The 72089-nt window shown below is 45.6% G+C and overlaps 1 protein-coding gene across 1 annotated transcript; it reads left to right on the top strand.

The window, feature by feature from the left end:
- Nucleotides 1–43616: 43616 nt before the first annotated feature.
- Nucleotides 43617–68969, top strand: otol1b (otolin 1b). Its single transcript, XM_085989448.1, has 4 exons — nt 43617–43980; nt 55582–55671; nt 55916–55987; nt 67880–68969. Exons 1-4 carry the CDS (start codon nt 43617–43619, stop codon nt 68761–68763), a joined length of 1410 nt encoding a protein of 469 aa, XP_085845574.1. The 3' UTR covers nt 68764–68969.
- The last annotated feature ends 3120 nt before the right edge of the window (nt 68970–72089 follow it).

The following is a 72089-nucleotide window of genomic DNA, read 5'->3' as shown; positions in this document are numbered from 1 at the left end:
ACTGTGTTTCAAAGTGGACAATGATCTTTTTCTGTCAGCTTGCAACATGCTAACAAATTTCCCTCCCACTTTGCACAAATATACATGTGAAGGTATGTTACATATTAAATTCAGTTTTTCCGTCTCCGTCGCATGTGTTCTGATGATGACACATTCAATACCAGAGCTTCCGATATGTCTTCCTTTTCCCTCAACCGAGGATTCCCCTCCACTGTGGTTGACAGGGCTCTCGACTGTGTCTGTTCCATTTCCCACACTTCTGCTCTCTCCCCTCCCCCCTCCCCCTCCCAGAACTATGATAGGGTTTGCCTTGTCCTCACCTTTTACACCACCAACCTCCACATTCAATGGATCATCCTCCGCCATTTCCGCCACCTCCAGCGTGACCCCACCATGAAACACATCTTCCCCTCCCCTCCCCTTCAGAATTCCGAAGGGACTGCTCCCTCCACGACACTCTGATCCACTCCTCAGTCACCCCCAACACCCCCTCCTCTTCCCATGGCACCTTCCTGTGCAAGCGCAGGAGATACAACATTTTTCTATTTCCTCCCTTTCCACCATCCAGGGCTCCAAACACACCTTCCAGGTGAAACAGCGATTTACTTGTAATTCTTTCCATTTAGTATACTGTATTCGCTGCTCACGATGCGGTCTCCTTTACATTGGGGACACTAAACACAGATTGGGTGACCGCTTTGCGGAACACTTCCATTCAGTCCGCTAGCAAGATCCTGAGCACTTTAATTTTCCGCTCCACTCCCAGTCTGACCTCTCTATCCTCGGCCTCCTACACTGTTCCAATGAAGTTCAACCTAAGCTTGAGGAACAGCACCCCCTCTTTTGATTAGGCACTTTACAGCCTTCTGGACTCAACATTGAGTTCAACAATTTCAGATCATAACCTCTGCCCCCATTTTTTCAGACGACAGCTGTTGATGATTCTGGTGCTCCCATTTACAGTTCCTCTAGACCCATCTTTTGTTTCTTAACTTTTCCCATCACCACCCTCTTTTGCCTTGCACCATCATCCCTTTTGTCTCTTAATCTCTCCTGCCTTCCACCCTATCACAGACCTTCCCTTTCGTTCTATCCTCCCCTCCCCCCTTTCCCTGCCTCTGTACTTGCTTAAAACCTGTTACATCTGTAACATCTTCCAGTTTTGATGAAAGGTCATCAACCTGAAACATTGGCCCAAATTTTCCGACACCCACGAGTGCGTACGAGGTGTGTATGTGCCCATCGGGGCCACGCAAGTTCCGGGTTTAGGCATGCGAAGCGCATGCGCTGAAACCCGGAACTTGCAATCTGTCAAGAAGTCTCTTGACAGATCCTCCGCATCCTCGGGAGAAGGGCCTCTGCGGATGGAGAGTTGCTCTATTTGCTCAACTTCCGCCCGCTAAAAGGCCATAGAATTCTTACGCCTGGTAATAGCAAGTGTAAGACCTGCTTTTACCAGCATAAGAGTTTAAAAACATAGAAAAATAAGATTTTACCACTCACTTATAAATTAAAAACCCTGTCCAATAAAGTAACTTTATATTAAGCCCTGTTAAAACATATAAAACATTATTTTTAATTACATTTTTGTTTAACATATTTAATTAAATGCCATTCTAATTAATTTTATATATGTAATGGTTTTTCTTTATTTATTTCAGTGTGTTGGTGCATTTTTGTAGTCATCCCCATTCATACTATTGACAGTTCCTTGCGTACGGAACTATCAAAAGTATGAAGGGGGATTCCCTTCTTCCATTGGTTGGGCTGGCCCACGTGATCCCAGGGGCGCATGCAAACCACCTGCGCCCCGGGATACGTGGGCCTCTGCGCATTTCCAAGAGGAGGGGCCCAGGAGTGGAAGCCTCCGTATCTCCGGGACCAGCAGGTAGGCTTGTAGATTTTTTTCTGATCGGAGGCATCCGCCCGCAGGAAGCCTCCGATTAGAAATTCAGGGCCCATAACTCTCTGTCTCTCTTCACAGATGCTGCCTGATCTGCTGAGTATTTCCAGCATTTTCTGTTTTTATTTCAGATTTCCAGCATCTACAGAATTTTGTATCAGTATGTGGGCTGTTTGTTGAATCAAAAACCTTTCACGTGAAGTTTGGTCTTATGGGAAAACCTGTCATGATGCCTATAGTATCTGTAACACTTACAGGTGGTGCTGTGATAGGGGTGTTCAATGGTAATGATGTCACACCATGCCAGTCACAGATTCTTCCACTCCCAGTGTTACACAATAAGAGCTATTTTATAATGAGATGCATGTTAATTAATTTTATTCATTTTAATTTCTTATTAACTGATCTTAAATGATTTTTGAAGTTATTTAAAAATATTTTAATACTTCCACTGCCCCCCACAGACCTTCTGGTCCCATTGTTTCTCACCCATCTCCCTCCCTGACTCTAGCCACCCAGAACATGAGTGTTCAAAAATAATTTAAAACCTGCTCTGCTTGATCTCTCACTCACTCTATTATTTTTAAAAATATGTATTTGTGGAAACTGATTAATGCTGAAATGTAACTTTAAAATGTGATTACTTTTAGTTTCACTTTAGAGATTTACTTCCCCCTTCCATCGTAGGCCGCCATTGTGGCCTGCTTGTGCTCTTTCTTTACTAGCCTGTTCTTGGCCAACCCACATCACAAAGTAACTTTTGCTTTTAAAACCCAGTACTTTACTGCTGTGCCAATCATCACTTGAGTGTCTAGTTCTGCTGTGGTAACTGTCTCTATGAGATCTGACCAGGACTGGAATCACAACATTGCCACGCTGACTTCCAGGGACAGTAGAGAGAGTCACTGGGACTTGGGAACTCAGTTGAAATGTGAATGGAGACAACAAGGCAGGTAAGACTCCTCAGGGAATTAAGGAGGCAGAAGGATGACTGTGGCTCCAATCACCATCCCAGGCACAGCTTTTTAAAATTTTATTTAATGCTCTTGGAGCTCTCCTCGGACCATTATATTTATTTTTTACAATGTATGTCATCAAAAAAACCACCCCCCCGTCTCTAATTTCCTTTTCCTCTCCAAAGTCCTTGAATGTGTTATTGCCTCCCAAATTCGTGCCCATCTATCCCACAATTCCATGTTTGATCTCCTCCAATGAGGTTTCTGTCCCTGCCACAGCACTGAAAGAGGTCCCTATCAAAGTCACAAATATCTGATGTGATTGTGACCGTGGTAAACTATCCCTCCTCATCCTTCTTGACCTGCCTGCAACCCTTGACACGGTTCACTACACCATCCTCCTCCAACGCTGCTCCTCCGTTATCCTGCTGGGCGTGATTCACTTTTTTCTGGTTCCATTCCTACCTATCCAGTCGTAGCCAGAGAATCACCTGCAATGTCTTCTCTTCCCACTTCTGTACCGTTACCACTGGAGTCCCCCAAACATTTATCCTTGGCCCGCTCCCATTTCACATCTACATGCTGCCCCTCTGTGACATTATCCAAAAACACGACATCAGTTTCTACATGTACGCTGACGACACCCAGCTCCACCTCACCACCACCTCTCTCGACCCCTCCACTCTCTAAATTGTCAGACTGCTTGTTTGGCATCCAGTATTGGATGAGCAAAAATTTCCTCCAGTTAAATATTGGGAAGATCGAAGCCATTGTATTTGGTCCCCGCCACAAATTATTCCCTAGCCATCGACTCTATCCCTCTCCTTGGCCACTGTCTGAGGCTGAACCAAACTGTTTGCAACCTTGGCATCCTTTTTGAACCTGAGCTGAACTTCCAACCACATAACCTCTCCATCACCAAGATTTCCACCTCCGTAACATTGCCTGTCTCTTCCCCTGCCTCAGCTCATCTGGTGTTGAAACCCTCATCCAAACCTCTGTTGGCTGTATTCTAACTCCAACCAAGTCCCGTTCACACATCACTTGCTGACCTGCATTGACTCATGGTCCAGCAATGTCTCAATTTAAAAATTCTCATTCTGGTTTTAAAATCCCTCTATGGCCTCACTCCTCCCTATCTCTGTAACCGCCTCCAGCCCTACAACCCTCTGAGGTCTCCGCGCTCCTCCAATTCTGGCCTTTTGCACATCCCGATTTTAATCACTCCACAACTGGTAGCCGTGCCTTCAGCTGCCTAAAGCCTAAGCTCTGAAATTCCCTCCCTAAACGACTCTACCTCTGTACTTCTCTCACCTCTTTGACCAAGCTTTTGGTCATCTGTCTTAATATCTCCTTATGTGGCTCGGTGTCAAGTTTTGTTTGATAACGCTCTTGTGAAGCACCTTGGGACATTTTACTATGTTAACGGTGCTATATAAATGCAAGTTAGAAACATAGAAACATAGGAGCAGGAGTAGGCCATTTGGCCCTTCGAGTCTGCTCCGCCATTCAATATGATCATGGCTGATCTTCTATCTCAATACCATATTCCGGCTCTCTCCCCATATCCCTTGATCCCTTTTGTGTCTAGAAATCTATCTATTTCCTTCTTAAATATATTCAGTGACTTGGCCTCCACAGCCTTCTGTGGTAGAGATTTCCACAGGTTCACCACCCTCTGAGTAAAGAAATTTCTCCTCCTCTCAGTCCTAAATGTCCTACCCCATATCCTGAGACTGTGACCCCTTGTTCTAGACCCCCCAGCCAGGGGAAACATCCTCCCTGCAACCAGTCTGTCTAGCCCGGTCAGACTTTTATATGTTTCAATGAGATCCCCTCTCATTCTTCTAAACTCTAGATAATACAGGCCTAATCGACCCAATCTCGCCTCATACAACAGTCCTGCCACCCCAGGAATCAGTCTGGTGAACCTTCGCTGCACTCCCTCTATGGTAAGTATATCCTTTCTTAGGTAAGGAGACCAAAACTGCACACAGTGCTCCAGGAATAACAACAGAAAATGCTGGAAATACTCAGCAGGCCAGGCAGCATCCGTGGAGAGAGAAACAGAGTTAACGTTTCAGGTCTGGGACCCTTCATCAGAACTGGAAAAAGCTGGAGATGTAACAGATATTAAGCAGGTGCAGAGACAGCGGGGGGGGGGGGGGGGGGGGGGGGGGGGTGGGTGGGAGGGGAGGAAGGAATTGAAAGAACATACTGTGCTTTTGTAAGAGGCAGGAAAGATAAAATGTTGCAAATGGGAATGGCAAAAATCATACTGCATGAAAAATGGGGGCAGGGATAATTATCTGAAATTGTTGAACTCAATGTTGAGTCCGGCAGGCTGCAAAGTGCCCAATCGAAAGATGAGGTGCTGTTCCTCAAGCTTACGTTGAGCTTCATTGGAACAATGCAATAGGCCGAGGACAGAGAGATCAGAGTGGGAATGAAGCGGTGAATTAAAGTGACAGGTGACCGGAAGCTCAGGGTCGCCCGTACGGACTGAACGGAGGTGTTCCGCAAGGCGGTCACCCAATCTGCGTTTGGTCTCCCCAATGTAGAGGAGACCGCATCGTGAGCAGTGAATACAGTATATCAAATTGCAAGAAGTACAAGTAAATCGCTGTTTCACCTGGAAGGGGTGTTTGTGCCCTGGACAGTGGGAGGGGAGGAGGTAAAAGGGCATGTGTTGCATCTCCTGCGCTTGCACGGGAAGGTGCCAGGTGAAGGAGCGGGGCTGTTGGTGGTGATTGAGGAGTGGACCAGGGTGTTGCGGAGGGAGCGGTCCCTTCGGAATGCTGAAAGGGGAGGTGAGGGGAAGATGTGTTTGGTGGTGGGATCATGCTGGAGGTGGTGGAAATGGCGGAGGATGATCCGTTGAATGTGGAGGCTGGTGGGGTGAAAGGTGAGGACAAGGGGAACCCTATCGTGGTTCTGGGAGGAAGGGGCAGGGGTGAGAGCAGAAGTGCGGGAAATAGAACGGACACGGTCAAGGGCCGTGTCAACCATGGTAGAGGGGAATCCTCGGTTGAGGAAAAAGGAAAACATGTCGGAAGCACTGGTATGGAAGGTGGCATCGTCAGAACAGACGCGGCGGAGACGGAGAAACTGGGAGAATGGAATAGAGTCCTTACAGGAGGCGGGGTGGGAGGAAGTGTAGTCCAGGTAGCTGTGGGAGTCGGTGGGCTTGTAGTGGATGTTTGTTGAAAGCCGATCGCCAGAAATGGAGACAGAGAAGTCAAGGAAGGGAAGGGAAGAGTCGGAGATGGACCATGTGAAGGTGAGGGCAGGGTGGAAATTGGAAGTAAAGTGAATGAACTTATCCAGTTCAGGGCGAGAGCAGGAAACGGCACCAATACAGTCATCGATGTACCGGAAAAAGAGGTGAGGGAGGGGACCCGAGTAGGACTGGAACAAAGAATGTTCCACATGTCCCATGAACAGGCAGGCATAGCTAGGGTCCATGCGGGTTCCCATAGCAACACCTTTAATTTGGAGGAAGTGAGTGGAGTCACAGGAGAAGTTGTTCAATGTGAGAACAAGTTCAGCCAGGCGGAGGAGGGTGGTGGTGGATGGGGACTGGTTGGGCCTCTGTTCAAGGAAGAAACAGAGCGCCCGAAGGCCGTCCTGGTGGGGGATGGAGGTGTAGAGGGATTGGACGTCCATGGTGAAAAGGAGACGGTTGGGGCCAGGAAACTGGAAACTGTTAAAGTGACGGAGGGCGTCGGAAGAGTCGCGAATGTAGGTGGGAAGAGACTGGCCAAGGGGAGAAAAAATAGAGTCGAGATAGGAAGAGATAAGTTCCATGGGGCAAGAACAGGCTGAAACGATGGGTCTACCAGGGCAGTCCTGTTTGTGGATCTTGGGAAGGAGGTAGAAGCGGGCTGTGCGGGGTTGGGGGACTATGAGGTTGGCGGCCATGGAGGGAAGATCTCCAGAGGAGATGAGGTCAGTGACACACTTGGAAACAATAGCTTGATGTTTGCTAGTAGGGTCATGGTCCAGGCGGAGGTAGGAGGAGGTGTTGGAGAGTTGGCGTTCAGCTTCCGCACGGTAGAGGTCGGTTCGCCAAACAACAACAGCACCACCCTTATCAGCAGGTTTAATGATAATGTTAGGGTTGGATCAGAGAGAATGGAGTGCTGCAAGTTCAGAGGGAGTTAGGTTGGAGTGAGTGAGGGGAGCAGAGAAATGGAGACGGCCGATGTCACGTCAGCAGTTAGCAATGAAAAGATCTAGAGAGGGTAGAAGGCCAGAGGGAGGGATACAAGTAGAACGAGAATTTAGAAAGCGGGAGAAAGGATCAGCCGTGCGGGGGGAAGACTCCTGGCCAAAGAAGTGGGCACGGAGACGAAGGCGACGGAAGAAGAGCTCAGCATCGTGCCGAGCTCGAAACTCATTCAGGTGGGGGCGTAAGGGGATGAAGCTCAGGGCTTTGTTCAGGACTGAACGTTCGGGGTCAGAGAGGGGAAGGTCAGAGGGGATAGTGAAAACACGGCAGGGGGTGAGACTGGAAGAAGGGATCGGATCGGAGGAAAGTAACGGGGAAGAAGGTTCTGGGGGGGCGTTGGTGTCCACGAGTTGATGGAGCTTGCGATCCTTGACATCAGCAAGGAAGAAAAAAAGTTTTTTGTTGAAGGGTCGGATGAGTCGAAGGATGAAATGGAACTGTGGACCTGGACAGCATTGAAATAGAGTGCGTTGGTGCTGCTGAAGAGAGAGGTCGAGGTTGTTCATGTGGCGGCGCATGGCGTTGAGCGTGGATCTCAAGATGCGGCGAGAGCAGTAGTTTGAAGAATGATGAATATCGAGGAGATATTTGTGAAGAACGATGAAGAACGTTAATTTTGTTTCTCTCTCCACGGATGCTGCCTGGCCTGCTGAGTATTTCCAGCATTTTCTGTTGTTATTTCAGATTTCCAGCATCCGCAGTATTTTGCAATTATACACAGTGCTCCAGGTGTGGTCTCACCAAGGCCCTGTATAACTGTAGTAAGACATCCTTGCTCCTGTACTCAAATCCTCTTGTAGTGAAGGCCAACATACCATTTTCCTAATTGCTTGCTGCACCTGCATGTTTGCTTTCAGTGACTAGTGTACAAGGACACACAAGTCCCTCTGTACATCAACATTTCCAATTTCTATCACCATTTAAATAATACTCTGCCTTTCTGTTTTTCCTACCGAAGTGGATAACTTCGCATTTATCCACGTTATACTGCATCTGCCATGTATTTGCCCACTCACTCAACTTGTGTAAATCGCCTTGAAGCCTCTTTGCATCCTCCTCACAACTCACAATCCCACCTAGTTTCATGTCGTCAGCAAACTTGGAAATATTACATTTGGTTCCCTCATCCAAATCATTGATATATATTGTGAATAGCTGGGGCCCAAGCACTGATCCCTGCGGTACCCCACTAGTCACCGCCTGCCACCCCGAAAAAGACCAATTTATTTCTACTCTCTGTTTCTTGTCTGTTAACCAATTTTCAATCCATGCCAGTATATTACCCCCAATCCCATGTGCTTTAATTTTGCACACTTTGTGGGACTTTATCAAAGGCCTTCTGAAAATCCAAATACACCACATCCACTGGTTCTCCCTTATCTATTCTACCAGTTACATCCTCAAAAAACTCCAGTAGGTTTGTCAAACACGATTTCCCTTTCATAAATCCATGTTGACTTTGTCTAATCCCGTTGATATTTTCTAAGTGTCCTGTTATCACATCCTTTATAATGGACTCTAGCATTTTCCCTACTACTAATGTTAGGCTAACCATTTTCCCCATAGTTCCCCATTTTCTCTCTCCCTCCTTTTTTAAATAGTGGGGTTACACTTACCACCCTCCAATCTGCAGGAACTGTTCCATAATCTATATAATTTTGGAAGATGACAACCAATGCATCCACTATTTCCATGGCTACCTCTTTTAGTACTCTGGGATGCAGATTATCAGGCCCTGGCGATTTATTGGCTTTCAGTCCCATTAATGTCTCCAGCACTATTTTTTTACTAATACTAATTTCCTTTAATTCCTCCTTCTCACTGGACCCTTAGTTCCCTAGCATTTCTGGGAAGTTATTTGTGTCTTCTTCCGTGAAGACAAAACCAAAGTATTTGTTTAATTACTCTGCCATTTCCTTGTTCCCCATTATAAATTCTCCGGTTTCTGACTATAAGGGACCTACAAGTTGTTGTTGCTATGGAACAAAGGCACATAAATGGAGTTAAGATACAGATCAGTCATGACCTAATTGAATGGCTTCCTCCTGTTCCCATGAATCTGTTAAACTGGGATCCATTCAAATTAATGTACTAGAATTGTAATGTAAAAACATCAGCTATTCCATCTTTAGGGAACTGTCTATTGTTATTGTTAGCTGTGCAGAGTGTAGTTAAATAGAATGGGAACATGCAATTAGTAACATGATTAATACGTGTTGAAACTCTAAGGCCTAGAAATTGGGTATAGCCCCGCTTGAGGTGTTAGAACTGGCGCTGCGCAAAGTTTATAGCCAAACGAAACTTATCGCTGCCTGGCGCGATATTGGGTTGCATCACCCCCAAAGGGGATTGAGGCGCGAATTCAGACGTTGCACGGGGCTCCTAAGGCGCAAAAGTTCAGGCGCTACCCAATATCGGCGCGGACGGGTGCAGCACAGGTGATCTCAATTACCGAAAACCATGAGACTTCCAGGCGCCGGCCGACTCTTAAAGGGGTGGGTCAGTCAGCCTGAGCTGCCACACTCAACGCCCTGTAGGCCTCAGAATCGGCGCTCGCCCTTCTCTGGCGCAAAAAACTTGGTGAGGATGGAGAAGGTGAGACAGAGAGCAGAGCGCTTCAGCATTGAGGTTCTGGACCAGTTGGTGTCCGCAGTGGAGCGCCGTCGAGATGTTCTGTATCCTGACAATGGCAGGAGGCCGAATCAAAAGGATTACCGGCGATCTTGGAGGGAGGTTTCTCTGAGGGTCAACTCCAGCAGCATGGCGACCAGGAGCCCTGTTCAGTGCAGGAAGAAATTCAATGACCTCACTCGGGTCGTTAGGGTGAGTGTTGTTTATGCAACTTCTGATTCCCTCCATCTGCACCTGACTTCGAGCACCCTGTTGCCATGATGCCCCAATGGCCATCTGTCAGCAAGCACCCATGGCCCTTTCTGGGCACACACATGGACATTTGACTCAAGGCCACATGTAAGGGCTCTTGCACCATGGGGGGCATGAGATGATCTCTCAAGGCCTCATGTAAGGGCTCTTGCACCATGGGGGGCATGAGATGATCTCTCAAGGCCTCATGTAACGGCTCTTGCACCATGGGGGGCATGAAATGATCTCTGAAGGCCTCATGTAAGGGCTCTTGCACCATGGGGGGCATGAGATGATCTCTCAAGGCCTCATGTAAGGGCTCTTGCACCATGGGGGGCATGAGATGATCTCTCAAGGCCTCATGTTACAGAACTTCCCCTTCTTTCCCCTGCAGTCCAAGCTGGCGGCGATGCGAAAGGACCAGCTTCGAACCGGTGGCGGGCCTCCACAAGTCGTCACTCTCACGGATCTCGAGGAGAGAATGCACCAGATTCTTGGAGGACGTCTGAGTGGTCCTGTTACCACTGCAGCTGCCGACCCCATTCTCGACAGCGAGGGTAAGACTCTCACCTTTTTCAGCTGTTTCCTTCCACTTGGTCCCCCCGCCAGCATGTTTCCTCAGTGTGCAGCCATGTCAGAGCCTTGCCACAATCTGGCATGCCTTGCCGCCAACCTGTCCTTTTGCTAAAGCTACTCTTCCACCTCCCTGCTTTCAGATGATTCATCACCAACTCGGGATCAACACCCTGAAGCTGCCAGTGCCAGTGCCTCCAGAGGCGAGGATCAGGAGGAAGCTGGAGCGTCCGTTCCAATCTCAGGGGAGCATACACATCTGCAGACTGGGGATAGTAGTTCCCTGGAGGGGAGGGGGGGGGGCTCTGATGATGAGCCAGTTGCCGGAACAAGCGGCATGCAGCAACTCAAGGGGGGTAGGCAAGTTCGGCCACCGGCTCCCCGGAGGGCAAGGCAGGGAGTGATGACTGCTGCACAGAGTGCAGAGGAGGTGCGTCGCCTGGCTGAAATGAGCACCCAGGCCCGGCTCAGGCACACTGAGCTGATGGCTGCAGTGGGGAGGATGCCTCAGTCAATAGAAACACTGGCAAAGAGTGTGTTGGACTTCGGGGCAGCAATGGAGAGGACTCTCCAGGGCTTTGGGGCAGCAATGGAGAGGACTCTCCAGGGCTTCGGGGCAACAATGGAAAGGACTGTTAAGGGCTTCGGACAATCCCTGGAAAGGTCTGTCCAGGGCTTGTCCGAGGCAGTGGAATGGACTGCTCCGGCCTTGTCCGAAGCAACGGAAAGAACTGTCCAGGGCTTCTCCGAAGCACTGGCACCTGCCACACAGGTCCTCACTGCTGCCATGCAGTCACTTGCCGGCCTCGTCCACACCCAGATTGAGGCAACGCGAACTCTCACTGCAGCCACCCTATCTGCATCAGCTAGGATCACCCCGGGCCCTTCCAGTCCCATACAAGGCCAGGAATCAGTGGAGCATGCGATTGTGGCGGATGAGCCGAACCGGTCCCCTCAGAGAGCCAGTTTGTCGTCCGACCATGGTGCAGGTGTCCTCTCTCGGCAGGTGACCATTGCACATGCCAGCGCTGGTACGTCTGCAGTGCAGCTGCCACCACCTGCAGGGCACACTGCTTCCAGCCATGCTCAGATCAAGCAGCCTGCGTCCGCACCCTCCAAGACCAGAGGTCGGCCAGACCGTCCCTCAGGGGCTTCTGCGCTTCCACACAGTCAGCAGGCGTCCCCCAGCCTTGACCCTGCCACTGGGGTTCAATTACGTAGGAGCAGCAGGGAGGGAAGGGGCCGACCGCGAAAGAGAAGTCGTTCTCCATCAAGGGGCCAGCAGTAGAGGGAGGTGCTGAGACGTTTCTTTGGCCAAATTCAAGGACACCCTCACCTGTTGTAATTGTTGGAAATGGTTTGTTTAGTTTTGCGGCTTTGCCGAAGAGTTAACTGTTATTTTGTTAGTTATGGTTTCTGTTGACTTGACGTTGTTTTGCTGTAATGAAAGACTTTTGTGACAATAAAGAAAAGTTTTAATGTGCTATGGTACACGTGACTATTTACAGTGATGCTGGCATTCAGAGGCTTTCAAAGATCCAAAGTGCGCAGGAGTAAAGACACCCATCATTCCGCCAGAGGGGCCTCGAAACGAGTCCTGATGAGCCTCTGACGGATGGCCCTTCCACTTTCAGGAGCCCTTCCATCTTCCTCCTCCTCCTCCTCCTCCTCGTCCACATGCTCCTCCTCCTCGTCCACATGCTCCTCCTCCTCCTCCTCCTCCGCCTGCTCTTCCTCCTCCTCCTCCTCCTCGTCCGCCTGCTCTGCTGGACGTTGAGGGACAGCTGGAATTGGCTGGGTACGTCGATTCGCCAAGTTGTGGAGCATGCAGCAGACGACGACGATGTGACCCACTTGCTCCGGCGAGTACTGCAGGGCTCCCCCCGAATGGTCCAGACACCAATAGTGTGCTCTACAATGTTCCTGGTCGCCCGATGGCTGCTGTTGAACAGCTCTTCTGCTGGGGTGGCAGCCAGACAGAGTGGTGCCATCAGCCATGGGCAGAGAGGATAGCCCTTGTCCCCAATAAGCCAGCCTCGTGGTTGAGCCGGCCCCTCAAAAAGGTCACAAACTGAGGTCTGCCGCAGGATAAAGGCATCGTGGCTGCTCCCTGGGAATTGGGCGTTGACTGCCATGATGATTTGGCGGTGGTCACAGACCAGCTGCACGTTGAGGGAGTGGAACCCCTTGCGGTTGTGGAAGTCCTCAGGATTCTGGAATGGCGCCCTCAAAGCCACGTGTGTGCAGTCAATCGCCCCCTGCACCATGGGGAAGTCCGCAATAGCAGCGAAGCCCTGCGCGCGCTCCGCCTGCTTCTCCAGGGTCAGAGGGAAGGTGATGAATTGATGCCTTCGTCTATAAAGGGCAGCTGTAACTTGCCGGATGCAACAGTGGACTGCAAACTGAGAGATATTCGCAATGTCCCCAGTGGCTGACTGAAAGGATCCGGTGGCATAGAAATTGAGGGCAACAGTCAGTTTTACAGCCACCGACAGAGAGGTCCTGCACCGTAGACGCGGCTGCAGATCCTCAGCAAGCAGGTGGCACAGCTCAGTAACAACGTCCCTCCTGAATCGGAGCCTTCACACACACTGCTCCTCCGACATGTCAAGGTATGATACCTGCTGCCTAAAGACCCTCGCAGCATACCCTCGGATTGGCCGACCTCCATTGCCCCTCCTCCTTCTGGCCAATCCCAGCCCTCTCTCCCGCCGTCTCTCTGCCCCTTCACAGTGTTCGGCCATGAGGCCGTCGTCCTCCAAAGCAGCTCCCATTCCGATGCCAGTTGGTCAAAACGCTGTTAGGTGTAGTGCTCCAACTGCTCCAGACAGGTTTGAAGGTCCCAAGTACTCTAATGCTAAATTCCAAAAACTCTGCTCCACAGTAGCTCACCAACTCTCTCCAGCAACGATCGCAATGAACAGGCCAAGTGGCTGCAGCTTTTATACTAGAGCTGTCCCCTTTAAATAGCGCCCCCCGACTCCGAGTAGGGCCTGCTAACGTTCCTTCGAACTGTCACTAACAGCGCTAGGCGTAAAGGTTCCGGGCGCCACCCAATATCCGGTCAGGGGCGCCTAAAAGGCATTGCACACTGAAATGATGTCATGATCTGCTTGCGCACGCGGGCGCGTGCAAACACTTAGCGCAGGCGTTAAATGTATAGTCAATATGGGAGTTGTCGCTATCTTCATTGCGCCCGCCCCAACATTGGGTTACGCCCCAATTCTCGGGCTTTTTAGGCGCTAACCGTTGGCGCTACCAACCGAATTTCTAGGCCTAAAGGCCTTAGGTTTTTTCACACTATTCAAGAAATAGCAAGAAAATTCACCCACAATTAATATCAAATCATGTTTATTTTAAATTAATACAAGTAAAAGAGATCCGCACATAAAATCTGGAGACAGTACACTTTAAGCAGATTTCATCAATGTCGAGATTTTTGCATTTTATTGGTTTTTGAACAATGACGAAAATGCATCAATGAAAGCTCATTCAATCTAATGGACCTAATCTTGAATAAAATCTTCAATTCAGCTCATTTATTTTTAAGAAAAACTCAGAGAGCCACCAGGTGCAACTACTTTCCGCCACATTATACAGGCAGCAGTGCAGTGGTGCGGTATTACTCTGCAGTATGAAGGCTGTGATTGGATCAGTTTTCTCAGAATTGTTGGAACTTGATAATGCAATGGCCACAGTTATCCTCTTAATACAGAGCGTTTGAAACATATGCCTTATTTTTGTACAGCATTCTTGCACAGCTGCCAATTATAACATTGGTGCAAAAAACATTTTGATGTCACTAAAAAATCTATGGAAATTACCCCATACTAATGTATCAAAAATAATTAAATTGCAAACATACTTGAAGATTTTTAATTTAATTGTGACATTTAGATCACCAAAATGCGGCATAATCATTAAGAAAGTCACTGTAAATGTATGTTTGCACATTTTTTAATAGGTGCTGTATGTCAGTTGCTCAAGACTGAACTCTCATTGTGAAAGCACAGCAATAAAAAGAGCATTGTCAGTAAGCACGTCACTGAAATTTGGAATTTTCTCATAAATTTCCATCGGTTTTTATGCTTAACTGTCCAGAACTGAAGCTTCTTGGCTTAGAAATGTCATTCATTTATATAAAGTACAGGGTGTAGGATTCAATTGATAGTGCTATTAAATAGGAAAATAAGAACGGTAATTATGATTGAGCATTGAAGCGCCACCCTGATTTCATTCAAATTCCTAGCTTATTAAAAAAAATAAAAGGACAAGCACCCAATATGTAATTAGTGAACAAATGCCCATTTTCAGTGATGCACGTACATTGCATTTAAAAGACTTGCTGTTGATAGGAAAAAACATCATTTTTGGTCGAAGCTATCGCAGTGAAGTTGGATTTTTCTGTGCAGGTAAATTCATATTGTTAGGACAATCAGAAAGTACATAGGAAATGTCTCAAGTGGAAAGTTTAGACATTTTGTATTGATTTCTTTAAAAAAATGCATTAATGTTATTTTATGTGAATTTCCTTAAAAAGTAAGGGTGTGCTAGTTATTTCATATGGTGATTTAAAAAATAAGAGTTTACATGTTATTTTATATGGACCTCTTCAAAAAGTAGTGATGCACATTTACTAAGATTCTAAAATTGATTTGAATAGTTTTACATTTAATTTAACATGCATTTTACCAAAATACAACAGTAACGGTGCAACCGTCTTTTTAACGGAAACTGTAAGCTAAGCACTGGAAAGTGCTGTTAGATGTTTGGAGTTGAACCTGTCGATTGAAAGTTTTCTGAGAAATGCTCAAAGGCATTAGATCTAAACGATTTTACCAACTGATAGTTTTATGTTCCTTTTCATTTCTAAATGTTAATGACATCGTTGCATTAAGTCTTGGATGTCACGAGAAAGAGGGAACACAATGTTAAATTGAGCAGATAACTTTCTTGAATTTAACACCAAGTTTCCTTTTACCGTATATATTGTGTCCACTTGAAGTAATACAAGTAGTTGATCGGTTGTGAACATTCCCGAATGCCAAGCACAGTCAAGCTGTGTGCCTCCATTGAACCCTTCACATCCTGGTAAGGTTTTCAGCAACAGAACGCTCAAGGATTTTCCGATTTAAGCAAGTCCCAGGACTTTTTCAAACCATTTAGTAAAAGACTTGTGTAGACTAAATCTGCATATAAGAACAATGTTGTTCCCATTAATGTTTACATCTTTCTATGGTAGTTGAATTATGTACTTGTTAGTATTAATCAAAAGTAACAATGACAAGGCAGATATCAACTAGACCTAGACTTTTGTTTATTCCACAATCCACAGTAATGTAGTCATTCAGACCTGGCATCTTTGCAAATAGTCTCAGTACTGGTACACACCATGAGCTAATTGTTCTCACCAAACTGAAGGCAGACCAGCTTTTGAAATAGACAGAAAGACAAACTATTCATAACATGAAAGCTGGAACATGAATCAAAGCCCAACAAAAATACAAACTCTAACTTACAAAGATCTGGGATTTATGGTTAAAGCACGCCTTTCTTTTGGGCCAGTTATACTATTTTTGCGTTGATTCAAAATTGCAGTATAACTGAGGGGTCAAGTTGTTGATCTGACTGTGGACCACCCTAAAGACTAGAGTGACATGACCTCCCAGGAGGTGCTTGGGCAATACACTCAATGCAGTATAACTGCAGTCCAATGCAAAGCCAAAGCTGATAACTTGCAGGGGGGGGGGGGGATGTTGATGGTAAAAATCCAACATTGGTGGAATATGATCCCCTGATATTGTAACAGGAATTGTGCACTACTTGCAGGTGTAACTGGTGATTTTTGGTAAATATTTGTCCCAACGAAAAGTAAATGACTGAGACATTTAGTGAGGAATGTTTTAGTACATCTTGAGCTTGATTTTGGGAAATCACTTTCATTATTCGTGAGGCAATTCAAATATTTGGAAGAATATAGGGAACTATCTTTGCCGCCATTTTTTCATGTAGTGCAGTTTCTCAAAATAATATGTTAAGGATTATATGATCAAGTGGAGCAGAGTTCAGAATAATAAAATATTAGAAGTTTGGGTGGTGCAGTGGGATAGCACACTGACCCATTCACTTCTACTATCAGGATGTGAATTTAGTCAGACTGATCAGATGAAAGTATAATTGTCAGCTGTAACTTTATTGTGTAAAATTACTAGTGGGTCTGAGTACACATCACAACATTGCCTATTGGAACAATGTGGTAATCTCATCCATAGTAAATGGTGTGAAAAAAATATACTGATGAAGGAAAGTTTACTCTTACGAGGTATATTTTTGAAGGGGGAGCAGAGGAACCGTAACTCCTAATCTGTGAGTTCTGTGTCTGACTTGAGAGTGCCTGATGCTGACAGTGGGTGGCCAAAATGGTAAAGTGTTTCATTCCCCAGCATTGTTTTCACCTCAATGAGCACAAAAAATATAACATTTAAATCATTTTCTTAAATTCTATGTTTATCCTATGTAATCCTATGTAATCATGTTTTGTTACCTTGTAGAAATGCTCTCTACATTTATGCTAATACTGCCAGTGCTGGCTTGGAGAATACAAGCTCAGAATGGAACCACGCCTGCAAACATTGGTTCTAACACAGCTTTTACACCAATGGAACTAGGTGATCTTGAATCTAGTGGAACTGAGTCTCCAGACCTAACAACACCTGCTTCCCCAGACCCTGAGACTACTTCATCCGATCTATTTACAACCACTGATACTGGATTTCAAGAGAATGAAGCAAGCACCCGAATTACTATACCACCATCACCACAAGTTACTACCCTTCCAAATAATGAAACTACTGAAGCTGAAACAACTGCTTTTACGGAGTTAGATATTAATGGTAATGCTATTAATCCTCATGAAGCAACTGTCTTTTGTGCCTAGATTAAGAAACACAGACCAGTTCTTTCTATGATAGAGGCCACATCTGTCATTGAGAATTCCAACATTCTGGTATCAGAAATGGCTACAGCTATGCTCTCTCTGAATCCTATTGCTAATGCATTTGAACCCTTACTGTACCAGTAAAATTACAGGGCAGATGCTAATAATCCAACACTGAATTAGTACCTCTGCAACATTACAGGATCTGTTGGGCCTAAGGGCCAAAGGGAAATAAAAGGGAGCCAGGGAATATTTAGTTCTCTTATATTACAGCTTCTCTGAGACTACTATAAACTAATTCATCCTCAAGACAAAATCCTTTTTACTTTATTACAGTAACTTGTCAATCTCCTCTGTTGTACACAGCAATTCAGGACCAATGGCAGTATTCAGGTCAAGCATGGTTAGAATAACTGTACCTGGGCAGGAAGGGGGAGGAGACAGATGGAAGGGTAGAAAAGTGGAGGGGAGTGGAGAGGGGAGTCAGGGAGAGTGAGAGGATGATGGAGGATGGGAAAAGGGAAGAAAAAAAGTAAAGGGGGGACAGGGGAGGAGGAGGGGTTACAGGAGGGGCAACAGGTGATAAGGAATGGAGAAGTGGCAAGTGGACCAGGGTCGATTATCTTCTCAGTGGCAGAGGGTGTGTCGGATAGTGTCCATTTTTTTGAAAGTGGGTGAAGGTGGGAGAGGAGGGGTGGGGAGGGGGAAGTGGATGGGGAGAGGTAATATGAAGAGAAAATGATATTTAGGGGTGGAAATTGGTCTTGGGCCATTTTCAGGTCCATAACTGACACTGCACACGGAGCACATGCCTCAATCGGGAGGCGCAAGGCTAGCCCAAAATTGGGATTTGGACCTCATTTCAATAATTTAGGGAGTTTCCAGTGCCTGTCGAGCCTCCAAAGGCAGCTCACCTATTTGAAGCAGATGAATTTTGGGCCACTTGACTTGCTGACAGCGGCCCTCAGCTAAGTCCTGGATCCAGACCCGGATTGGGGGGAGGGGCAGAGGGAGGGAGAAGACAATGGCTGCTTATTGCGTTTGTTCAATGTGATTAATCCCTACCAACCACTTGACTGATTGGTCTGTTGTACCCATGCAAAATAATCATAAAGGCAGGGTGAATCCTACATACATGCATTCAATCATTCATTCATGCATACAGGCTCATTCTGCATCCCCAGAAATGGATGCAGTAGGGTCCAAATTCTTCCCCTAATTAGACTATATTATAATTTACATCCATAATAAAATGTACTTCAGTTTACTATTAGATTATTGGTCGAGTTTTATCATTTCAAAAAAAAACTCATTTGTGATGTTTTTATTCTACTTGTCTTGCACCATGATAAGAGTCAAATATGAGCATCTACCTAATGACTGCCTGTTCTGTATTTTACTTTAGGCAGTCAAATAACTCTAATTGATGCAGTAACTCTATTGTAAAGACTTTATTTCAATATATTCATCAAAAGACCAGATTTAAAAAAATAGTTTACCATGTGTCAACTGTGGCTCAGTTGGTAGCACCCTCGCCTCGGAGTCAGAAGGTTGTGGGTTCAAGTCAGAGACTTGAGCATACAACTCTAGGCTGATACTCCAGTGCAGTGCTGAGGGAGTGCTGCACTGTTAGAGGTGCTGTCTTTTGGATGAGATGTTAAACCGAGGCCCCGTCTGCGGCGGATGTAAAAGATCCCATGGCACTATTTTGAAGAAGAGCAGGTGAGTTATCCCCAGTGTCCTGACCAATATTTATCCCTCAATCAACATCATTAAAACAGATTATCTGGTCATTATCACATTGCTGTTTGTGGGAGCTTGCTGTGGGCCAATTGGCTGCTGCGTTTCCTACATTACAACAGTGATTACACTTTAAAAAGTATTTCATTGGCTGCAAAGTGCTTTGAGACATCCGGTGGTCGTGAAAGGTGCTATATAAATGCAAGTCTGTCTTTCTATATATATTGTTTTCAGGTTTGTCTGACATTATCAATGAAAATGATACTCTTGAGGCACCTAAATGGAAACAAGGACCAAAAGAAAATAGAGGACGGGATGAAATAGGGCCTCCTGGCCTAAAGGATAATCCTGGTAACTGTTGTCCTTTGCGCTCAAAGGGAGAAAAGTGGGATAAAGGAGGTGACAGGAATTCTGGAAGGAGACACAAACCATTTTCTGGAGAAAGAGGACATTTCCGAAGTAAGCATGGAGCAGGAGATAACACTGGACATCCTGGTTCTCCTGGAGAAATTGGTTCCCAGGGACAAGAGGGAGATAAACGCTTCCGCAGAGAGATCGGACCTTCTACATCACCAGATCCAGAAGGGCCCCAGGGGTCTAGAGGAAATTCAAGTACTGAAGGAATAAATGGAACTACTGGTCAACAGGAAGCAACTAAACTTCCAGGCCCTCCAGGTGAGACAAATGGAAGTGCAATTGTGAGGGCGCAAGCATTTTCAGTTGGACTAATGTGTCAAGTCGAACTTTCATCGATTGGAACTCCAGTTCAATTTCGAAGGATTTTCTTCAATGAAGAGCAGTTGTACAATACAAGTTCAGGAAAATTTATTGCTGAGATTAGTGGCATCTACTCATTTACATACAATGTGTTAGGCTCAGTTAGGTTGCTGAGAGTTGGCTTTTTTGTGAATGGTGTCAATATTCTTAATAATTTTGCTGTCCGGTTGAATGGAAACATTCGTCAGGCTTCTGCATCTCTGATCTTGCGTCTCACAAACGGGGATGAAATCTGGCTTGGACTTGCTATCGGTGGCGGAAGGAGACAACTGACACTCAGCAGTACGTCTACCTTTTCAGGATTTCTACTGTCCTTCTGATTAGTTCTACAAACCCAGTTAATATGTTTCTTAATTTACATATTATAATGCAATTTGTAGTGAAGTACTATGTAATTTTTAAAATTGGTCACTTTTGAACATTTCTTAAATGTCAAAACTATCAGTTATTTCACATATGTTGAAACTTACAATGTAAAACTCCATGGATCAGCAGAATAAAAATATCAGATTTGCATTTCATGTGATAAGGAATGATGCATATTTGTTTAGAGAAAAATAACCCGATTCTTCTTCATCTATCATACAGTTTGTCTGAGTCAATAATATTTCAAATGTGATCAGTCTATTGAATTTTCAGATCAGTTACAATAATAAAAGAAATATATTCTGCCCCATAATGATGTAACCTTGAGTACTAAATTTATATTTTAATTTATTTTACTAGGGTTCATTATGGTTGTAAATCAGTGAAAACATTGTGACTGCTCAAGCATTTTCAGTTGGACTAATGGATCATGTTGAAATTTCACTGATTGGCATTCCAATTCAAGTCCAAAGGATTTTCTTTATTGAAGAGCAGTTGTATAATTCAAGGTCAGGACCATTATGCCTGAGATTAGTGACATCTACTCATTTACATTCAATAGATGTTCTGAAATTAATCTTCAAGAGAACAGCTTTTGTTTTACTACATTCAGCAAAGACAAATACATTGCAAATTGTGGGGTTAAATAAGAAAATATCAATAAAAATGATTAGGAACTATGACAAATATCATTTGCTATAAACACATCATATATATGGTATTAGTAGCATTGCTCTTCCATAAATTTGCTCAGGGGCATTTTTGGATAATTGGGCTCAACAGCTGATACCACTGACTTACCTAAATGCCCAGGGTTTGAGCAGGCCCAGGACTTAAACTTGATTGAAATTAAAGTCACAAGTCAAATTTTCAAATGTTCACTTGCTTTCAGTTAAAGGTTTAGTTCCAACTAAATAGTTAAAGATACTGGAACTTACATTTTGAGTTGGTGTGGAAGTGTAATGGCTGTTGATTGTGTTTGTTGGATGTGATTAATTGCTACCAAGCACATTACTGATTGGTCTGTTGTAACCATGCAAATAATCATAAAGCCAGGGGGAATCCTACATACATAAATTCAATCATTCATTTGTGCATACAGGCCCATTCTGTACCCAAAAATAAGGATACGTGGAGCACATTTATTTCTCAACTTTGTAAGCTGAAGATTGTAGAATGGTGTGGTGGCACCTCAGCAATGCATCATCTAAAACAGAGCTTGGTGCATCACTTAGCTTCCCAACAATGTGGTAAAATGTAGCTTTCCACCTGAAATTCTCTACACAGTGAGTTCAGTCTTGAATCGACCTTTCACAGATTTTCATTGAAAAGAAACTTAGCTGCAGGTCAGCTGTTTGCTCTGTCAATTGGGAATGATTTTTGTAAGTGTTCAGTCCATCATACTTCAAAAGCAATAATTTCATGTTGATTTCTTCTGAGATAGAGCTAGCACTTTACAAACACCTGCTAATCTGCAAACTTCCATCATCTATAACAGTTAAACTGATTGAGCTCAAGGTGGCCTATTAACCACATTTAGGCTTTGGGGCTGAAAAGGACAGGCCTATTAAACACAGCTACAATTTAACAGCAGAGTACTCATTGTGCATTACATGGTATAGTAGTCCCATTATTAAACAATGTATTTTGAGCATTGCAGTTCTAATGATACTATAATTATTGGATTCTAGATAGTTCCCTATTTCTCCCTTTATGTTATTCAGATTAGATCTGAGACAGTCTTTGACTATGCTGGCTGGTCAGCATCCGAATGAGGAAGTGATGCTGCATCACATCTGAAAATGTGCCTTCTGTGGTAAACCACTGTATTGTATATTGCCACCTCTGGGTGGCGCTGTGTATGGAGGCATGCCTCAGCTGACTCCACCCACCACTGTGTGGGTTTCGTTCAGACTTGTTCAGTCACTCACGAAGAAGCATGGTCTCTTCTTAGCTAATAAAAGCCTTATTCATCTCTTCTTTCGACTCATCATCTCTTCTTCGACTCATCACCTTTTATGAAGTAATTGATAAGCGTATCAATTTTATTAGCTAAAAGTTAAATGGCGACACCTGAGGAGCAACAACAGCAACGGATACAGCAGACATTGCTGAGAGCCCTCAGACCACCACGCCTGGACCTCGACCCTCAAGATGTGGGTGCATCAGCCAAGTTTGAACACTGGCTGAGCTGCTTTGAATCCTTCCTCGCAATCTCACAGGTTACAGAGGAGGATCACAAACTGAAAATTTTGACCGCCCAGGTGAGCCATCAAGTATATATGCTAATCCGGGACTCTAATACGTACGTGGCGGCCCTCGAGCTACTAAAAGGGCAATATACGCGCCCAGTGAACACAATTTACGCCCGACACCTCTTGGGATCCCGCAGGCAGCAACCGGGAGAATCGGTAGGGGCATTTGCACGGGCGCTACTGGCACTCTGCAGAGACTGCGATTGTAAAGCGGTAACGGCTGTGGAGCACGCGCAGGGACTCGCCTGTGATGCCTTCGTCAGGGGCCTCCAGTCAGACCACACCCGGCAGAGACTGCTAGAAAGCAAGGAACCCGACCTGAAGACGGCCATTGCCCTTGCGCTCTCGTTAGAGGAGGCCCACCGAAACCTCGAGGCATACCCCCGTAACGGCGCCGAGACATGGCAATCGAAACCGTGGGACACGGGACCGCCGCCCCCGGCACCAACCGCTGCAGCGACCCAACCGAGACAGCAGCCTCCGGTAAGAACTGCTTCGATGCCCAGTAACCAGGCCCAAAAATGCTATTTCTGTGGCCAGTTAAAACATCCCAGAGCGCACTGCCCAGCTAAGACAGCTACCTGCTCGGGCTGCGGGAAGAAAGGCCATTACGCTAACGCCTGCAAGGGGAAGCCAGCCAGCAGCGCAGCGTGCGGGCCGTGGGAGCAGCCATCTTATCCACCATTTTGTGTACCCCCGGCCGCATGGCATCCGCCGCCATCGTATCCAACGCACTCAACCGCCATTTCGTCACCGGAACCGACCACCGTCTCGGCGGATGACTATAGTGACTCACTAAGCCACATACTGGCCTCCGTGACGCTGGATCAAGCCCTCCCTCACCATCTATCCAGCTCCATGATGGATATCGCGGTAAACGGCCGCGCCACCAGTTGCCTGATCGACAGCGGGAGCACAGAGAGTTTCGTCCACCCCGACACGGTACGTAGCCACTCCCTCATGATTCTGCCAACGCACCATCGCATTTCTATGGCGTCCAAGTCCCAGTCAATGGACATCAGCGGCTACTGTGTGGTGACCCTGTCAGTAGGGGGCACTGAATATAAAAAATTTAAACTGCTAGTCCTGCCCCGTCTTTGCGCTGCCGTCCTGCTAGGGTTGGATTTTCAGTGCCACCTTAAGAGTGTCACACTAGCATACGGTGGACCCCTCCCCCCACTCACAGTCTGCAACCAACAACTTTTAAATCGCCCGCTGCAAACCACCTGCAGCCTTTCCACATTAAAAGTCCCCCCCCCTCCCCTGTTCGCTAACCTCACCCGCGACTGTAAACCCATCGCTACCAAAAGCAGGCGGTACAGTGCCGGGGACAGAGCTTTTATCAGCTCTGAGGTGGAGCGGCTCTTGAAGGAGGGCATTATCGAAGGTAGCACTAGCCCCTGGCGAGCCCAGGTTGTAGTCGTTAAAACCACTGCAAAACGCCGCATGGTAATCGACTACAGCCAAACCATAAACCGGTACACCCAGCTGGACGCGTACCCCCTCCCTCGCATATCTGATATGGTCAATCAGATTGCGCAATACAAAGTATTCTCCACCATCGACCTTAAGTCAGCGTACCACCAGCTGCCCATCCGCCATGAGGACCGCCAGTATACTGCCTTCGAGGCAAACGGCCGCCTCTACCACTTCCTTAGGGTCCCCTTCGGCGTCACCAACGGGGTTTCGGTCTTCCAAAGGGAGATGGACCGAATGGTTGACCAGAACGCGCTGCGGGCAACCTTCCCCTATTTGGATAACGTCACCATCTGCGGCCACGACCAGCAGGACCACGACGTTAATCTAGCAAATTTCCTCCGTACGGCCCAACGGCTGAACCTAACGTACAATAAGGAAAAATGTATGTTTCACACCAAGCGCCTGGCCATCCTCGGCTGCGTGGTGGAGAACGGAGTCATCGGGCCTGACCCCGACAGAATGCGCCCCCTAATGGAGCTACCCCTTCCCCACTGCCAAAAAGCACTGAAGAGATGCCTGGGGTTTTTCTCCTACTACGCCCAGTGGGTGCCCCTCTATGCAGACAAAGCCAGGCCCCTCATCAAAGCCACCTCCTTCCCCCTGACACCAGAGGCGTGTGCAGCCTTCACTCTTATCAAGAACGATATCGCGAAGGCCGCAATGCACGCGGTGGATGAGTCCATCCCCTTCCAAGTGGAGAGCGATGCCTCCGACTTCGCCCTAGCCGCGACCCTTAACCAGGCGGGCAGACCCGTGGCCTTTTTCTCAAGGACCCTCCAGGGCCCCGAGACGAGACACTCCTCCGTCGAAAAGGAGGCCCAGGCTATTGTAGAAGCGGTGCGTCACTGGAGGCATTACCTGGCCGGGAAACGATTTACCCTGCTCACTGACCAGCGTTCAGTAGCTTTTATGTTTAATAATAAGCAGAGGGGTAAAATCAAGAACGACAAGATCTTGAGGTGGAGAATCGAACTCTCCACCTACAATTATGATATCTTGTATCGGCCAGGGAAACTCAATGAGCCCCCAGATGCCCTATCACGTGGTACATGCGCCAACGCGCAGAGTGATAGGCTGCAGTCCCTCCACAATGACCTCTGCCACCCGGGGGTCACCAGGTTTTTCCATTTTATCAAATCCCGTAACCTGCCCTACTCCATCGAGGAGGTCAGGACCATGACCAAGAGCTGCCAAATCTGCGCCGAGTGCAAACCGCACTTCTATAGGCCGGACAGAGCAAGCCTGATCAAGGCCACCCGCCCCTTCGAACGCCTGAGCGTCGATTTTAAAGGGCCCCTCCCCTCCGCTGACCGCAATGTGTACTTCCTCAACATAGTTGATGAGTACTCCCGTTTCCCCTTTGCCATCCCTTGCCCAGACATGACCAGTACCACGGTCATCAAGTGTCTGAATGACATCTTCGCTCTGTTCGGGTTCCCCAGCTATATACATAGCGACAGGGGCTCATCGTTCATGAGCGACGAACTTCGGCAGTACCTGCTAACAAGAGGTATCGCCACGAGCAGGACCACCAGTTACAACCCCCGGGGGAACGGCCAGGTGGAAAGGGAGAACGCGACGGTTTGGAAGGCAGTCCTCTTAGCACTAAAATCTAAGGGCCTTCCGACCTCCCGCTGGCAGGAGGTCCTCCCTGCAGCGCTCCACTCCATTCGGTCACTGCTTTGTACTGCCACTAATGCGACCCCTCATGAGAAAATGTTCGTTTTCCCCCGGAAGTCTACATCGGGAACCTCGCTACCGGCATGGTTGACTTCTCCTGGGCCCGTCCTACTGCGGAGGCACGTGAGGACACATAAAACGGACCCCCTGGTCGAGCGGGTGCACCTCCTACACGCCAACCCCCAGTATGCCTGGGTGACATACCCAGACGGGCGGGAGGACACGGTCTCCATACGAGATCTCGCACCCTCGGGTACCCCTGAATTACCACCGTTATCCCCCTTACCACCGTTATCCCCCTTACCACTGTTATCCCCCACCACCCCTCCCAACCCAACCCTTGCAGACGGCATGCCAAAGCCCCAGGAATCTTCGCCAACCACCCAGACACCAGACCCGACGTCAGATGCTGTAACACCACCGCCGCCACCACGACGATCAGGACGTCAGACAAGGCCTCCTGATAGACTTAACTTGTAGTACCCTTCACCCCGCCGGACTTCACATTAAACAAGGGGTGAATGTGGTAAACCACTGTATTGTATATTGCCACCTCTGGGTGGCGCTGTGTATGGAGGCATGCCTCAGCTGACTCCACCCACCACTGTGTGGGTTTCGTTCAGACTTGTTCAGTCACTCACGAAGAAGCATGGTCTCTTCTTAGCTAATAAAAGCCTTATTCATCTCTTCTTTCGACTCATCATCTCTTCTTCGACTCATCACCTTTTATGAAGTAATTGATAAGCGTATCACCTTCCTCATTATTTTTTTTCACTCTGCTGTTTCCCAAGTTAGTACCCCAGTAATTAAAATCTCATGGATCTGTAGAAACACTTCCTTGTCTGTCCTCTCCTGTTCAAATTTATCAACAACCAAAAATTACCTTTCTTCCCGTTGCTATCCATGCCTTCAATTCCCGGATGCCATGCTTCCTTGCCCTCTTCGCCTATTTAATTATGTAGGCTCTGTATCCTGGGACATTAATCTCCAATGTCTTGGTTTGATCAACTACCTCAGCATGTTTCCAATTCTGAAAGTTTGATTAATATGCTTTCAGTATTAGGATAAAAACGTAGGTTTTATTATTTCTCTTCTTTTTCAGCCAATAGTCTTGCCTCCCACCCGCTCCTGAACATTTACTTGTACCTGCGCTTTATCTCTAATTTCAGAGGAACACATCCTATACATCACAACACAATAGCAAAATACTGCAGATGCTGGAAATCTGAAATAATAGCAGAAAATGCTCAAACACCCAGCAGGTCAGGCAGCATCCGTGGAGAGAGAAACTGAGCTAACATTTCAGGTCTGTAACCCTTTGTCAGAACTGGAGAAAGTTAGAGATGTAACAGATTTTAAGCAGGTGCAGCGGCAGAGAAAGGGGGGCTGGGAGGAAGGAACAAAAGGGGCGGTCTGTGATAGGGTAGAAGGCGGGAGTGGTTAAATGTTGCAAATGGCGATGGCAGAATCATCAACAGTTGCCGCCTGAAAAAATAGGGGCAGAGGTTATGGTCTGAAATTGGTGAACTCAATGTTGAGTCCAGAAGGCTGTAAAGTGCCTAATCGAAAGATGAGGTGCTGTTCCTCGAGCTTATGTTGAGCTTCATTGGAACAGTGTAAGAGGCCGCACCTGTTCTGATGATACCACCTTCCATACTAGTTCCGATATGCCTTCCTTTTTCCTCAACTGAGGATTCCCCTCTACTGTGGTTGACATGGCCCTGTCTGTGTCCATTCCATTTCCCACAATTCTGCTCTCACCCCCTTCCCCTCCCTCCCAGAACCACGATAAGGTTCCTCTTGTCCTCACCTTTCACCCCACCAGCCTCCATATTCAACAGATCATCCTCCGCCAAGCTCGAGGAACAGCACCTCATCTTTCTATTAGACACTTTACAGCCTTCTGGGCTCAATATTGAGTTCAACAATTTCAGACCATAACCTCTGCCCCTATTTTGTCAGGCGGCAGCTGTTGATGATTCTACCATCTCCATTTGCAACATTTAACCACTTCTGCCTTCCACCCTATCACAGACCGCCCCTTTTGTTCTTTCCTCCCCGCCCCCCTTTCTCTGCCTCTGCACCTGCTTAAAATCTGTTACATCTCTAACTTTTTCCAGTTCTGACGACCTGAAATGTTAACTCTGTTTCTCTCTCCACCGATGCTGCCTGACCTGCTGAGTGTTTCCAGCATCTTCTGTTGTTACATCCTATACATCTCTCTGTTGTTACATTATCATTGCTATCTACCGCATTAACATTGACTCATTATTAGTGTCCAATTTAAAGGCAGTTTTCATGCTTATTGCAACTAAATTGACACTGGCAGGTCTATTTTTACAAAAGAGTCTTAACAGTTTTTGACGAGAGAAAAGATCATTCTTTTCGGCCTGAGTCAAAGTCTAATTTCCAGAGGTAAGCACGTTCGCCAGTGGAAGAGTTGTGCTCTCTGGTCTGAACTCCCAAAGTGGTGTTATTCAGAAGATTGGCGTTCATTATTTGTAAAGCTATTGCTTCTTCAAGCTTAACAATAATAAAGAAAAATTTCCAGCACAATAAGTAATTGTCAGAAACTTGCTGATTTTGTCCACCTTTTTAAATTAACGGTTTTAAGACTCTCTCCGCCCCTAAATTGTTTTCTTGTAATAAATGCAATATTCAGATAATTCGGGTTATATTTATGAAGAAAAGGACTTTAGCTCATCACTGTTACGTTGGCATTTTTGCATATGCTGATCTTCGAATCTATGCTTTCCCTCCATTATTCCGTATCTCAAAGAAAACACGAGGTTAGTAGCCCAGTGAAAAGTAAACATTGCGCAAACCATTACATACAAGGCCACTTGTCGGTCTTTGGGAAACTGCCACGATGCACAAGATTAATTAGACTTTAAAGACGGAATTTGTTATGAAGAAATTATATGGATCCAAAATAATTCAGGGTAAACCCACTGACGCAGAACATCTCGCTTACAGTGAGTGCACAGTGGGGCACTGTCCAAATTAAATGTCGCACTTAAGCATTTACAATACAAATGCTATTAAAATGTAATTACATTGAGCTTATTCCATTTATGCTCCAAGTAGATGTTAAAGCAATAACAGACAGTTATACACACACCGGTTCTGGGTGGTTTTGTTGCTTGTGTACTACTTCAAACCCAATTTGATACTTGATGTGTTGCTGTATGTTTCATTAGAACTTAATTAAAAAAACCTATGGTGCGATCAAAAAAATCAATGCAGAACAAACAACGCGAGATAAATCCAACAGATTCATATACTGCGGCTTTCCAGCTTCTTGTGTTGCATTTTCAAAGTAGGTTTTCATTATTTCGTATTAAAGATGCCTCTTTAGAAGTTAGATTTCAATATCAATATTAACTCTGCACAATACTCTTAAAGACAACATTTGTAACCGCAGAGTAAACCTGTGAGGTCGGCCTGAATGAGTTAACGATTTTGCCCGTGTTGAAGTGAGTGTGATCTCTTCATATATGGTCGTCAACCAGCCCGCAACTTCCAATAATATCACAAAATAACCTACTCGTTCAGATTTTTCATGGATGTCTGAAGTCGTGGTTGCGCAAAAACCCAGGGCAATTTTGTAATTTGCTTTGATCCTGCAAAATGTAACGTTTTCAAATCGATTTTTGAAAAGTCAAAAATTGGGAAGCTTTTGGTATAGCGTGCTAAACAGAAGGAAGAGCTCTTGATTACATAGTATGATTCTCAAATAATAAACCGAGTTAATTCTCTTGGACATGAATCGCCTAAAGCTTGCAGCAGAAAGTACTGGTAACACAGTTAGTTGGCAGTGTTATGCAATCACGAAATATATTTAAAAATGTGCACCTCTACAGTAATAGCATTGGTTCAGCTTTTTCTTAGTAATCTTCATGTCTCCAAATGTGCTACGTTAAAATGAAATCTTGCGTGTGTTTTTCAAACTAAAGTGTATAAGGTGAAACCGTTCAATCTGATTGTTTTTAAATGTCATTCATACGGCACAATAAACAGTCATTGAAATGCAAAAACACGTCAGTGGAAAATAGGGGCCAGTTTCTGGAGTTTGTACAGGGAAAAAGTTCAGAAGAAATCAGCCAATCCCCTGCGCCCACAAATACATCATCCATTGCCATTGGTTCTGGGCTAAAAGTAATAATAAATAAATCAGTGAATGGAAGGCATGTATTTCATTTGGTCGAATTGGTCCTGGATGATTGGAATAAATGGTAAAGAAAACGTTACAACAGGTATGCCAGTAAGTGTATTGGTGCTAGCTTTAGTACTTTTGACACCAATGGTAGAATTATTAGCACTGGAAGATTAAAGCTAGCATGCATTGTTTCAAAATTGATATACTCTAGCTTTTAAGGTATATTCTTTAGAATTGTAATAGCAAGAATCGTTGGTTTCTAGACTGCGCAGACATTCAAAAATCAACTTAATTTTAAATTACATAAATTACTTAAAACCGGGAGGAGTTTATATTAAAAATAATCCTAAATCTTAAAAAAGGTATGCATTTTGAGCAGACATATTGTTGGGGTACAGTATTGCCATTCTAGTTTTGAATATGGAAACGAGTTGTAACACCAGAGACAAATAGAAAAGTGTCGATATTATCGATCACACCACTACAAGGGTTGTAATGTTATTTTCCTTTTACTTTTTGATATTGTTTTCCTGCGTGGCTCAGTAGCTCTCTGGGTATTTCAAAAGTATAAAAACAGCAATAATGATCACAAATTTGGGACTTTTACAAAATATGAGCGTTTCCACTTGTTACCTTATGAATACCGTGTTAGTATTACAGTTAACATTAATAAACCTTAGGCTTTCAACATTTTAACAACATTGAGACCGCACCTGGAATACTGCATACAGTTTTGGTGTCCATACTTAAGAAAAGACATACTTGCTCTCGAGTCAGTACAAAGAAGGTTCACTCGGTTAATCCCGGGGATGAGGGGGTGGTCATTTGAGGAGAGGTTGAGTAGATTGGGACTCTACTCATTGGAGTTCAGAAGAATGAGAGGCGATCTTATTGAAACATATAAGATTGTGAAGGGGCTTGATCGGGTGGATGCGGTGAGGATGTTCCCAATGATGGGTGAAACTAGAACTAGGGGGCATAATCTTAAAATAAGGGGCTGCTCTTTCAAAACTGAGATGAGGAGAAACTTCTTCACTCAGAGGGTGGTAGGTTTGTGGAATTTGCTGCCCCAGAAAGCTGTGGAAGCTACATCATTAAATAAATTTAAAACAGAAATAGATAGTTTCCTAGAAGTAAAGGGAATTAAGGGTTACGGGGAGCGGGCAGGAAATTGGACATGAGTCTAGGTTCGGAATGGTCATGGCCCTGTGGGTAGTGGAGTGGGCCCAGGGGCCGTGTAGCCTTGTTCTGCTCCTACTGTGTTCTAATTCTGTGTTAGATTTCAGGAGATGGTTTTATTCCTGTTCCTGGCTGGGGTGGAGATCGCCTTTACAGAAGGTAAGTACTGTAGAAAATATAGGGACAGAGTGATCTCCTGGAAGAATTTCGATCGCCTAGATGGGTCGGAGAGGAATTTCCCAGATTTTTTTCTCCCAAATTGGCCATTGGGTCTTTATCTGGTTTTTCGCCTCTCCCGGGAGATCACATGGGTTCGGGTGGATGCAGAGTGATAGAAGATTTGAGGTTAGGATCAGATCAGCCCTGATCTTATTGAATGGTGGAGCAGGCTCGAGGGGCCGATTGGCCTACTCCTGCTCCTATTTCTTATGTTCTTATGTTCTTATTAAACTGTACTCGGCAGTGATAAGAATCACTAAACTCTATTGCTATGTATAAAAGAGGCAAGAAACGTTCTGTTTCAGTGACTTTACAGAACCAACAGAGCAGAGTTACAACATACTTGGGTTACATTTTGTAACAAAGACTTGAGTTGTTATTGGGTAACTGTTGGTTTTTGGTTACCCTGATGGATGGAAAAATAACCCTTTGTCATTAAAATATTACATTAGCATGGATATACAGTACCCAAGTGCTCGAAACAACAGTGACTCTGTTTATGCCTTGTTAATGCAATTTATACAAGTGGAACCGAGAACTGCTCAGTGATACTGGAGTTAGACCATTGCTTTGAAATACCCCTAGAAGTGCTCTATTGCAAAAACCATGACCAAAACCCAATGATCAAAGGAAAATAGCAAAGATTTAGTTTCTCCCTTTTCACTTGTGAATAGGAAGACCAATGGAAGTTAATGGTCATGACTTGCTTTTTGAAATGTTTGATTGTATTGTTACTTTGTGCTTTTTCTGTACTGTTCCCACATAAAACTGATACCATTGTTAATTATCTAAATTGTGATGTGAATGAAGCAACCATCAGCAAATACCATTGACCGAGTTTAAATCTGTAAAACCTTAACTCATTGCAGTTAATCTTATTATTATTATTATTTGTTTTCTAAAGCTGTTTGCAGTAACTTTACTTCAGTAATGCAGTTACACTACACACACTGGCCTGAGATTAGTTTGCCTTTCATTGTGCAGGCGTTACCCAGACCAGATTCATAATCTCTAATATGTATTGTCACTCAGATTTTTTGAACTCTTAAGCAATTCCAAAGCCTGTGCCAGGCCTCAGGATGTGCACATATAACGGAAATTAGTATGAGAGTTCAGTGCTACTAAAGGGGGAGCCCAGGAGAGTGCGAGAGTTCGGCACTACTAAAGGTGAGCGGGAGCCCAGGAGAGTGCAAGAGTTCAGTGCTACTAAAGGGGGAGCCCAGGAGAGCGCGAGAGTTCAGTGCTACTAAAGGGGGAGCCCAGGAGAGTGCGAGAGTTCGGCACTACTAAAGGGGGAGCCCAGGAGAGCGCGAGAGTTCAGTGCTACTAAAGGGGGAGCCAAGGGGAGCGCGAGAGTTCAGTGCTACTAAAGGGGGAGCCCAGGAGAGTGCGAGAGTTCAGTGCTACTAAAGGTGAGCGGGAGCCCAGGAGAGTGCGAGAGTTCAGTGCTACTAAAGGGGAAGCCCAGGAGAGCGCGAGAGTTCAGTGCTACTAAAGGGGGAGCCCAGGAGAGCGCGAGAGTTCAGTGCTACTAAAGGGGGAGCCCAGGAGAGCGCGAGAGTTCAGTGCTACTAAAGGGGGAGCTTAGGAAAGTGCGAGAGTTCGGCACTACTTAAGGTGAGTGGGAGCCCAGGAGAGTGTGAGAGTTCGGTGCTACTAAAGGGGGAGCCCAGGAGAGCGCGAGAGTTCGGTGCTACTAAAGGGGGAGCCAAGGGGAGCGCGAGAGTTCGGTGCTACTAAAGGGGGAGCTTAGGAGAGCGCGAGAGTTCGGCACTACTTAAGGTGAGCGGGAGCCCAGGAGAGCGCGAGAGTTCGGAGCTACTAATGGTGAGCGAGAGCCCAGGAGAGCGCGAGAGTTCGGAGCTATTAAAGGTGAGCGGGAGCCCAGGAGAGCGCGAGAGTTCGGAGCTACTAATGGTGAGCGAGAGCCCAGGAGAGCGCGAGAGTTCGGCACTACTAAAGGTGAGCGGGAGCCCAGGAGAGCGCGAGAGTTCAGAGCTACTAAAGGTGAGTGAGAGCCCAGGAGAGCGTGAGAGTTCGGAGCTACTAAAGGTGAGGGAGAGCCCAGGAGAGCGCGAGAGTTCGGAACTACTAAAGGTGAGGGAGAGCCCAGGAGAGCGCCAGAGTTCGGAGCTACTAAAGGTGAGGGAGAGCCCAGGAGAGCGCCAGAGTTTGGCGCTACTAAAGGTGAGTGAGAGCCCAGGAGAGCGCGAGAGTTCGGAGCTACTAAAGGTGAGCGAGAGCCCAGGAGAGCGCGAGAGTTCGGAGCCACTAAAGGTGAGCGGGAGCCCAGGAGAGCGCGAGAGTTCGGCACTACTAAAGGTGAGTGGGAGCCCGGGAGAGAGCACGAGTTCGGAGCTACTAAAAGTGAGCGGGAGCCCAGGAGAGCACGAGAGTTCGGAGCTACTAAAGGTGAGCGGGAGCCCGGGAGAGCGCGAGAGTTCGGAGCTACTAAAGGTGAGCGGGAGCCCAGGAGAGCGCGAGAGTTCGGAGCTACTAAAGGTGAGCGGGAGCCCGGGAGAGCGCGAGAGTTCGGCACTACTAAAGGTGAGCGGGAGCCCAGGAGAGCGTGAGAGTTTGGCACTACTAAAGGTGAGCGGGAGCGCAGGAGAGCGTGAGAGTTCGGAGCTATTAAAGGTGAGCGGGAGCCCGGGAGAGAGCGCGAGTTCGGAGCTACTAAAGGTGAGCGGCAGCCCAGGAGAGCACGAGAGTTCGGAGCTACTAAAGGTGAGCGGGAGCCCGGGAGAGCGCGAGAGTTCGGAGCTACTAAAGGTGAGCGGGAGCCCAGGAGAGCGCGAGAGTTCGGAGCTACTAAAGGTGAGCGGGAGCCCGGGAGAGCGCGAGAGTTCGGCACTACTAAAGGTGAGCGGGAGCCCAGGAGAGCGTGAGAGTTTGGCACTACTAAAGGTGAGCGAGAGCGCGAGAGTTCGGAGCTACTAAAGGTGAGCGGGAGCCCGGGAGAGAGCGCGAGTTCGGAACTACTAAAGGTGAGCGGGAGCCCAGGAGAGCGCAAGAGTTCGGAGCTACTAAAGGTGAGCGGGAGCTCAGCATAGCACGAGAGTTCGGAGCTACTAAAGGTGAGCGGGAGCCCAGGAGAGCGCGAGAGTTCAGAGCTGCTAAAGTTGAGCGGGAGCGTAGGAGAGCGCGAGACTTCGGAGCTACTAAAGGTGAGCGGGAGCCCAGGAGTGAGCGAGAGTTCGGCGCTACTAAAGGTGAGCGGGAGCCCAGGAGAGCGCGAGAGTTCAGAGCTACTAAAGGTGAGCGGGAGCCCAGGAGAGCGCAAGAGTTCGGAGCTACTAAAGGTGAGCGGGAGCCCAGGAGAGAGTGAGAGTTCGGAGCTACTAAAGGTGAGCGGGAGCCCAGGAGAGCGCGAGAGTTTGGCACTACTAAAGGTGAGGGAGAGCCCAGGAGAGCGGGCACAACAGACCGGTGAGTATAAAGAAGTCAAAAGTAATCGAAGTGTGACGTCACCAGAAAGCAGGTAAGTGATTGGTTGGTGAGTATTTCCATATTTCTCAGTTTTTTTCCAATCTTGGGAGTCTAAATTTAAGTGCCTTGGTGTAGATTAAAAGATATATGTGTTCCAAATTTTAAAACGAATTCTTTAATTAATTGAGATGGGAGACCAGGCAATGTGTTGTTGTTGTTGCATGTGGGAACTGGTGGACACCATTGAGATCCAAGGCGACCACATCTGCAGCAAATGTTGGCTGCTCGAGGAACTTTGGCTCAGAGTTGATGAGCTGGAGTCCGAGCTTCGGACACTGCGACACATTAGAGAGGGGGAGTGTTGCCTGGCTGCTAAGTTTCAGGAGTCAGTCACAACCACTAGAGTAATTACTTTCAATTTGGCCCATGGTCAGGGACAGGAGGGTATGACTACAAGCGAGGCAGGTATTGGGATCCAGGAGGTAGTGATGGAGGAGCCTCAGCCCTTGGCCTTGTCAAACATGTATGAGATTCTTGCTCCCTGTGTGGACGAGGACAGGGACTGCAGGGAGGATGAGCAATCTGACCACTGCACCGTGGTACAGGGAGCCATTCAAGTGGGGGGAGTAAAAAGAAATGTTGTAGGGATAGGGGACTGTATAGTTAGGGGGATAGATACTGTTCTCTGCAGCCGAGAGCATGAATCCCGAAGGCTGTGTTGTCTACCCAGTGCCAGGGTTAAGGACATCTCCTCTGGGCTGAAGAGGAGCTTGGAGTGGGGGGGCGAGGATCCAGTTGTCATGGTCCATGTAGGCACCAATGACATAGGTAGGACAAAGAAAGAGGCTCCACTGAGAGAGTATGAGCAGCTAGGGGCTAAATTAAAAAGCAGAACCACAAAGGTAATAGTCTCTGGATTACTACCTGAGCCACAAGCGAATATGCATAGAGTAAATAAGATCAGAGAAATGAACGAGTGGCTCAAAGACTGGTGTGGGAGAAATGGGTTTCGATTTGTGGGGCACTGGCACCAGTACTGGGATAAAAGGGAGCTGTTCCGTTTGGACGGGCTTCTCTTGAACCATGCTGGGGCTAGAGTCCTGGCAAATCGAATAACTAGGGCTGTAGAGAGGGCTTTAAACTAAATAGTGGGGGGAGGGGGGGGAAGAGGAGCCAGGTGAGCGGGAATGTAAAATGTCAATGAGAAATGAGAAAACAATAGAGCAGGATAGTGATGGGGGAAATAATAACCAGAGTATGGCAGGAAGGGACAGAGGCCTAGAAATTCAGTTGCCTTAGCGCCGCTTTTGAGGCGCTAGAGGGACTAGCGCCAGAGTTATGGCCAGTTTAAAAATTCCCTGGGGCCCTAAATCGGCGTTGCACTGGTAGCGCTGCGCCGGCACCGATGACGTCATCGGTGTGCGCAGCGTCCCGGTTGCCGTGGTAACCCGCCCGAACTCCGAAATTGAGTTGCGGCCGCCTCGCCCGTGGCAGCCGCAAGCAACGTTCTGTCAGAGGTGCCTTACTCCAGTTTGCGCCGGCGCATTAAAGGCCCCGCGGCGGCCGGCCACTTTCCCGCCGGCCGCCTGCCCGCAGCTCCCTCCCCGGACTTCTCCCCCCCCCCCCCCCCCGGAACAGATGCAAGCCCGGCACTTGTCCGAGGTGCCGGGCTCATTTTTAAGCTGATTTGCGTGGGCCGCGGCCGGGTGCAGGCAGCTCCTCCTTAACGGGAGGAGGAGGCCTGCACGTCCCCAGCCTGCCGCACCGCATCGGGTGCCGCAGCGCCGGAATTGCGGCGCGAAACGGCAGTTAGCGCCGATGTACTGCCGCAAAGACCCTTCAGTAGCGCCGGCAGCCGTTTGGGCGCGGCACTACTGAATTTTTGGCGTGCGCAGGGGGACTTAGCGCCGGCACTAACTTCCGGCGCTAAAGCCCTGCCTACGCCAGAACCCAATTTCTAGGCCAGAATGTTTAAAAATAAGAGTGCAACAGAAAATGGGGCCAAAACAAGGAGAAATGGTAAAAAGACAAAGTTAAAAGCTCTATATCTGAATGCACGCAGCATTTGTAACAAGATAGATGAGTTGGCGGCACAAATAGATACAAATGGGTATGATCTGATCATCATTACAGAGACATGGTTGCAAGGTGATCAGGGCTGGGAACTGAATATTCCAGGGTATCTGACAATTCAGAAGGACAGACAGAAAGGAAAGGGAAGTGGGGTGGCTTTGTTGGTAAAGGATGGGATCAGTGCAGTGGCAAGAAGTGATGCTGGATCAGAAGATGTAGAATCAGTTTGGGTGGAGATAAAAAATAATAAAGGGAAAAGTCTCCGGTGGGCGTAGTTTACAGTCCCCCGAATAGTAGCAATACTGTTGGACAGAATATAAATCAACAAATAATGGAGGCCTGTAAAAAAAACTACAGTAATAATCATGGGTGATTTTAATCTCCATATTGATTGGACAAATCAAATTGGCCATGGTAGTCTTGAGGAGGAGTTCATAGAGTGCATCCGGGATGGTTTCCTAGAACAGTATGTAATGGAACCAACCAGAGAGCAGGCTATCTTGGATCTGGTACTGTGTAATGAGACAGAATTAATAAATGATCTCATAGTAAAGGATCCTCTAGGAAAGAGTGATCATAGCATGGTTGAATTTCAAATTCAGCTGGAGGGTGAGAAAGTTGTATCTCAAACTAGTGTCCTGATCTTAAACAAAGGCAATTACAATGGCATGAGGGCAGAACTGGCTAAAGTGGACTGGAAAAAATAAATTAAAGGATAAGATAGTTGAAATGCAGTGACGGATATTTAAGGAGATATTTCATAACTCTCAACAAAAATATATTCCAGTGAGAAAGAAAGATTTTAAGAGAAGGGTGCACCATCCATGGCTAACTAAGGAAGTAAAGGATGGTATCAAATTGAAAACGAAGGCATACAATGTTGCCAAGATTGGTGGGAGACCAGAGGATTGGGAAATTTTGAAAAACCTGCAAAGGATGACTAAAAAAATAATAAAGAGAGAGAAGATGAATTATAAGAGAACACTGGCAAGAAACATTAAAACAGATAGTAAGAGCTTCTACAGGTATATAAAAAGGAAGAGGGTAGCTAAAGTAAACATTGGGCCCTTAGAGGATGAGAGTGGGAAATTAATAATGGAGAACGGGGAAATGGCAGAGACTCTGAACAAATATTTTGCATCTGTCTTCACGGTAGAAGACATTAACAGCATCCCAAAAATGGATAATCAAGGGGCCACAAGGAGGGGGGAACTAAAGACAATCACTATCACTAGGGAAATAGTACTTGGTAAAATAATGGGACTAAAAGACAACAAGTCCCCTGGACCAGATGGCCTGCATCCCATGGTCTTAAAAGAAGTGGCTGCAGAGATAGTGGATGCATTGGTTGCAATATACAAAAATTCTCTGGACTCTAGAGAGGTCCCAGCGGATTGGAAAGCCGCAAATGTAACACCCCTATTTAAGAAAGGAGGGAGACAGAAAGCAGGAAACTATAGACCAGTTAGCCTAACATCTGTCGTTGGGAAAATGCTGGAGTCCTTCATTAAGGAAGCAGTAGCAGGGCATTTGGAAAATCATAATGCAGTCAAGCAGAGTCAGCATGGTTTTATGAAAGGGAAATCATGTTTAACAAATTTGCTGGAGTTCTTTGAGGATGTAATGAGCAGGGTGGACAAAGGTGAACCAGTAGATGTGGTGTATTTAGATTTCCAGAAGCCATTCGATAAGGTGCCACATAAAAGGTTACTGCATAAGATAAGAGCTCACGGAATTGGGGGTAATATATTAGCATGGATAGAGAATTGGTTAACTAACAGAAAGCAGAGAGTCGGGATAAATGGGTCGTTTTCCAGTTGGCAAACGGTAACTAGTGGTGTGCCACAGGGATCGGTGCTGGGGCCTAAACTATTTACAATCTACATTAATAACTTGGATGAAGGGACTGAGTGTAATGTAGCCAAGTTTGCGGATGATACAAAGATGGGTGGGAAAACAAGTTGTGCAGAGAACTCAAAGAATCTGCAAAGGGATATAGACAGGCTAAGTGAGTGGGCAAACATTTGGCAGATGGAGTATAATGTGGGAAAGTGCGTGGTTATACACTTTGGCAGGAAAAATAAAAAAGCAAATTATTATTTAAATGGAGAGAGATTACAAAATGCTACAGTTCAGAGGGACCTGGGGGTCCTTGTGCGTGAAACACAAAAGGATAGCATGCAGGTACAGCAAGTAATCAAAAAGGCAAATGGAATGTTGGCCTTTATTTCAAGGGGGTTGGAGTATAAAAACAGGAAAGTCCTGCTGCAACTGTACAGGGTATTGGTGAGACCACACCTTGAGTACTGCGTACAGTTTTGGTCTCCTTATTTAAGGAAGGATATACTTGCATTGGAGACAGTTCAGAGATGATTCAATAGGTTAATTCCAGAGATGAGGGGGTTGACTTATGAGGAAAGGTTGAGCAGGCTGGGCCTATACTCTTTGGAATTTAGAAGAATGGGGAGCGGGCGGGGAAGTGGCCTTGAAACAAAGATCAGCCATGATCTTATTGAATGGCGGAGCAGGCTTGAGGGGCCAAGTGGCCTATTCCTACTCCTATTTCTTATGTTCTTATGTTCTTTTATGACATATACACGCTTATAGGCGTTGCATTCATACATCATACCAAGAGCATTCATTGAAAGCAAAAGTGAAACTTCTGCTGAAGATAGGCTTTAGATACCAAAAAAGGTACAATATATTTCCGAGTTGTAGTCATTTGCAGCATTTATCCAATGACCTGCTGTATACCCAAACTCCATGGAGCATAGTGCTATTGCTACCTGCAAACTGAAAGATGGGTTTGAAGTTTTCCATTTATGCTATGGACTCAGATTGCTTTTGCAGTGTAGCTGCAGCCTACTAATAACTACAGAAAGGTGCATATTCTTTGATTTTACTTCCATTAATAGTTCTTTGTGAAAAACAACACTGCTTCCACAATTTCAAAATAATAGTTTAAGTTACAGATAGGAATATATGTGAAGAAATTTTTTTGCCCTCCAATAAATGGTCGATGGACAATTAGACAAATATAGAAATCTGATGTACTAAAGTTGCTGTAGTTGATAACACTCTTGCAACTTGAATCAGAAGGTTGTGGGTTGAAGCCCTGTCCCAGGACTTGAGCACATAATTGAGGTTGTAATTTCAGTGCAGTAAAGAGGGTGTCCTGTCAGAAGTGGGATCTTTCGAGGAAGCATTAATCTAAGATCATGTCTCTCTGTTCCAGTGGTTCAGGTGGACATTAAAGATCTCATGCTACTATTCAGAAGAAGCACAGGGAATTCTCCTGGTGTTCTGACCAATGTTTTTCCCTCAACCAACACCACCAAAGTTAAATTGACAGATCATTCATCTCATTACTGTTTGTGAAACCCCATGAGTGCTTTCCCACAGTATAGTAACTGAAAATGTAATTAATTTTATGTGAAGCACTTTCAATTACTTTTTTTCACTCTCTTGCATATGCTCTTGTTCCATTTTGCAAATATTGCTTATTAGGAAAATGTACTAATCATTTTAAACTATTTTTAAATAACTCCTATCAATGTTCCAAGATTGTTGTAGCTCATTATGGCTGCAGTTATCTTGTAAAATTTGCATTAATGCAAAGTGGTTCTGGGTGTGCATTAACGCGAATGCGGAAGTATAACGCTGAAGTCAGGTCCCACCCTGACTCTGGATGACATCAAAGTCAAGCAGTATGAGAACCCCCTCCATTGGACCTCGTGGGCACTTTATAAACTTAATATTTTTAATGATCTTCTGTGGCATTGTTTTTGGTAAGTCAGATGATATGGTGTTTTGTATTACACAAAGTCATTCACAATGGCCCAGAAATTCAGGTTGGGGGCTTCCCGCGGGTGCAAGCCCCCGACCTGCACTCACCTAGCGCGCCAGCCGTTGAGCTGTGGGCCCGCGTGGGATTCCGATCCTGGGCCTGCTCCAACTGCCGGCGCGCAGTGCTTGGGGATCCCAGGGGCGCAGTTAGTTCAATGCGTCCCCTGGGATCACGTGGGCCATGGAGAGCCAATGGTAGCAGGGAATGCTTCATTCATAAGTTTGACAGGAAGAGCTGTCAAACCTATAAATACTATAAGCCCCAAAACATCACTAAAACTTCAAATAAAATTTTTTAAAAATCACATTTTTAAACTAAGTATAAATTACATGAAATAACTATTTTAAACAATAATTAAAATTTTTGAAAAAATTAATTACATTTTCTAACGGGGCTAAAAATAAACTTACCTTTCTTTAAAGTATTTAAAAATACTAAAGCTGTGGAAAAAATGTTTTAATTTTAATTAATTCACCACTTACCTTGTTAAAAGCAGGCCTTGCGCCTGCTTTTTAAAAGTGTAACTGCTGGAGACTTACCCTCCTGGAAAAACCTGGAAAAAAAACATAAATTCGATGCGCACGCGCTGCCTCTCCAGCGCACGCGTTCCACCTCTCAACGCCTTCTTTCAGGGGAACGGAAGTGCCCGTTTCCCGCGCATGCGCAGTGCATGCACGAAACTGGCACTTTCGTTGGGCCTACGCGTGAGTACCCAGTGTGTACTCACGCGTTGGGACCCAAATTTCTGGGCCAATGTATCATCCTGCTGTTAAGGTACAGCTGTGAACGCCTGGCCTGTTCTGTACAGGCCACAAATTTGAATTGCTGATCTTGGGGTGAATTAGATATTGGCCCAGAACTTGGTGTCGGGGGCTTGCCGCGCGTGCAAGCCCCCGATCTGCACTCACCCTGCGTGCTGACATCTGAAGCCCGGGCCTGCTTGCATTTCCTGTCACAGGCCCGGTTCAGATGTCAGCGCACTGTGCTTACCTGATCCAGCGGCGTAGTTAGTGCGATGTGTCGGCTGGGATCAGGTGAGCACTGTTCATTCATGAGTTTGAGAGTAAAAACTGTCAAACTCATGAAAACTACGGGGGCCCAAAACACTATTTAAACTTTAAATAAAAATTAAAAAAACATCCCAATCATTAAATTAAGTATAAATAAGTTTAAAAAAATAATTTAAACAATAATTTTTTTTTTTGAAAAAAATAAATTTTTAATAAAAAGGGTCTAAAACTAAACTTACCTTATTGTAGATTCTTTAAAATAATAAACCTGTGGAAAAAAAATTCTAAATTACACTAAAACACCACTTACCTGTAAAAATAAATACTTACGTGTGCTTTTTACAAGCGTAAAGGCCGGAGGCCTTTACACATGCGCAAATCCCCCAAAACAGAGGAAATCCAAGATGCACGCGCTGCCCCCTACAGCGCACGCGCTAGCCTCTTCACCTCTTGGGTTAGAGGAGAGGAAATGCTGGTTTTCAGCGCATGCGCTGTGCATGCTGAAAACCGGCATTTCCTCCGGCCAGACGCGTGAGTACCCCTTCCGTACTCACGCGTTTGGGGAGGAATTACTGCCCCGTTATTACTGTTGCTGAGGGAAGAGGCAAGTGCTCATAAATTTCCATGCTCCAGATCAGAAGAAATTAGCATTTCTTTTTTAACAAATTTATTTTGATATTTTGAAATATGTTGGACTCAAACCTTTATAACTGTATGCAGGTAAACTTTCCCGCACTCTCTTAGCATTAACAAAAAGCCACCAGACAGCAGAACAATGAGCAAGCATGCCCACATGGAGTTCTCTCCTGGCAAGCAAAGTGCAATTTGCAGTCCACAGTCTAATTTTTGTCTTAATCTGCTTTGCACTGTATAGCTATAAGTTTTAGACTGGTAATGCAGTATTGTAGGAGTGCTTGAACTCCTAACGAAAGTACTGAGACTGAAACTAGCAGTTAACCAAACGTGGTTTAATGCACTAGTAAAAGTTACAAACAAAAACGCAGGAGAAACTCTATACAGGTCTGTACACCAACTGGTTCCATGAGGACAGAGAGGGAACGCCTCTCCCCTCTGACGTCATCGCGTTTCCCGCCGTTGGGAACGTCACGTGACCTGCGTGATGACGTCATCATGCTGGATCGCCATTTTACCGAACCCACGCTGTTTATACAGAGCAAACACTTAAAGGTAACAAGCCCCTGTTAAAGGCAATTATATACATTACTGCAAGAGTCTCTTGGTGGCTTTGCCATAGTATAACTGTAACCTAAGTTTATTTGTAGAGATCCTGAGACAATTTGACAAAATATAGTATGGTGGTTGATTGTATCAGATTATTTTATATAAAATATGAAATTTGTTTATATATAAAGAAAATAGAACTTCAGGGTAGATTATTACCTTTTAGAATTTTTAAAAGCAAAAGTAACAGGCTCCAGGATTTGTGCACATGGTGAAAGTGGTCTTCATCACTCTTGTAAAGTGGAAAATATGGTCATTTTTCTCTTAGCATTTTTGTTTTGGTGGCATAACTACACTTTTGTTCATCGTTCAATTATGGCCACTTTTAAACATGGCTCCTTATGAATGCTTTCTTTATGCATTCTGATTATGAATAGGCTCAGATGGTTCTGGAAGATGACCATATAGACATATCTGTACTGAGCACCATCAAATTTGTGACCAAAACTCTGAACCTGTCATCAGTCACAGAAAGGTGATGGATGTGTTGCAGATCTCCACGGGTGGTATCATGATGATACTGAACTATTGAACATCATATTGCACATTCTGTACATACCTAACCTTTTTACGTCAAAAGTTTTAACAATGCAAACGGAAGTGCAAAATAATATGGTGCCTGACATGGAACTTGTATTTCTTTTGTCTCTTGTTTCCATGTACTGTTAACATATTGACTCCTCTTTTTCAGCTGCAAGGATGTTTAGCCTTCCATGGCACACAAAACTCCTTCTGTTGTTCCTCTTCATAGCACAAATAGCAGCAAAATCTACGCCACCACCAAAAGCTGAGTTTAAGAAAGACGAAGATTTTACAGAAGCTCTATTTCCAACCTCGACTGTACCTGAAGAAGAACTTGGTACTGATAATTCAGGTCTTTCATCTGAAAGTTCCACATTGAAGTCAACATCTCTACGTTTATTTGACACCTTCCCAACTGTGCCCCCTTTTGAAGATAATGGAAATTTTACTATTGATTCAGATGAGTTTCTTTTTAACTGTTGTGACTGCTGCCCCCCGGTACCAGGACAGAAGGGTAAACAGGGAGAGCCGGGCGAAGCAGGTAAAGTTGATACAATAGTAGAAATATACAGTACACCCTGTGCATCCTTTTTAGAGCCAGTATGTAATATCACCATTAACATGGCCACTAGCATTAACTTCTGCAAAAGTTGCTGTAGCTCTGAAGGAATAATCTGAAAACATATAGAGGGCAATAATCCAAGCCTTGGTGGCAATAGCACTGCATTGCTTTGGTCACAAGTGTTCCAAATTATGGGATGCTAAGGTCTGCTAAGCATCCAGTGCACAGAGTGCCCGATAAAGCAATCAGCAAGCAGCTGTGGTGCTGAAATCCTGCATATTGTCATTATGGTCTTAAATTGAATCAAACTATCCAATAATACACGTAGAGTGTCTGAACAGTGGTCCAGCCACAGCACACACATGAAATATATAATGTAGGGAAGTCTGCTCCAGTACTTTTGGGCCATGTTTTTTGGGGATTGATTTGCTGCCAGTCGCTGCTTTGTTTGTCTACAGCTATTTCTATAGTTCTTTGCTGTTCTCCTGTTGACATGTTAATATATTTATCTTTATGAATGTTTTGTAACAATTCAGCTTACTTGCAGCTTCTAAGGTTGGATCCCAGCTGCCTCTGTGCCTCCCTGAGCATTTTGCAATTTTTAAACAATTCCTCCTTAAGGGCAACCACTTGGCCCTTTTATGAATTGCTGGCACTGGATAGTGGACTTTTCGCCCCTGTGACATTCCCATTACTTTATGCATAAGTGCCAAGAGTGTCAAATATATATTTAAATTAATGAGGTCAGCAGAAAGCATTGCAGGCATGCACGGTGCCTAAAGAACAGTGGTCCCAGCACCATTGTGCCTAGGTTGTACTATTAGCCCTGTAAAGCACTGCTAAGAGACAAATATTCCATTCATATTTACTATTAGGTTTGTAATGGAGCAACATTCTTGATCATTTACAATTTTCTTGGTTTATATCCATGGTTTTATTCAGCATTTTTTTAAATGCAAAATAAAAGATGAGACTGTTTAATCAATCATTTTGGCAACACAAAAGTGCAACTGGAAATATAAATCCATTTCTAAAATTGATTGAATTTTTATGCTCAGGATGAAGGACATCTGCTTTTTCCACTTTGCCACGCAGTGTCAAACACTCCCAAGACTGGTAAAGCACAAGTTAGATGTAGAATGAATCTTTGTTTACACTCCTCAGTGTCAGAACAGCATCATCTACTGCAGTGAGAATTTTCCCACCTTGACACCACTCACCTTTTTTGATCTCTTTACTGTGTTGCATTGCAGGTACTGACCCAATTTCAAAAAATGTACTGTCACTGGAACTAGTGGTCTGATGTGAATAGAGCAGCACAGTCACTGCAATGTAACTGCAACTGATGTCAACTTTAACGATGCTCACCCCAGAATGTCAAACAATACACTTAAGTTCATGACATCTTGAGTACATGTATGTGTGTGTTAGTATGCTCAAATATCAATGTGCAAAAGCTCTGTGTCTATGAAAGTCACCTCCCTCCTTGAAGTGTGACCAGCACCATAATGTCATGTTGTCTGCACACTGCTGCAAAAAATATTGGTATCACATAAGAATTGGCGGTATCAAGAAAACATGAGTGACATTGTCAGCTTAGTACTAATTTATTTTTTATTCATGGGATGTGGGCATTGTTGACAAGGCCAGCATTTATTGCCCATCCCTAGAACAGAATTGTGGTAAACTTTGTACTGTGGACTTACATCTACTGAGAATTAGGTTGAATCTGCCCAGACTCCTTTTATATAGGATTCCTACAGCAAGCAAAGAAAAAGTTATTTTTATTTCTGGAATCTTGGTTGGACGCAAACACAGATACTAGAGATAAATGACAATATCCTAAACCAGTCTGCAACCCAGCCCTACTACATGCAGTTATATATTTGTGACTGCAGTTATACCATTTAAACAGAAGCTTTTTGTTACAGTGTAATATGAAATACAGCTGCTTAACTGTATTTTAAAATTGGCTAGTCTAATGTATGAGCTACAAGTAATATAATCCACATTTAAAACTTGTATTTAAGTAGAAGTAGAAATTGTGTTTTCAAATGTAAAAAAAATTGTAAAACTCAAGTTGTGATCTTCAAACAGTATGAAACTGGAAGTGCATTTAAACACCACTGGTAAAGGCAGCTGAAGAACCAATTTGTAGTCAGTTAAGAGTTATTCCAAATTGAAAATGTCATCCTTACATTTTTCACAACGAACAACATATTAGTGTTCAATATGGAAGAATATCCCAGAAAAATCAAAGCAATGAGCAGTTATCAGTTATGTTTCTCATTTTATTATTGATTGTGTACATCCTCTTAGGAATTTGTCTGTTAAATTTAAACAGCACGATTTATATAACTAAAATCAAAGTAAAAATATTCAAAATAGGTGCAGAAAACTATAAAAATTGTGATAACATTTCTAACATTTTAATTTAAGTATTTTTTTTCTGAGTTTAACAATGCTCACTGGCTAAATTGTTTCTAATGTGCAGAGAACAGGGTTGGTGTCATCGGGAGTACCCATAATATTAGATACTCACAAAGTATATTCTTTAAATAATAAAATAATTTGAGGGTTGTTCAGTATATTTGTTGGTTCAGGATTTATTTCAATTTGGCACAGCAGTAATTTGTCACATTAATGTTTTATCTGGAATAAAATGGCTAAATATACTTCTAAATATCTTGATCATGCCAACATAAATCAAATTATCACAGCTGTGCCTACTTTAGAGACACTAATTCTAAGGCAGAAAAAATAAGGTTTTTGTTAAATCTCAAGAGTTTAATAACCTTGCTTGTATAACAATTGAAAGAGTACGCAGGAGACAGAGTTCAGTTAACAGCCATCACTTTCCAGAATCTTCTCAACTCAATGCACTCTATTTCCCATAGTGCATTGCACATCACAACTACAGTAAGCTATGTGGGACAATTCAAATACAACATTCAAAATACACAACATCTCCTCCCCTCTTACATTAGATGTCCCAATAGAGCCACAATTTTTTTAAAACACAGTAACCTGGAAGTGAGGGTAGACTTCCTCCAACCATGGCTATACCCATGGGGATTATTCTGCCCCAGATAAAAGGTAAGCCTCTGAACTATAAGTTCAAACGTATAGGGGGCCGCCGCTCTCTGGTAGGATAACGGCGGTCAACCTGGCTCTCCAGTTCATTGTCTCTCACAGGTGACATCAACACAGGTGTAGGCGGCTGAGGTGCCTGTATACAGGTCTCCCTTGCTGATGAGATAGGGACTGAAGCGGCTGCTTCCTCAGAAGGTGAGCCTCTCGGTGCAGAAGGCGGATGACCCACAGCATCACCCAATGGCAGATAAACTGCTGTTGGTGGTTCAGTGGGTGTTGCTGCACTTCGTAGAAACTGATCGGTGTGTCTCTTCCAGACAATATCCTTGGGTGTCTGTACAGTGTAGGATACTGGACCAGTCTGTGCAATGACAGTAGCAGGAACCCACTTAGGTCCACCACTGTAGTTCCGTGCCAACACATGTTCACCTGGACTGAAGACTCTGTCTTTGGAGCGTTGTTCACGTCGCTTGATCTGCTTGTCCTGCTGATACTGTACCACGTCTTTCACCTTTGGCGGTTTCAGCAGGTCTAAGTTGGTTCGTAGATCTCTTTTGAGCAGTAGAGTGGCAGGTGATGCTTTTGTGGTCGCATGTGGTGTGTTCCTGTAACTCAACAGGAAACTATTCAGGCGCTGATGAAGCGTTCCCTGGCCTTGCGATGCCTTTAGAGAGTGTTTCATGGTCTGAACAAACCTCTCAGCTAGACCATTGGTCACAGGGTGGTATGGTGCAGCGCTGATATGTTGTACGCCATTCACCTGCAAGAATGTAGCCATTTCTTGTGACACCCACTGTGGACCGTTGTCTGAGACAAGTTGCATCGGAGATCCAAATCGTCTGAACACCTCGCCTAACTTCTCGATGGTCTTCTCAGCGGTGGTGGACCTCATTATAACAACCTCTGGCCACTTACAGTGTGCGTCAACAGCCACCAGGAACATTCTCTCCTCGAATGGACCTGCAAAGTCTACATGAATGCGGTGCCATGCTTCCTCTGGAAAGTCCCAGGGGTGAAGAGGTGCAAGCTGTGGCACATTATGAACTCTTTGACATGAGGAACAGGTTTTAGCTTTATCCTCAATCTGTCCATCCATACCCGGCCACCAGAAGTAGCTCCTCGCTACTTCTTTCATACGAACCATTCCGCAGTGTCCGGAGTGTAGTTGCTGTAACACTGGTTTCCGTAGCGATGGTGGAATAACCACTCTCCTCCCCCACAGCAAACATCCAGACTGCACCGACAGTTCGTTTCTCCTTAAGAAATATGGGCCTAGAAATTCAGTATAGCCACGTTTGGGGCGCTACAGCCGGGCGTTCGCTAAATTTTGCGCCCGGCGCAACTTAGTGCCACCTTTGCTAATATTCAGTTGCATCGCCCAAGAGGTTGCTGCTGCGCTAAAGCAGGCAATGCACGACTATCATAAGGCGCTAAGCCGGCGAGCCGGGGCGCTACCACCGAGGGCAGGCGCAGCGCAGGTGTGGCGAGTTGCTGATTGAAGGCAGACGCGCTGGTGCCGGTCAGCTCTTAAAGGGGGAGGGTGGATTTGTTTGGCTGCCACGTCCTGCACACAGCAGCCCTGAATCAAGGCCTGAACATAGCTGCTTCAACAGTTCAACGCCCACGACTATGGAGAAGGCTAGGGAGTGAGTGCAGCACTTCAGCGAGGGTGCCCTGAAGGTACTGGTTGGCGCAGTGGAGCACAAGTGACTTGTCCTCTTCCCTGACAGTGGCAGGAGGCCGCTGCCCAACGAGTATCGAAAAGCCTGGAGGGAGGTGGCAAATAGGGTGACCTCCAACAGCATGGTTGGCAGGACTCCTGTGCAATGCAGAAAAAAGTTCAACGACCTCACTCGGGTTGCCCGGGTGAGTACCCTTTCCAGTATCCTCCTCATCCCTGCATGCGCACCTCACTTTATGGCCAAAGAGACCTGAAAGCCCTAATGCCCAGCCCTCATCCAGCAGCTATGAGACTGTCATGAAAATCGCTTGCACATTCAGCACTTTACACACTGTCCGGGCTATTCCACCATGGGAGGCAGTGCAGGCAAGATCAGGGCTTGAAACTGTCAGGGCTATTCCACCATGGGAGGCAGTGCAGGCAAGGTCAGGGCTTCACACTGTCAGGGCTATTGCACCATGGGAGGCAGTGCAGGCAAGATCAGGGCTTGACACTGTACTTAGAGGCCGTCCTTTCTCTTGCAGGGCAAGCTGGCCCACAACCGCAGGCAGCAGCGACAGACCGGGGGAAGCCGTCCTGACCTCAAACAGCTCAGCGACCTGGAGCAGCATGTGGAGCGTATTATGGCAGGCCAGCTGATTGGCCCCGTTGCCAGTGGAGATGCCGACCCTGTTCTGGGCCCCAATGGTAAGGTCATCACCTTTTTGACCTCTCTCTTTCCACTTGCGCCTCACACCAGCATCCTTTGCCACTATCGAACCAATGCAGTGCATAGCAGCACTCATGCCTCCCTCGCTGCCGCCCTGTCCTCACTCTAAAGCAACTCTTGTGCCTCCCTGCTTTCAGATGGTGAATTGCCAGGTGAGGAGGTGGGCCCTCAAGCTGGCACTGTGTCGGATTCTGAAATCGAGGAGGAGGAAGAGGAAGCCGGCCCATCTGTGACACCCTCAGCTGAGGCAGCCCATGGCCATGATGGGGACACGTCTTCCCTGGAGGGGAGCAGGGGGGAAGGGTCTGAGGAGAGTGAAGCTCCGGGGCCCAGTGGTCTGCAGCAACGCGGGAGGGGTGGGGAAGCTCGGCGGCCTTCTCCCCGGAAGGAGAGTCTGGTCTCGAGTCCTGCTACGGTGAGTACAGAGGAGGTGCGGCTCCTTGCTGAAATAGGCACCCAGGCTGAGCGCAGGCACACTGAGCTCATGGCTGCAGTGGCAAGGATGCCGGACTCCATAGAGTCACTGGCAAGGAGTGTACAGGAATTCGGGGCAGCACAGGCTAGGAGTCAGCAGGACTTCGCTGCATCACAGGCGGCTTCCAGCCAAGTGCTCAGCCGTGCCGTGCATTCACTGGCTGGTGTGATGTAGACACAGACCAGGGCCACACAGGCACTAACTGCTGCCACCCTCGCTGGATCGGCCAGGCATCAACGGGGCCCTCTCTGCGCCGCAGTAGCCCAGCAGTCTGTGCTTCAGCAGATTGCTGTGCATGCTGCAGTGCTGGCCCGTGCGAGTGCCAGTGTATCAGCCGACCAGGGAGTGCCTGTGCTCTGGCAGGTTGGCAGCATTCCTGCAGCCAACACTGTCACTCCTCCACTGCAGCTGCCACCACCCGTAGGACAGACTGCTGCCGCCCAAACAGAGTTGGAGCAGTCAGCAGCTGGCCCCTCCAGGCCCAGAGCTGATCCAGGCCGACCCCCAAGGGCATCTGCCGTCTCACCATCTGACCCTTAGCAGCCATCCCCCAGCCTTGCTGCAGACACTGGGGTCCCATTGAGGAGGAGCTGTAGGGCGGGAAGGGGCCACTCGTGGAAGCGAGGCAGATCACTCTCGCAGGGGAAAAAGTAGGAGGTGTGGCCAAATGTTTTTTTTATATATGAGGCCGAGAAGGTTTTTTGATATATGAAGGCCGAGACTGCTGTGTTTTTTGATATATGAAGGCCGAGGATCATGGTCATTTTTGTTTAACCGCTTTTGGCATTTTCTGAAGGTTGTGAGAGCCAGTTATGTCTCTGACTGTTTTTTGGGGGGTTTCTCTGAATTAGTTTGTCATGCGGGAAGGGCACAGAGTTTGAACAGTAAAAAATTTTCTTTAATCGCATTGTCCATGTTTGCTTTTGGAAGTATTTGTTGCCTTGACCGGCTGAGGGCTTGCGGAGCGGCTACATTCATCTTCTTTCATTGGCACAAGCCATTCCCTGAGAGGGGGCCTAGAACCGAGTTGCAATAAGCCGCCGACGGACAGCCCTTGCACTTTGTGCCTCCCTCCAGTGTTGGTGCTCCTCATCCTCCTCCTCCTCCTCTGGTGGTCCTCCAATGTCTGCTGGCAGTGGCTGAGTCCTGCGGATAGCCAGGTTGTGCAGCATGCAGCACACTACAACGAAATGGGAGACTCGCTCAGGCGAGTACTGTAGGGCTCCCGATCCAGACAGCGGAACCGTTGCTTGAGCACGCCGATTTTGTACTCAATGATGTTCCTGGTTGCTTGATGGCTGTCATTGTATTGCTCTTCAGCAGGGGTGCTGGGCGCACAGAGCAGGGTCATCAGCCAGGTGCACAAAGGATAGTCTTTTTCCCCCAGAAGCCATCCTCGTGGGTGAGCCTGGGCTTCGAACATGTCTGCCACAGAAGTCTGGCGCAGGATGAAGGCATCGTGGCTGCTGCCTGGAAAGCGGGCATTGACAGCTAGTATGAGCTGCCTGTGGTCACACACCAACTGCACGTTGAACGAATGGTAGCCCTTCCGGTTGCAGTAATCCTCGGCATTCTGTAGAGACACCTGCAAAGCCACATGCGTGCAGTCAATGGCGCCCTGCACCATGGGGAAGCCTGCGAATACTGCAAATCCCATTGCACACTCTTGCTGCTTGTCCAGGGTCATGGGGAAGGAGATGAACTGACGTCTCCTTCTGAAAAGGGCATTGGTCACCTGGCGGATGCAGCAATGTACTGCGAACTGGGAGATGTTGGCAATGTCCCCAGTAGTAGATTGGAAGGAGCTGGTGGCATAGAAGTTGAGAGCCACCGTCACCTTCACTGCCACCGACAGAGACGTCCTGCTCCTCAGCTGTGGCTGCAGATCTCTGCAAAGCAGGTGGCAGATCTCAGTGACCACCTCCCTTCTGAATCGCAGCCTCCGAACACACTGCTCCTCAGACATGTTCAGATATGAGAACTGCTGGCGGTATACCCTGGGTGGGTAAGGCCTCCTGTGCCGACGCCTGTTGGCCCTTCTCCGTCTGGCCATGACTGGCACTCTCTCACGGCGTCTCTGAGCCCTTTGAATGCAATGCAGTAAGCCAACGTTTCCACCCATTGCAGCCCCCATTATATGTGTCGAATCAAGGCTATGGCACTGAAATTTAAATCCAAGTGCAAAGCTCTGGCCTGAATCCAGAAGTACCTGTGCGAGCATTGAGTCAAACCAGAAAGCTCTCTCCCTTTGTCTCTCTCCAAATATCCGTCTCTCATAAAGAAGGAGTGGAACAAAATGGCTGCCACTTATACTGCAGGAGGAGTCCCCTTTAATTAGCGCCCCCCGCACCCCGCAGCGACTGGGAACCATTCCCCTCTACCAGTCGCTGGGGGCAGCAGGCGTACAGAAGGGAGACACCACTGAAGTTCTGGTTCGGGGTGCACCAAGGGCGTTGCACCATGAAATGATGTCAGGATCTGCGCGCGCAGCTGAGCGGGCGCTGCGGTTTTGCGCCGCCGCTAAATCTTGAGTGAAGTTCGCAAGAGGCACAGATCGCGCCGTGCCCGGGCGCTAGCCACTTAGCGCCCCACTTCCCCTCCTCCTAAGGCGCTAGCAGCTGGTGCTAACAACTGAATTTCTAGGCCATGGTTTCAGGTTTGGGTCATCGCTGTCAAGCTTGCCCCTGACGATAATGTCCAGCACTGCAGACATCACTGGGTCATTTCTGGTGTTTCGTCGGACCTGTGTCGAAGTAACAGGCGCGTTCTCCACCTGCCTAAAATAGCAGATGTCCATGCTATGCGTCATAGGCTTGGCGACAGGCAGCGGCAACCTGGAAAGACCGTCGGCGTTGCCGTGCAGGTCAGACTTGCGATATCTAATGTCAAATGTGTGTGCAGTCAACAGCAGCGCCCACCTTTGCATTCTGCTCACAGCAAGTGATGGAATCCCTGTATGTGGCCCGAAGATGGTCGTGAGAGGGCGGTGATCTGTTAGTAGGGTGAACTGTCTCCCGTACAATTATTGGTGAAACTTGCGAACGCCAAAAACAATGCTCAGTGCTTCTCGTTCTATTTGGGCATAGTTATTTTCAGCTCTGTTCAAAGTCCTAGATGCGAATGCTATCGGCTTCTCTTCTCCGTTTGGCATGATATGAGAAACGACCGCTCCCACACCATATGACGATGCATCGCAAGCTAACTGTATTGGTAATGAAGGGTTAAAATGCGTCAAAGCCTCTGACTTCAGGAGCGTGTCCTTTGCTGTCATGAATGCCTCCTGGCACTTGTTAGTCCATTCCAACTTCTTGTCTTTACATAGCAACCAATGCAGCGGCCTCAGCATCGAGGCTAGGTTTGGTATGAACCGTCCATAGTAGTTCAGTAACCCTAGAAAAGAACACAGCTGGCTGATATTTTCAGGTGCTGGGGCATCCACGATTGCCTTGGTCTTGGATGGTGCCTTGTGAAGGCCTGTGGCATCGATCACATGACCGAGGTACTCAACTGATGCCTGAAAAAAATCGCATTTATCCCTGCGAACTCTGAGTCTGCAATCCCTCAGTTTCTGTAGCATTGCGTCCAAGTTACGCAGATGGTCTTGGTCATCACACCCAGTAACTAAGATATCATCTAAGTAGCACTGGACTCCAGGCAATCCACTAAGGATCTGGTCCATAGCACGTTGGAAAAGCGCTGGAGCTGATGTAATTCCGAAAGGAAGTCGACGATACCTAAATAGGCCCTTGTGCGTCACAATAGTCAGCATTTCTCGTGACTGTTCATCCACACACATTTGCAGGTAGGCTTGACAGAGGTCGATTGTGCTAAACTTCTGGCCCCCAGCAAGTCCCGCAAACAAATCATCAATATGGGGGAGCGGATATTGCTCCACTGACAATACAGTGTTAACAGTTACTTTAAAATCTCCACATATCCTAACTCCACCCCCTTTCTTGAGCACTGGTATGATGGGTGTTGCCCATTCACTCACGCTGACTGGTTCTAGTACTCCGCTTTCAACTAGGGCTTCTAAGTCAGCCTCGACTTTTGGTCTGATGGCATAAGGTATGGGTCGTGCCTTCATGAACTTGGGTTTGCTATCCTGCTTAATACGAAGCTTCACAGTAATATCTTTCATGCTACCCAGTTCTCCATTAAAGACTTCTGCATGTTTCTTTAAGATGGCGGGTAAGCCTGGATCATTGTGTGACATCATGTAGACTGATGACCAGTCTAATTTTATTCCCTCCATCCACGAATGTCCCAGCAGGGAGGGGTAGTCTCCTTTAACTACGTAGAGTGGTAACTTCCTAGTTTGTCCATTCAACTGAACTGTGACCTCAGTGATACCTCTCACGGTTACTCTTTCACCGGTATATGTCCTTAATGCTAGGTTAGCTGGCTGAAGTGGAAGGTGCTTTAATGTCTTTTTGTAGACTGTCTCTGACATAAGAGATACTGCTGCCCCGGTATCGATCTGCATTCGCACAGGCTGCCCCTCTCGCAAGGGTGAGACCCAGTAGCCATGTGAATCCCCAGCTGCAGTCAGCACGTTCAGTGATATTTCCTCCTCTGAAGTGTCACTTGCCTCTGTTTTGTCCTGTTCTACAGAGCGGACATGCTTCTTTGTCTTTTGTCTGAATGTTTTTTTCTGCCTTCCGTTTTTGACGTTTTCTCTGTGTCCTTTTTATTTCTGCATGCGCGCTGAATATGTCCCTTTTTACCACAGCTGTGGAAATCCATGTCCACACACCAGCATGCAGACGCAAGATGCCCCGTTTTGCCACAACGGAAGCATGGCCCTTGGCTCTCTGTTCTTACTTTGTGCACTTTTTCTGTTGCACCCAACTGTTGAGCTTCCTTAGCTGCCAATTCCATGGAAATACTGATTTCAATGGCCTTTTGTAGAGTCAGATTACTCTCCATTAATAGTCTCTTCTGTATGGCTTCAGTTCTCATACCACACACTAGCCTGTCTCTTATAGTATCATTTAGCACGTCATTAAACTCACAGTGCTCTGATAGTCTTTTTAGTGCAGCTACAAACATGGTCACTGTTTCTCCTTCTTCCTGGTTATGCCTGTGGAACCTAAACCTCTCAGCTATGACTAGGGGTTTGGGTGAAAAATGCCCTTTTAGTATCTCCACAATTTCGCTATATTGTTTAGTCCCTGGTTTATCTGGATGCACTAAAGTATGCAAAAGATTGAAAGTCTTTGGTCCCATCACACTTAACAATGTAGGTACTACTTTGTTCCCTCCAATGTCATTTGCTTGTGTGAAGTATTCAAATCGTTCTGTGTATGAGCTCCATTGTTCGACATTCTCATCAAACGGTCCAATGTTACCGATAATTCCAGCCATTTTCCTTCTCTCAGGCTCCTAATTATCATTCACTAAGGATCCTTCCAATGTTGAACTCACTAAAATGGTGTAAGGTCATATACAAGGGAGCAGGGAGCAGGTCTCATCCAACACTGTCATCTGATGATCATATTTGTCATTAATTTGTTATGGTATAGCTTGATAAAATTCCCTGCTTAGTCTGTTTACAGATAGCGTAGAGATATTTTGAACGTTAATTTAATCACATGATGATTCAATATTTATTATTTATAGGGCTCCCAGGTGAAAAAGGAGATCAGGGGATAGCAGGTCTACCTGGGTCCCCAGGACTAGCTGGTATAAAGGGCAGTGCCGGAGAAAGAGGTAAGCTAGATATATGTTTCCTAGGTACATGATTTGACCATTCAAACACAATATAGTTTAAAGAGGGAATCAATATTAATGAATGTTTCATATTGACAAATAGTAAAGGATTTTTTTAAAGCTATTTTCTCTTATAATATTGTTGCACTTTTGTTACATGGTCCAATTTATAAAGACAAATTAAATTTTCTAAAACTTGATACTTGATGTATATGTTTTAACACAAGTCATTGTTGCTGTTCAGGACCAAAAGGGGACCGTGGTCTAGATGGATTTGATGGACTTCCAGGATTTATTGGAAAACCAGGGGAAAAAGGTATGGTAAGGTAGATGTTACTTACATGTAACAGGATTTTTAATGGATCCAATCACAAGGCCAACTTATATAGTCTAATAATATGCAGCATTAGGATGCAAATATCAAATAATATCAGTGAACATAAAATATTTTAATTAGAGGCATTTTGATTGTTATATACGGCAGCACAGTTGATCTGTAAAAAGGTTATTTACTATATTTGTCTTGTTATTTATTTACATTTTGCCATTGCCAAATGAACATTTTTATGAATAATGTTGAACCTTCATCAGCTCCTAATCTCAAGCAAAACATTCAATTCACAATTAAGAATCTTATAATTGAAAGCAATCAATAGTACAGCAGCAAGATAAACAAGCTTACAAGTTTAATTTTGTTCATTTGGTGTCTGTTTATTTATCCGTGGTTCCATTTTCTGGCATTTCCCCCAAACTGTAACCTTCGCAGGCTGGTTCGCTGTGCTGGGCCAATGGCTGTTAATATAGTTAAATACCTACTGGTGAAGAATCTTGCAATGAACAGTAGATTTGAATTTTCAGCCCTCAGAGCTCAGACTTTTGGGGATCTCTGTGACACTCAGTCCTGCACCCGGAGCTTTCTGCAGGCACTCTTCTCAGCTGTGTCCTTGTTTGGCTCTGCTTTTCAACCTCAGCTATGTTTGTTTCAAGCTCAGCCGATGTCCATACAGGTAAACTGTTGCCTGCTCTCAATCTCATTCCCAGGCTCTCACCCTGCACTCCTTACTGAGACTCTGGGCTGAATTTTGCCGCCGCTCAGAGTGCGGGTTTGGAGGCGGGTCCGCTGTCAAAATCACAAAGATTGACAGCGGGCCGGTATCCCACTGTAAACCCACCTCCTTGTCAGTTTCCCAAGTGTCGGGTCTGTCATCCCTGAACAGACCCGACAGCAAGCGGCGGATCAGCCAATTTAGATAGATAAAAGGTTATTAAAACGTAGTTAAGAACCATTTTCCCATGTACTTACCATTTTACCAGGTTTTCAACGAGGTTCCCGGAGAGCGGCTATCATGTCAGGTAAGTATGTCGTGTTCTCAATGACTGCGAATTGCTGTGAATAGGTGAAAGCTGCAAAAGTGGTCTAAAACCTACCATTTCACAGTGACATAAGAAAACTACTAGGCACTTGGTCTGAATATTAAACAAGGCTTTAATCGACTGTTTCACAACATGGAAGTCTAGTTATCCTTCACTAGTTCCTGTTTACAAAATGTCCCTGAGCAAGCTGGGCCCATACCCAAGTATTTATACTCTCCCTGGACAGCGCCACCAGCAGGCCGCCCAGTATATTTCATAAGTCATTTCTACATGAATGGCATGATTTATGTCATTCTTCCCACCTGAAAGATTGGAAGTCCGGTGGCTTCTTTCTACCAAATTAGTTGGACTGAGAATAGATGCAGTCGTTTGGATCTCCATCGGTGGCCAGAAGGCACGTCTCCTCGGACTGTGTTTTGGTCCCTGGGTCACTTGGTTCATACCAGCAGGCTGGCAGAGTCCGTGTCGCTTTGATTAACCTGAGGGAGACTGGGGAGATCGTGGCTCTGGGTGCGTTTGGATATCTGTTGGTGGCCGGAAGGATCGTTTCCTCGGACCATGTTTTGGTCCCTGGGTCGCTTAGTTCGTACCAGCGGGCTGGCAGAGTCCATGTTGCTTTGATCAACCTGAGGGGGACTGGGGAGATCGTGGCTCCGGGTGCATTTGGATATCTGTTGGTGGCCGGAAGGCACATCTCCTCGGACCGTGTTTTGGTCCCTGGGTCGCTTAGTTCGTACTGGCGGGCTGGCAGAGTCCGTGTCACCTTGATCAACCTGAGGGGGACTGGGGAGATCGTGGCGCCGGGTGCGGGTCCCCACAGGTGCAGAGCTGGCTTTACCCTACCCAGTAGTCGGTGACTGACCGGCGTCCTGGCTTCGGGTAGCCATCCCACGGGGAGCGCTCTGTTCCCCGGGTTGATCCGGTGGAATAGCTGGCAGATCCCTTGACGTCCCGGGTAGGGCATCATCCTCAGAGGAGCGCAGGGTATTGGCGTCATTGATACGGGTGCCACCATCGATTGGGTCCGTGGGACCGGTTGGGCAGGGAGCCAGATCCCGGAGTATGTGCACGCATGTGTACGTGGATTGACATCCGTCAGTTCCACTTCATCAACGAGGGGATCACTCTAAAAGGATCGGACGAATCTTCGGAGCAGCACGGGGCCAGGAGCTGCCAACCATGATGGTAGGGACGTCCCATGAGTGGAGTGACGCTGGAACCCGAAGAATCGTTCATGAGGAGTAGCGTTGGTGGATGTAGAAAGAAGAGACCTGATGGAATGCAATGCATCAGGGAGCATAGTTTCCCACTGCTGGTCTGATAGGTTGTGTGACCTCAGTGCAAGACGAACAGCGTTCCAAATGATAGCGTTGTATCTCTCAACCTGTCTGTTTCCAATAGGATGATATGGTGTCGTTCTACTTGTGGCAATTCCCCGTTGGGAATGATAACTTTTGAGTTCACTTGACATGAAGGAGGGACCCCAATCAGAGTGGATGAAATTGGCCGTACCGCAAAGGGAAAAGACCTGATTGAGGCATTTGATCACTGTGGAAGTAAGCATATTGGGACAGGGGAAAGCAAAGGGAAAGGGTGAATATTCGTCCACCATAGTAAGCAAGTAGGTGTTTCAGGTTGAGGAAGGCAGTGGCCCCTTAAAGTCAATGCTGAGTCGCTGCATAGGCTGTGTAGCGTGTATGAGCGAGCCATCCGACGGACAGAAGAATTGCGGTTTTAATTCCGCGCAAATTCTACAAGTGGAGCATATTCTTCTCAAGTCTTCCGTAGAAAATGGGGAGATTTTTAGATCGCACAAAGTGTAACATACGGGTAACACCAGGATGGCATAAGTCAGTATGAAGATCCGCAAGAGTCCAAGTTGACATGGAAGAGCAGAATGCACGCGTGAGGGTATCCGGGGCCACATTCTCTTTGCCGGGTCGATAATGTATGGTGTAGCCAAAGGCGGCCAATTCCATCCTCCAGAGCTGTATTTTGTTATTCTTGATCTTAGTGCGTTTCCGGTTATCCAGCATAAAGGCCATGGAGCGCTGATCGGTTATAAGCGTGAAATGGCGACAAGCGAGAAAATGACTCCATTTACGTACTGTTTCGATGATAGCCATAGCCTCCTTCTCGACAGGAGGATAATGGAGCTCGCTACCCTGCAAAGTTCTGGACAGAAATACAATGGGTCGACCACCTTGATTCAAGGTAGTGGAGATCGCCACAGCCGATGCATCGCACTCGACTACGAAAGGGAGATTTTCATCGATGGAACAAAGCGTGGCTTTTTCCAGTTGTTGCTTGAGGAGGCCGAAAGCTGAAATAGCCGTTGCCTTCAACGGAAATGACTTTGCATGAAGCAGGGGCTGGTACTTGTCGGAAAAGTGGGGTATCCACTTCGCATAATAGGCGAACCTGCCGAGTGCCCGACGAAGAGAGCCGAGATTTGTAGGAGGAGGGAGCTCCTGAAGTGGACGAAGTCGCTCTGGATCCAGTTTGATGACACCATTGCCCACCCAGTAGCCAAGGATGTTGACTGATGGTACTGATTTCACAGATTTGGACTCATTTAAGGTTAAGTTGCGATGACGGAGAACGTCAAGAAATTTCTGGAGGTTGGCATCATGCTCCTTCTAGTCATGACCAGCAATGGTGATATTATCCAGATATGGAAAAGTGTCCGTTAAGTTCTCCTGTTTGACTAGGCTAGCCATTGCCCATTGGAAGACAGCCACCCCATTGGTGACCCCAAATGGAAGGCGACAAAACTGGTAAAGCCGACCATTGGCCTCAAAGGCCGTATACTCTTTGTCAGAGTCCTTTAACGGTACTTGATGGTATGCACTCTAAGTCAAAAGTTGAAAATACCTTGTAATTGGCAAGGTTATTGACCATGTCATCGATGCGTGGTAGTGGGTAGGCATCCAGGTCGGTATACTGGTTAATAGTTTGCGAGTAATCAATGCAAAGATGTTTCTTGTGTTGCTTTAGAGGATTTTTAACAATGACAACTTGAGCCCGCCAGGAAGATGAACATGGCTCAATGATACCGTCAGCTAGAAGGCGAGAGATCTCTGCCTCGATAAAGGATAGATCATCTTGGCTGAAATGTTGTGATTTAGTGACTTTGGGCTTACATTGGGGGGAAAGATTGGCAAACAAGGAGGGCTCGTCGACCAAAGCCGCCGAACATGCACAAAATGGTACTTTGGAAATAGAAAGCTCCGGTTTTGACCCTCCAAACTCAAAAGTGAGTCTTTTGTGTTGTTTCTGGAAATCCTGTCCCAGGAGCACATCACTGCATAGGTTTTTGAGCACCCCGAGCCGGGTGGAGGAATAAGTGCGGCCATTGAGAATAAGGTCGACAAAACAAAAGCCGGAAGAGTTGGTGGTCAGTGTCGTCAGAGCCATTGCAATTTCCCTGTCCGAGGGGTAAATACGCAGTTTTAGCTTACTGACAGCCTGCTCACTGATGAAGCTGTCAGAGCTGCATTAGTCGATTAGTGCACTCAAAATGTGTCCATTTACCAAATCCTTCGTGGCTGCATGGGACAGGCTTTGGGGAAAAACAGCTATGACGGGAGGAGGAGTAGTTTTACCCTTGACAGTTGTAACCTTAGTAGTGGCTCTTGGGGGAGGAGCAGTTTTATAGATAGCAGCTGTAACCTTAGTAGTGGCTCTTGGGGGAGGAGCAGTTTTATAGATAGCAGCTGCGAAACTAACAGGGGCTCTGGACCGGTATACCTTAGAAAAGTGACCTTTCTTACTGCAATGAATGCAGGTTGCGTTACGAGCAGGACAAAATTTCCTATAGTGGAATGCACCTTCACAGAAGAAACTCTTCCTTCCAGATTGCCAAGATACCGCTAGAGCAGGGTTGTCATCAGTGAGGGCTTCTAGGGTAGGGTCATCATCGGCTAGGATAGAGTAGTCATCAGTGAGGGCTTCTGCCCGAGGCCCATTGGAGGAGTCACCAAAAGTGATAGCAGCAGTCCGTGCACACGGTAAAAGATAGGCATCTGTATTTTTTTCCTAATTCCAGAGAACATGCCTGGTCATAGGCAGCTGCATTTTTTTTGCTAAGTCCAGAGAACATGCCTGGTCATAGGCAGCTTGTAAGTTGAGGGTTTTATTCTCCAACAGATTAGCTGGCATATGAAAGGAGATGCAATTCTGTTAATAAAGGAATCATGAATTAACTCCTCCTGGTACTGCTCAGCTGAGACAGCTTTGAGATTACAATCCTTGCTGAGCCTGCGAAGCTTTTGAAGGAATTCGGCAAGTGATACCCCGGGTTGTTGTCGAGTTGTGGCCAGTAGATGCCGAGCAAAAATTTCATTTGGGGCCTTAACATATAGTTGCTGTAGTATTTGGATAGTGGAGTCATAGTCTACACAGTCTTCGATAAAGTCAAACACATGAGGGGATACATAATTGGCAAGTATCTCTAACTTATCAGGAACATTCTCACCACACACCCTGAGGAAGTTGCTTAAGGTACGATACCAGTGTTTCCATACCTTAGCCGTTGTAGGTGAATTCGGATCCAGGTCAAGACGGGCAGGTCGGAGTAGTTTCTCCATGATGGATTGATTACTACCTCTGGTTCCCTTCTACCGTTTGAGTCGTAGTCGTCTGTTTCCAAAACCACTCAGAGCATGGAGCAGCAAACAGTCGATTAAATTGACGTAAGAAAACTACTAGGCACTTGGTCTGAATATTAAACAAGGCTTTAATCGACTGTTTCACAACATGGAAGTCTAGTTATCCTTCACTAGTTTCTGTTTACAAAATGTCCCTGAGCAAGCTGGGCCCGTGCCCGAGTATTTACACTCTCCCTGGACAGTGCCACCAGCAGGCCGCCCAGTATATTTCATAAGTAATTTCTACATGAATGGCACGATTTCTGTCACTCAGCTGTTCACTTCCCAATCTTCGAAGCTGGAGCATTAATGATTTGGAAACCACTTTTGAGCTTTATGCACTTTTGAAGTGTTTGGAGTAATCTCTCTATCCACTGTCACCTCCTTGGAACAACCTATCTCAACATTGACAGTTTACTTCTCTCATCTCAACCTCACCTGCCATCTATTCCATCAGCATCAGTGCCCTTGGAAAAAATCTCACCTTGGTCCTCAGAATCGCAACACAATCAGCCCCAACACCAACATCACCAGGCACACCAGCAGCACCAACATCCACACCAAACTTCTCCGCAATCAACTGATGCTGCACTGGACATAGGGCATCATCACCCATGCACATTGCTGCCCAGGACGCCAGCGATGGCCTCACCATGTCCAGATTTGCTTCACTTGACACTGTACACCCTGGCTGCCAGATGACGCACCTGGTTGACACCACTTCACACCAGCACCATAAAGCATCCCTACAATGTCCAAGCCATTCCTTTCACATTCATCACTATTGGAAGGGGGGGGGACCTTATGGGCTTGAATTTCAAAGTCCCGTGGAGGCGGGTTTGGAGGCAGGAGTGGGGGGAAAATTGCAGAATCGGGGGGCATGAACCCTTCCCGCCCCCCAACCCACCTCCATGCCAATTTCCCAGGAGGCGGGTATCCGACCTGTGCTGGGAGCCACCTCCCCGAGGCGGGAAGGGGATTAGTGCCAATTAACTGCCTGTTGACAGGTAATTAACAGGCATTTTTAAGCCTAATCCCTATTTTTAGCCCTGAAGTGTGGGCTGCCCGACGGCTCCAAACCACGCCAAGTTAGCAAGGCGGAACATCGGGCTGAAGGGCTTGGAGGGTTTGAGATGTCCGGTGTTCAGGTGAGTGATGGGTGCATGAGTGCAGAGGTAAGTGTGTTTGGTGTGTGTAAAGTGTTTAAAGAAGTTTAATTACCTTTACTTACTAATGCAGGCTTCCTTCCTTCAGGTCTCGGGAGTCCCTCATCTCACCGGCACAGAAAGCAGAATGGCCGTGAGCTGTCAAAAGTTGCAGCATTCTACTTTCTGTTCTGGAGAGATTTCTAACTGAGTCTGTGGAGAAGGACTCAAGTTAGAAGTCAGATTGTCAGTGTTTGACAGCTTCACAGAGCTGTCAAACACTGATATTTCATCTGTCAAAAGCTCTTGACAGATGAAATGTCAATCCCTGACATCACCTGTAACCGGGTGTCCCTTAATTGGGTGGGCTCAACAAGGTCAATCAAGGGAACATCGCGTGGGTTGGCCACAAATTGATGGAGGCGGGACTGCAACCCAAAAAGTGGGAGTCCTGCCTCCATCACGTCCCCATTGACAAAATCCAGCCCAGAGTCTCACCATTCACTGCAGCTCACTAAGTCACTTCCAAAGGTGCACACAAAGCTGTCCAAGAATGCAAAGTGTTCAAAATAAAGATTTCAATGTTTGACAGCACATTATCAGAAACTTCACATGAACATTGGCTAAATCACCCAAGTGCCTACCCTTGTGTGTTGTTAGTTGGTATGCTTGCAGTAGGATGAGGGTGAGGTGAGGGGTGGCTAGTGAGATGGGGAAGTGATAATGTAGATAGAGAGGGATGGGTGGAGGTGTAAGGTAAGTTGGTGTGAGTAAAGAAAGGGGTAGGGGCAGAGTGATGGGGATGTGATGAGTGGCACTGCAGGATGAGGTTGAGTGTGGCTTGGTAGTAACATTTCGTGATCTATTGACATCATTGAAAGGTTTGCGCCACTGCAGGCTGGTCCTCCTGACGACATCCCTGTCTGTGCCCTCCTGTGCAATGTGCAACAAGTCTGCGTTGGTCTCCTGGGGAGGTCTCTTCCACCCATGGGAAGGGAGGAGAACCTCCCTGCATGCTGTGATTCCCTCCATAAGCATATGGAGGGAGTCATGGGAGAGCTTGGGTGCAGCCATGCACCTCAATGCTGCAGAACACTGATAGCACACTGTCAAAATCAATTTGGACATGGCCCCCTTAAGGAAACCGGCTGACGACGCGTCATCAAATGACGTCATCAGACCCGCTTCCTATTAATTGGCCGGGAACCGCGCAGGGCGGGTTTTAGAAGCCCTAGTAACGTAAAATCTTGTTGGAGGCCGGGATTGAGACAGATGCAAGGTCCCCACATGCCACGGATGTTGCCCGCATGGACCTACCGAAGTAGACAAAATCGCAGCCGCTCGGTGGGTTCCTCACACTGGCTTGTGCCTCACTCAGCCTTCTCGATTCCCTTTTTGGTTCCTACTCAACATTTTCTCCCAGCTAATGTCTCCCTGTACTCTCTCTTGCACTTTCTTAGTTATTAAGGTCTCCACACTCCTTGGTTGATTCTACTTTCTGAATATAATTCGTACACTTTCTTAGTTACTTATTCTCCTGGACTCACTTCTGCTGTTCCCTTTATAGTTTCTATTCCTGCCCTCACTTTTCTCACTTTCTGTGTCTGTTCCCTTTCTTGGAATGCTTCCCGTGCGATGCTCCTTCTGTCTTCCTGTGATCCACAATGTGCACCAGCTAACTCTGCTTCTGCCTAGCTGATCCCATGAACAGACTTTTCTCTTTCCTGCTTTTATTAAAAAAGATGAATCCCAGCTGCTCATGCTGCCTTCTGTGTTCTATTTCTGTTGTCCTGCTTGGAACTGCTGTTACAAATTGATTAATTTATGGCACTTAACAAGTCAAGTCACTGTTTTCTTTGCATCCCTTTATTATTTTCTATATTTCTCCCAGTTTTCTCGATTACCACTTTTCTTGGCATTTGTGTAAGTCTTTAGCGTTATATTGCATCTTACCTCACATGTTGACCATGGTTGCGTGACTGTACCAGTGGAAGTATTGCTCTTTAGGGGTTTGCCTTGGTATTATATTATATTTAATACTTCTTTGAATACCTCCCACTGTTTTTCTGAGGCTGCTGATCCTGGTACACTATGACAGGGATCTGCGTAACTTGCCACAGCCATTGTATAACCCTCTCCCACGTGGGCTCCCTGATAATGATGAGAATCCCATTAGGAGCCGATTGAATTTATTTATTGCATCAGTCAAAAAGTCTACCCATCACATCACATGGAGAAAATGTTAGGAACACAACACTGGCAGGATGACTTCAGCAAGATAGTGGGGCACATCATCTTTCCAGTATTTTATTCTTGACTTTTACTCCATTTGAGTATCAAACAAATCCTCAGTGATGCTTTTGGCTTCATGTGTAAGATCAGTCAATGCATGGTTTAGGAGTCAGCATAAAAAACATCACATATATCACAACTCTTGGAGTAGTATTTAACAAAATTTAAGGGACGCTTAATAGTTTTATAAGAATTAGTTTATCAGTAAAGAGGAGTGAAAGCACCACTTCTAGAGCTTCAAACACTGTATCACAACGTCTGTCTTTAGATTCTAACACTACATAGGTTCAAACTACTTTATTTATGTAAGGATATATTTGTTGATGGTTTATGTGAACAGTGATGCATTTCAAAAAATGTACGTGTAGTGATGATGTTCTTGGTAGAATGAGTGTCTTATTTGGCTTCCACATACGTATTTAAGTAATTAACTTTAATTATTTAACTTCATTAATCTATACAGGTTAGTATACTTAAAGGATGAAGAAAATCACCTAAATTCAGCTACTGATATAAGTAACTGAAGTGAGTTGAATGAAGTCACAGTATTCATGCAACTGTGTGCAGCAAAACTTGATTTGACGATAAACTCATATTATACAAGAATCCGTTCCTTCTGTAAAGAGCAGCTAGTCTCCTAACAAAACCTTTTAAACTTTCAAAAAAGGTGTTCTAGAATCTAACTTTGGAACACAATGGAGAAATACAAGTGGAAGTGAATTACAATTCAATATGCCATTACACTGAGAAAACTACATTTACTGGTTAGAGGAATCCTGAAAGCAAACATTCTGGGGGTGATTTTCATTCAGATGTCGGGAAGGAGGCGGGACTACAACTTTCGAGGTTGTAGTCCCGCCTCCATTGAGATGCGGCCAATCCACACGATTTAAACTTGATTGACCTTGTTGAGCCCACCTAGCGGGCTCAGCAGGCCAATTAAGGGCCACCCGGCAACAGGTGACGTCACAGACTGAAATTTCATCTGTCAAGATGTTTTGACAGATGAAATATCAGTGTTTCACAGCTGTTTGAAGCTGTCAAACACTGACAGTCTTACTTCTAACCTGAGTCCTTCTACACAGACTCAGTTAGAAATCTCACCGGCACAGAAAGCTGCAGGCTGTCACTTTTGACAGATCGCAGCCATTTAGCTTTCTGTGCCAGTTAGATGATGGACTCCCGAAACCTAGAGGAAGGAAGGCTGAAAAGGTAAGTACAGGTAATTTAAACTTCTTTACACACTTTAGACACACCAAACACACTTACCTTTGCACTCATGCTCCCATCACTCACCTGAACACCGACATCTCGACCCCTCCAAGTCCTTCAACCCGACGGCCCAAGTCCTCTAACTTGGCGTGGTTTGGAGCCATCGGGAATCCCACACTTCAAGCTTTAAAATAGGGATTAGGCTAAAAACTGCCTGTTAACTACCCGTTAACAGGCAGTTAATTGGCACTAATCCCTTCCCACCTCGGGTAGGCGGGTCTCTGTGCGGGGCGGGTACCTGCCTCCTTTGAAACTTACATGGAGATGGGTTGGGGGCGGGATGGTGTCGGGACCCCCGAATTCGGGACTTTAACCCCCCGCATGCCTCCAATCCTGACTCCACGGGTCAATGAAAATCGACCCCTCTGTGTTAGACTCAGATCCCACCCAGAAACACAAAATTCAACAACATTAAGTTCTGCTTCACTGGCATCATGAAAGGGGATAGCAATTGTGCAGGACTCCTTATTCAAGATGCTAATTTTGAAGCATAAAAAGAGTAACCAAAGGGGATTGAAAGATACTAGATGAAATGTGCAATTATCTTTCTTTAGAACATTTAGGATTACAGGGCAATTTAGCAGACTATACATTTCTTTTGAGATCGTATGAGCATAGTTAATGTCTATGGAGACTATCTCATTGATTAACTTTGCTTAAGCTGTAAGTGCCCTGCTAACCTACAAATGCTCTAAAATGATGAACCTAAAGATTTTTTTAGCATCAATAATAGAAGTTTTCAAAGATTTGGAAGGTTTGCACGGTGAGTAGGGCAAAATGACATATTAAACTAGAAAGGCTAACAATATGCAATGGTACTTTCCATACATTCTAGAGATTCCTTTAGGAAAACTCAAAACTCAAGAAACTGAAGACTAAACAACAGCCAAAAAAAGGCTGCAAAGTTTATTTGGCAAAAAGCCACCTTAAGCAAAGTAAAGGAAACTAACTTGTTTAACATTGTTCAAACACTATTGTAATAAAGAACATTTTAACAACAAAATTTGGTTTGGTGTAAGCTTATTTTATATCGCTAATTTTCATTTAATTGCTCCTTTCTGCCTAATATTACCTCAGGATCCTATCTATAGTTTGATTGCTGTATCTTCTGTCTGAATTTTTTCCACTTAATTAAATTTCACAGACCTCAAATGCAATTTTTGACATGTATACAAATGCACAGCATTGTTCACCCTTTTTGTATCACATACATATAAAGTAAATAAGAAAAATTAAATTAGAGTGTATTAATGTGAATAAATATACAAGACAAGACATGTAATTAAATAATTGCTCCTTTACATCAACTTAAATTATGTGCTTAGTCTAACAGTAAATGCATTTCATTTTTGTTTATAATTAAGGTAAAATTATTCTACTTGGTGTGTTTCTGAATGATCATTATTATCATATCATATGCTAATAAATTGTGAATAGTCAGAAAATATGCTTAACTTCTGTTGTGTTGTTTTTCAGGTGAGCAAGGAGCAAAAGGCAATAAAGGGAACATTGGTTTTCCAGGATTTAAAGGAGATAAAGGAGATAAGGGAGGTCCCTGTGAAAATGGCACCAAAGGAGAAAAGGGGGAGCAGGGGGATGTAGGCAAAATGGGGTTAACTGGAGAAAAAGGTGAGAAAGGTGAGAGAGGAGATGTAGGAGAAAAAGGAGAATGTAGGGACATTGGTGAGAAGGGTGATCGTGGAGATTTGGGGGCAGAAGGAGAAAAAGGTGACAAAGGAGAAAAAGGGGAGTCAGGGAATGATGGTATGAAAGGAAATGATGGATTGAGTGGGGAAAAGGGTAATGAAGGACAAAGAGGAGACAAGGGGGATCGAGGACTACAGGGACCTAAAGGCATAGTAGGACCAAAAGGAAGAGATGGTAGTAGAGGTCTGCGTGGGCGAAGGGGTAGTCGTGGACTAAGGGGTTTACCAGGAAACAAAGGTGAAGATACAAAGGTCACACCATCTGCATTTAGTGTGGGATTATTGCCTAATAAGTCCTTCCCTCCAGTTGGTACCCCAATAAAGTTTGAAAAAATGTTCTACAATGACCAAAATGTGTACAATCCAGAAACTGGAAAATTCCGCTGCAGTATTGGAGGTGTTTATCTGTTTTCGTACCATTTGACTGTGAGAAGTAGACCTATACGAGTTAGTCTGGTAAAAAATGGTACTCGGACCCTGAAGAGTAGAGATGCAATTTTTGGTCAAGATATAGATCAGGCATCTGGCATGGTTATTCTTAAATTAAAACCCAATGATGAAATCTGGTTGATGATAACTCGAGACTGGAATGGGATTTTTGCCAGCAATGATGATGATAGTACATTTACAGGGTTTCTTTTGTATCCAGATTAGGCTTTTTAAGATATATATACAATTCTGTCATTTTGTAACCATCCTGGAACCCCTTTTGAATGTACTGTTGGTTTTAGATCTAGTCCATGCTGGGTCAATAAATGAAATAGCCAATATTTGAAATAATCATAAAAAGTGAACTTAATTTTGTTGATTTTTGTTTTAAGTAAACTTGACATTGTACTGAGTACATGACATTAGTTCATTAAACCAATAAAGTCCGTGACAATATGGCATTTACTTGGTTTTCTTTATTGCAATTTTGTACTGTTAAATATTCTGTTACTCTTTTGAAAACTTAACAAAGATCAGGTACATTTTTAGTCTTGATCTTAACCTATATTTGGTGTGAAGAAACTATGTTAAAATAATAAAGTAGTATAGTGCTAATGCTATAATGTTGGTATATGGAACCATCTAGGCAGATTTCTTGAGGACTGTGTGGACAATACATTGTGCGTAATGATAAATGCTTTGTTTCACGATGCACTTTATTAACACTAGCTTTTAACAAATTCAATTTCTATTTGAAAGAGTATGACCCAATACCTGCCACTAACCATATTAAAGCCTTTGGGTTGTTGAAATCTTTATTCTTCATGTGTTTCTCACTGACGAGACTCTGGGGGAAATTTTCAACTCACTGCAAAAACGTAAAACTGATGTTCATTGAAATCAATGGAAAAGAAAATTGAGCGGTTTCTAGAGCAGTCACCCGATACACAATACCAGTTTTATGCTACAAAGGTGAGCTTATACAAAAGAAGCTCTGAACATCTTTGTATGGTTTTATGGAACAGTGAATTTGTAGTTCATGCAGTAGCGAATGCCTTCGCACCAATGAAAATGCATAAAGAGGAAGATCTGTTCAACAAGGTTATTTGGTTTAGAAGTTAGACACAAATCTGAAGGATCCCTAGTTGCTCATATGATAAAGGAAGCTAAAACTGCATCCTATGCACATACTATAGTCCAAGCCACTATAAAAGTATGACCAAAAAACACTTAGTATAGAAATTTGTCTCAGGCGGTGGTGCAGAACAAGTGGTATCGGATCCGTCGCCCGTTATGCACATCGTCTGATGTTCAGCTGCATTGACTGCAGTGGAACTGAATATCAGACGTTGCGTATAACGGGCGCCCGATCCGATACTGCCTGTTTTGTGCTACTGCTCAAATCGAATTTCTACTCCTTAGCTTCCAAATCTTGCCCTTTAAATGATTTCCTGCCTGAGCAGTCCATCACATCCACAGGCTACAGTATGGGGCAAGGGCCTTCTACTCTCCTTTTTGAATAAGATGATAAAGCTCCCATCTGCTTCTTCAGACCTGACTGGAAAGTTAAGAGGGCCAAAATTAAGAGGAATTCAGATGGAACTGTATTCAGTCTAATTTGCAATCCAAAAACAGGCACAGACAGGGTATACTGGACACTATAATTGTCTTTTATGATTTCCCAAGGAAGCTGTGACAGAACATTTTAGCTTCCTGCAGACAGATCTGTAAACCACTTCCATGACAGGCAGGGCTCTGTCCATGGTTATCAAGATAATCACTGCCTTGAATTTCTATGTTATTAATGACCTGGAATTTACGGTGGGTAATGACAGCGAACTAACAGTCATTACCACTCTGAAACTGACCGCAATTTCAGGATTTAGCGCATGCCCATCTAAACACAGAAATCCTGAAGTTGTGGTCAGTCATTCATTGCTCCGACACTGGCTGTGCTGTGGACCCCCCATAGCCGGCAATTAGTGAAATCAATGAAACTGATGAAAATGTTAACTTTTCTGTGGTAATATTGCTGGTAAATACCCCATTAAATGTTAAGCCTTGTTGGAATAGGTGTAACTGGGATTTTAACAATGTATTGACTGGTAAACAAATGTTCTGACCCTGAAAAACTAATTTTTATATTTGTGGAGTGTCAAATTTCTCCATTATGATAAAAAGCTGAAATTTTAAAAAACTTAAAAAAATGTTTTTATAAAGTTTGTTCATGATATTTCAGCTTCTACCTTATCCCTGTGTGAAAGTCCCAATCTTTATTTTGCTCTCTGTAACATTTTAAAAAAGTCCAGATAAAAGCAGCTTCTCGTTTCCTGGTTCGCTCTCTGTGAGAATTCTGCAATGTGATTGGTTGCTTAGACAGCTTGTTGATGTCACAGCAGATCGCGCTAGGGAATTCCTACTACAGAGCACTGCAATCAATTACGCATCGAGAAAAGCAAGCTTCTTGCCATACAGATCGCGAGATCGCTGTGCGCAGCTTTCTTTGAGGCCAGCGACGAATGCCTTTGCTTCACCGCTGACCGCAAATTACGGGCCAATGAGTTCTTCCAGGCAACAAGAGATGTCTGCCAAAATCAACCAAATTATAATGCACAGTTGCAACATATGGCTGATAGTTGCCTGAGCCAGGAAAATCATCCATTCCCTATGGAAAACGTGCAGCAATATGAATATGTCCCGCAGTGATGGGAATCTCCAAAGTACAGGGCATTATTGCTGGTCTGCATGTGGGCTTACAAGATCCTATATCAATGCATGCTCCCTTCATGAATGTTAATGCCTGCTGCCCTGCCAATTACCATGATTCAATCATTTTATGGTAATCCATGGCACCACCATTATTTCTAGAGCCAAAAAGACTGGATGGGTGGCCACTGGGAAACCAAGGCTATCCACTGCAGCCAGGACTGCTTATCCTATTGGGACATCCAAGGACAATGCGTGATGAGTGATATAATGAGGTGCACACCTCACATATCTTACACACAAATTTCCCCTGAAAAGGGGCCTTGTCATAGAGCAGAGAGAAGACAGGCAGCAGCAGCCTTTGGCAGAAGACAACTCTGACCAGGAGGCAGGAGACTTGGCTTTAAAATTAACTGAGCACTCAGCGTGAATCATAAAACAGATATCGCATTTAATTAAGTGTCCTAATCCAAGGCACAAAAATCATCTACATATGTGATTAATAACCTTGCCAAATAAAGAATCATCACCATCAACTATGAATACAATAGCATTTCCTCCCAACTACTTTAATCTGCCTCATGATAAAAAAAACTGTCAGGACACATTTCAGTATCAGTCATCCCAACTCTTATTTACTCTTGCAGTGTAAAATGCAGGTGTGTTCAGTAAGAGTTTCCCATTAGTAAATGTGTATTTCCTAACCACATGCTCCTTTCAAGTGCTTCTATAGTAAGAGGAAGTAGTGAAGTATCAATATCTGCATCTAGGAATAGAGATCATCCACCAGATTCTTGTGCTAGCTACATGTGCCTGTATGCTCTGTGATGCATCTGTCGTCACTT

Source organism: Somniosus microcephalus, chromosome 6 (genome assembly GCF_052327205.1).
Source record: "Somniosus microcephalus isolate GS21.2 chromosome 6, FLI_Smic_1.0, whole genome shotgun sequence".
NCBI lineage: Eukaryota > Metazoa > Chordata > Chondrichthyes > Squaliformes > Somniosidae > Somniosus > Somniosus microcephalus.
The sequence above is the reverse complement of the archived record's forward strand: the minus strand, read 5'-3'. Positions and strand labels throughout refer to the sequence as shown.

Excerpts from the sequence above, each read along its gene's own strand:
- otol1b (XM_085989448.1), top strand. The coding sequence starts at position 43,617 with ATGTTTAGCCTTCCATGGCACACAAAACTCCTTCTGTTGTTCCTCTTC. Across the intron at positions 43,981-55,581 it reads GGGAGAGCCGGGCGAAGCAG|GGCTCCCAGGTGAAAAAGGA; the intron begins GTAAAGTTGATA and ends TATTATTTATAG. Across the intron at positions 55,672-55,915 it reads GGGCAGTGCCGGAGAAAGAG|GACCAAAAGGGGACCGTGGT; the intron begins GTAAGCTAGATA and ends GTTGCTGTTCAG.